The sequence below is a fragment of the Mauremys reevesii genome, unplaced genomic scaffold, assembly GCF_016161935.1.
Source record: "Mauremys reevesii isolate NIE-2019 unplaced genomic scaffold, ASM1616193v1 Contig85, whole genome shotgun sequence".
Lineage (NCBI taxonomy): Eukaryota > Metazoa > Chordata > Testudines > Geoemydidae > Mauremys > Mauremys reevesii.
In genome coordinates, this window is record NW_024100901.1 from 22579 (window position 1) to 93018 (window position 70440).

At 50.7% G+C, this 70440-nt stretch overlaps 8 non-coding genes across 8 annotated transcripts; 2 read left to right on the top strand and 6 right to left on the bottom strand.

Annotated features, from left to right (window-relative positions):
• The first annotated feature begins 20962 nt into the window (after positions 1-20962).
• On the top strand, positions 20963-21127 carry LOC120394949. The gene has a single exon (XR_005592444.1). It is a non-coding gene; the product is annotated as a U1 spliceosomal RNA (small nuclear RNA).
• A 4352-nt stretch (positions 21128-25479) lies between these two features.
• Positions 25480-25675, bottom strand: LOC120394943. Its single transcript, XR_005592439.1, has one exon. It is a non-coding gene; the product is annotated as a U2 spliceosomal RNA (small nuclear RNA).
• A 3452-nt stretch (positions 25676-29127) lies between these two features.
• TRNAE-UUC lies at positions 29128-29199 on the bottom strand. The gene has a single exon. It is a non-coding gene; the product is annotated as a tRNA-Glu (tRNA).
• A 2168-nt stretch (positions 29200-31367) lies between these two features.
• On the bottom strand, positions 31368-31476 carry TRNAL-CAA. The gene is made up of 2 exons: positions 31439-31476; positions 31368-31413 (listed from the first exon to the last, which is right to left on the bottom strand). It is a non-coding gene; the product is annotated as a tRNA-Leu (tRNA).
• A 3916-nt stretch (positions 31477-35392) lies between these two features.
• On the bottom strand, positions 35393-35464 carry TRNAE-UUC. Its single transcript has one exon. It is a non-coding gene; the product is annotated as a tRNA-Glu (tRNA).
• A 653-nt stretch (positions 35465-36117) lies between these two features.
• Positions 36118-36190, bottom strand: TRNAK-UUU. Its single transcript has one exon. It is a non-coding gene; the product is annotated as a tRNA-Lys (tRNA).
• An 18089-nt stretch (positions 36191-54279) lies between these two features.
• Positions 54280-54353, bottom strand: TRNAT-UGU. Its single transcript has one exon. It is a non-coding gene; the product is annotated as a tRNA-Thr (tRNA).
• Positions 54354-58000: 3647 nt separating this feature from the next.
• TRNAT-AGU lies at positions 58001-58074 on the top strand. The gene has a single exon. It is a non-coding gene; the product is annotated as a tRNA-Thr (tRNA).
• The last annotated feature ends 12366 nt before the right edge of the window (positions 58075-70440 follow it).

Sequence of the window (70440 nt, forward strand, 5' to 3'; positions counted from 1 at the left end):
TATAAGTGGTGATTTTTTTTTTTAGCGTTTAAAAGTAGAAGTTAATAGTAAGAACCCTTAAGCTGTGAATAGCTTTGAATTCAGAAGTAAGTTAGGATGCAATTGTATTACTGTAAATGATTTAATTGATGATGTAATTTTTCTTTTTTTGCCTGATGGTATTAAGGGTATTTGTATATTGTATGTGATGATTGCTTGCCCAGTAGGGGTAGTTTTGTTTTGTTTTTTAGATATTAAGAAAATTGGTGTTAGCTGTATAGCATTTTTATGTACCATGCATTTATTTATGGAGTTAAATTTATGTTATGTGTCTTATGTTTTGTTTTGTGGTGTTTATTTGTTTGTTTTTCTGGCCAGAATTGTCTTTTGCGTTTTATGTGGTTTATGTTGTGTTTTTAGGACCCCCCCACTCCCTCAGTGTCAGTTTGATCGCCTGACATCTGAGGGATGATAACGTAATAGAAGTTTGCCACAAGTTGGTGTGCTATAGAGAAGGGGGGAATCCTGTAGAATTTATACCATTTATTTGTTGTGTATTTATGTTTGTTTTGTTTGATGTTGTTGGTGTTGTATGTTATGAATTGCATGGTTATGGATAAGCCTTATAGATTGAGGAAGTATTATTTGGTTTTTAGTTTTGTTTTGCTTAATGGGTTATTGTTAATTTTTTATGTGTTTTTGGAATGAGGAGAATTCCCTATGCTGGCTTGGTGGAAAATCACAGCTGCGTGGTTACGAGAATAGAGGGATGAGATAATGTTGTTATGAGAAAGTAGGGAACTGCCAGAGCGAGGCAAAGGCCAGGTGGCCTAATTGGATCAGATACGGCGCATGGGAAATGGGAAGACAGTAAGCAAGGTGGATTCCGGCGAAGTGGGTCCGGCCTTGGCTGATTTTGGCGCAGAGTGCCATAAATACAATGGCCTTCTGCCTGCTGCCCCATGTTGCTGCAGTGAAAGCCCTTATTGGAAACCTGCTTTGTGGGTGTTTGTACATTGGCAGAACCCTCCTGGCCCCTTGGGCCACTTGCGTTACCTGGAGGAGGGATGTATAGGTAAAAATAGGGCATTGCGGAAGATATTGTTACGGTTTAGTTAGGCAGCTGGTGTTTAGATTTGCTTTTAGTTTTGCTGTGTAATAGATTGTAGTAATGTGATGCTATAAGTTGAAAATGTTTTGCTGTGCCTTCCTTTTTTTTTATTATGAGAAAAGGGGGGAAGTGTCGGATTGTTTTGCATAAGAGTGTGGGAAACTGACATGCAAGTCTCAAGGATGAGGCTCGTTCTTATCTGCTGGGAGGCAATAACAGAATAATAAATTAGAGGGTTGGCCAGGATGCTAAATAGCCAATGAAGTTATAGCTGTGCTTGTCTGTACCTTATTAACCAATTAGCAATTGCTTGATTGCCTGTATTAATTGTATAAATGAAATATGCTGGAGAGAAATAAATGACTTAGCTGCCAATCATACTGACTGAAGAGCTTTGTTCATGCCCGCTTGAGAGGCACCGAGACGCAACAGGAAGACCAGCAGGAAAATCAGCGGTGGCGGCAGGAAGATCAGTGGTGGCAGGATGCAACTCTGGGGCTGCTGCATGATCAAACTGACATGCTCCAGCGTCTGGTGGAGCTTCAGGAACAGCAGCAGGATCACAGAGTGCCACTGCAGCCCCTGTATAACCACCCTCAACCCTCACCATGTTCCACATCCTCCTCACCCAGACGTGTAAGAACGCGTGGGGGGAGGCTCCGTGCACCCGCCCACTCCACCCCCGTGGACAGCCCAACCAGAAGGCTGTCATTACTGTGAAATTTTTAAATGGCCTTCTCCATCCCTCCTATCCTCCTCCCAAACCACACCCTTACTTCTCTCCCTCTTTTTATAATGATTTAATAAAGAATTCCTGATTTTTATACTATAGTGACTTTATTTGCACAAGTAAGCTGTACTCAACGGGGGAGGGTGAGTTGCTTACAGGGAATGAGTCAATCAGGGGGGGGGGGGTGTTCATCAACAAACACAGCAGTCACACTGTACCCTGGCCATTGATGAAGCTCGTTTTCAAAGCTTCTCTGATGCGCACCGCTTCCTGGTGTGCTCTTCTAATCTCCCTGGTGTCTGGCTGCGCGTAATCAGCGACCAGGTGATTTGCCCCAGCCTCCCACCCCGCCATAAAGGTCTCCCCCTTACTCTCACAGAGATTGTGGAGAATACAGCAAGCAGCAATAACATTGGGGACATTGGTTTGGCTGAGGTCTGAGTGAGTCAGTAATGTGCGCCAGCGCGCCTTTAAACGACCAAATGCACATTCCACCACCATTCTGCACTTGCTCAGCCTGTAATTGAACAGATCCTGACCACTGTCCAGGCTGCCTGTGTATGGCTTCATGAGCCATGGCATCAAGGGGTAGGCTGGGTCCCCCAGGATAATGACAGGCATTTCAACATCCCCAACTGTTATTTTCTGGTCTGGGAAGTAATTCCCTTGCTGCAGCCGTTTAAACAGAGTAGTGCTTCTGAATACGCGAGCGTCATGAACTCTCCCTGGCCATCCCACGTGGATGTTGGTGAAACGTCCCTTGTGATCCACCAGTGCTTGCAGCACCATTGAAAAGTACCCCTTCCGGTTTACGTACTGGATGCCCTGGCGCTCCGGTGCCAAGATAGGGATATGGGTTCCATCTATCGCCCCCCCACAGTTAGGGAATCCCAGTGCAGCAAAGCCATCCACTATGGCCTGCACGTTTCCCAGAGTCACAACCTTTCGTAGCAGCAGCTTAGTGATTGCTTTGGCTACTTGCATCACAGCAGCCCCCACAGTAGATTTTCCAACTCCAAATTGATTCCCGACTGACCGGTAGCTGTCTGGCGTTGCAAGCTTCCACAGGGCTATCGCCACTCGCTTCTCAACTGTGAGGGCTGCTCTCATCTTGGTATTATGGCATTTCAGGGCAGGGGCAAGCAAGTCACAAAGTTCCATGAAAGTGCCCTTACGCATGCGAAAGTTTCGCAGCCACTGGGAATCGTCCCACACCTGCAACACAATGCGGTCCCACCAGTCTGTGCTTGTTTCCAGGGCCCAAAATCGGCGTTCAATGGATAGAATCTGCCCCATTACCATCAGGATCTCCAAAGCGCAGGGGCCCGCGGTTTGAGAGAATTCTGTGTCTACATCCTCATCACTGTCATCGCCGCGCTGCCATATCCGCCTGCTCCTCGCCTCGGTTTGAAGGTCCTGGTTCACCATATACTGCACGAGAGTGCGAGAGGTGTTTAAAACATCCACGATTGCGGTATTGAGCTGAGCAGGTTCCATGCTTGCTGTGCTATGGCGTCTGCACAGTTCACCAAGCAAAAAAGGCGCGAAACGGTTGTCTGCTGCTTTCAGGGAGGGAGGGGTGAGGCTGTACCCAGAACCACCCGCGACAATGATTTTTGCCCCATCAGGCACTGGGATCTCAACCCGGAAATTCCAACGAGCGGGGGGAGGCTGCGGGAACTATGGGATAGCTACGGGATAGCTACCCACAGTGCAACGCTCCAGAAATCGACGCTAGCCTCGGACCGTGGACGCACACCACCGATTTAATGTGTTTAGTGTGGCACCGCGCAATCAATTTTATACAATCTGTTTTGCTAAACCGGTTTATGTAAATTCAGAATAATCCCGTAGTGTAGACGTACCCTGTGTGTCAGTGTAGATGCTGCTGTTCATTATATCACCATAACTGGCCTCCTCCAGTATCCCACAATGCCCGCCGTGAACTCGCCTGCCCTGCATTCCTGCTACAGAGCCATGGGGCCCTCCCCTTTCATAGCTCTGGGAAGTTCTGACAGCTGAGCCTGCTGCTCTGCTCCGGCAGCCAGGAGCAAATCACTGCCGTGGATGCTGCTCTCTCCCTTTCTGCGAACACAAAGCCGGTGGCAGGAACTTCCTTACATGGGGGGCCACCGGCATCTGAACTGTGACACCCCCAGGACACCCCTTCCCTCGAGGAGGCTCTTACCTTCTAAATAGGGATGGCTGTTTTCTAGTAAAATCACTGAAAGGGAAGAAGAAAACTCGAAAGAGGTTCCTCCTGGCGCTCACGTCCTTGAACCCGAATACTCTCTCAGTCCTCAAAGAGAGACCTGGAGAGGGAGACTTGCTGAAGCAAAGCCACAGGGGTCTCTGAGGTTTCCCTGGCCCCTCGCCCCTGTCCTGCCTGGCTGATGGCAGCATTTCTCTGTGAGGTCACCACCTCCCCACCACCTTTGACCAATAGTCTGAGGTCCTGCAAAAGGCCTTTGTGATGTCACTGCCTGTCACGGACTCACAGATCGTGCCCACTCATGGCCCCGTGCGGTCCGTGGGGGGTGCCCCTTTCAGTGCGACAGCCCATCGCGGGGGTCCACTCTCTCTCGGGGTCAGGCCTCTCCACCTCCTGGAGCCGCACCTATCTGAGCCTTAGCACGTCTGTCTCTCGCCGTGGGCCCCCTCAGGGAGTCCACGTGCTCTGGACCCCCTGGGCCTCCTCACCCCCGAAGGGGTTGCTGCCCCCTGTTCTCTAGACCGGAGTGACTCTCAGCCAGCATAAAACAGGAGGGTTTATTGAGAGTTGAACACAGCACAGGAAACTCTCAGGGCCTCAGGCCTGGCCTCCCTCAGCCCAGCACATCCCAGTTCCCCTGCAGCCAGGTGGGCTCTGCCTGCTTCCCCTCACCAGCCCCGAGCCCCCCTGCTTCCCAGCTGGGCCTCTGATATCCCCGGCCCCAGGCCCCGCCTCTGTCCATTGTCTTTTCTCCAGGTAAACAGGGTTGCCTGGGCCTCCTCCCCTCTCTGCCCTCCTCTGGCTGGAACAGGTTGGTCACTGGGTCCTCTCCCCGCAGCCCATTGTCCTCTCACTGGCCAGAACTGGCTGTGACTCCTGAGCTGCGTCTCCGGGTCACCAGGTCACCAGGTCACCAGTCGCTGGGGTCTCCATCCTCCAGGCCAGAGCATTGGCCTGAGCCGCCAAGAAGAAGTTCCAGCGCTGAAGGGAGCAGGACTTTCAGCACAATGGTAAACCTGCACGAGCACAACCACGAAAAGATTTAAACCCTCAATCGCCTGATCCGAAGTCAGACACCTTATCCATTAGGCCATGTGGTTACATAGAAAAAAAAGGCCCTCCAGGCACTTCTTTGGAAAAGGCAGACACTGACACATCCAACGAAGTGGGGATTCAGCCACGAAAGCTCATGCTCCAATACGTCTGTTAGTCTGTGAGGTGCCACACGACTCTTTGCTGCTTTTGCAGACACTGTGTTTCTCGGGTCAGCTACTGAGGGGGGCTGAGACTCTTTGGGCACAAGAAGTCGAGTTCCCAGTGACACGTGAGACTTAATTCTCTGGAGCCAGGTGCAGGGCTTTGGCAGGGAGGCTCAGGCATGGGGACTGTGGTGCTACGGACGGACCAGCTGTCTAGGTGTGGAGATTTATTCTCACTGAGGAGGAGGAGGGGAATCCTGCTGATAGGCAGTGGCCAGGGCCAGTGCAACCACTAGGCAAACTAGTCGGCCGCCCAGGGTGCCAAGTGGTTGGGGGCACCAACAAACGCATTATGGGGTGGTGGGGGAGTGGAGGTGCGCTGGGGCAGGGGGAGGTGTGGAGGAAGGGCTGCCTGCAGCAATAACAGGGGGCAGGTGTGTGTGTGCAGGTGAACCGCTCCCTGTCCCAGTTCACCTCTGCTCCGTCTTCTCCCCTGAGCACAACGCCCCGCTCTGATTCTCCCCTCCCAGGCTTGCCACACTAAACAGCTGATTGGCACCACAAGCCTGGGAGACGGGAGACGTGGCGAGCTCAGGGGAGAAGGTGGAGCAGAGGTGAGCTGGGGAGGGGAGCTGCTGCAGGGGGGGCTGCCCGGCTCGTCCCCATGGCCCCTGCCCCTGCACTCACTGCATGGTAAGTGGAGTGACCCAGCCCCAGCCTGGTCCACTGCCCTTGCTCCCAGCAACGCCGCTGGCGAGTGCGGTGGGGCGGGGCCCCCTCCCACCAGCTTGGGAGCCAGGGGCGCCGCGCAGGCTGGGGCCGCAGGTCTCGGTGGGGGGAAGCAGAGGGGGGCTGGTCCCAGGCCATCGTGGGACCAGGGGGGCCGGCTAATTCCTGCGGGAAGTGGAGTGACCCAGCCCCAGCCTGCTCTGCTCCCCTGGCTCCCAGGCTTGTGTTGGTGTTGGCTGGATTTGTGCGGGTGTTTGTGTACATTAGCAATTGTGTGTGTGTGGCTGGATTCATGCATGTGTTTGTGTATGTTTGCAATTGTGTGTGTGTGCGCATGCTCTGCTGCCCTCTGCCAGTGCAACAACCGTTTCTCTATATGTCACAGCCCCCATACCGTTGACCCCGATGGTGATTTCCCCATCTTACAAGGGCTGGCTGGCCTGACCCTTCTCCCCTCTGCGGAGTGTGGCAGGGGCTGCAGCTCACCCCCTGTGGGGCAGGAGTGCCACGGTGTGGGGTGCTGGGCTCCAATGCACCTGGAGAGCAGCTCAGGTGAGGCTGAGCAGGGCGTGTGGTGTCTGTGCTGCATTGCCTGGTGCTGGGCCATTGCACAATCCCCAGCCACGCCACACACGTCCCGAGAGGGATTGGGGGGCCAAGCAGATGATCCAGCAGGAGGGGATCATTCTCATTGGTGGCTGTCCAGTGGCAGTGAGTTCCACAGGCCTCGGCACAGGCTGTGTGGGGCAGGAGGTCCTTGTGTTGGGAGCAGTGGGAGTGAACTGTGTGCAGTTGTGTCTCTGTGCAAGATTGCGAATATTCTGGTGTGTGTGTGTGTGATTGAGAGTGCGGCTGTGGGGTGTGATTGTTTCTCTCTGTGGGGGTTGGGCTAGCATGCCCCTCTGTGTGTGTTGTGTGTGAGTGTTCTTGGGATTGTGTGAGTCCCTTTGTGCGTCAATGTGTGTGTGTGTCACTTGCTGCAGGATACAAAATCCTGCAAAGCCACCACACACACACACCCGGGCGCAGCCCCGCCAGCAGGGGGCAGCAGGGACACATACGTCTCTCCTGGGCCAGCTTGGACAATTTCCCATCACGACCCGGCACAGTGCTGGTGCCCCCACATGGGGGTGGGCAGTGACCAGGCGGGGGGGGGCAGGGACAGAGCTTTGGGGGGATGGGGGAGCAGGGGCAGGGAATGAGGGGGGCAGGGCAGGGCTTTGCGGGAAGGCCAAGTCTGTCTGCGGGTGTTTACAGCCGGGCTCACCCGGGAGGGGCGGGGCCGGGGCAGCGGGAGTCGGGGTGACACGGCCGGTGCTGAGGCCAGCGGACCCACCCAGACCCGCTCACACCCAGATGCAGGGGTGGGTTACAGCCCCAGCGAACAAGGGGCGCCGGGAACATTCCCGCGGGGTGGACACAGGGATCGAGTCCCCGGACAGAGCCAGACCCGGCCCGGACCCGCCCCGCACAGACCTGCCCTGTGCCGGGGGTGGGGCATTTCGGCGGCAGGAGCTTCCCCGCCCCCGCCCCGACCAGCCGCTTTGTGCGGGGCGGGGAAGAAGTGAAGCGGCGCAGCGTTCCTGCGCGGGCAGCATCATACCTTCAGAAACCACGGTTGAGAAACGGGTAAGTGGTAAGTGGGTCGAGGCTGGGGCTGGGAGTGGGGCTGTTGCTTGCTGGGGAGAGAGGTGCAGACAGGGGTAAGGGGGTCGAGGCCGAGCTGGGAGCCAGGGGCCCAGGCTGAGGGTGGGGTTGGGGAAGAGCTGGGACAGAGTGGGGCTGAGCGCTGCTCCCTCCATGGGGGCTGGCTCAGGCCCTGAGGTGCCCCCATGAATGTTCCTCTGTGTCCCCCTAGGAGTCATGCCCCACATTTTGGGGACCACTGAACCCTACTCGCTAAGCAGGGGCTAGTGATGCCAAAGCCCAGGGAAGGGAGAACAAGTGCGGGGCCCCAGCACTGGAACCATGACCCCCCGTTACTGTCTGTGGCTCTGCCCCCTTCCACACCTTCCACCCACAGCCCCATCCACTGTCACCTCTGTTCCACCCCTTCCCCCACTGGCCCCACCCTGTCACTCCTTTACCCCTGCCCCGCTGTGGCCCCGAGACCAGAGATGCTCTGTGCCCCTGCTGCAGCCCCCGGGCCGTAGCAGGGAGTGGGAGCTCCTCCAGCCCTGGGGCCGACATGGGGGAGAGTTTTCCAGGGGGCCCAGTTTGGCCAGGGCCCCTAGTCATGGGCCCCACTGCCCCCTGGGCGACGCAAGGTTTGGGGAGGCTGAGCCCCCCGAGCCTCCATTATGAGCCGCCCAGGCTACCTCTGCTCAGTGGGTGGCCAGTCTCCCTGTGTCTCTGCTGTTCGTGCTGGGGAGCCCGGCCGGCCTTAGGGGTGGGGCCCCCGGCAGCCGCCCAGGGCTCCAGGGGTCAAAGGGCACCGTGTGGCAGTGCAAAGGTGCTCACTGCTCTCCCCTGCCCCAGTGCTCCTCCGTGGCCCCACAGAGGGTGGGGGGAGCGAGGAGCAACACTATGTGCTCCATGCGTCCTGGTCACTTTCCCCACCTGGTGCTGTGATGGGAGCATCAGAAGCTGCTGCTCTCTGCCCTCCCCTGATGCAGCCCGGCTGAGGAAAGTGACCTGGATGCAGGGAGCTCGGATGATGTCACTTCTCGCCCCTCCCCACGCCCTGCAGCCCCTCGGGGTGCCCGGAGGAGCAGCATCCCAGGGAGGAGCAGGCAGCAATGCCAGCGGCTCCATGTACACAGGTCAGTGTCCCCACATGGGTGCAGGAGGGGGTGCAGGGGTTAGGGATGAAGGGGGTGCAGCAGAGGGGCAATGGCTGGTGGCACAGGAGCAGGGGCGGCTCTAGGATTTGCGCCGCCCCAGTAGGGCGGCACGCCACGGGGGACGCTCTGGCTGTCGCCGGTCCCGCGGCGCCGGGGCATCTCCTGCAGACGGGGCAGCAGAGGGTCGCTGGTCCCGCGGCTCGGTGGACCTCCGCAGGCATGCCTGCGGATGCTCCACCAAAGCCACGGGACCAGGGGACCCTCCGCAGGCACGTCTGCAGGAGGTCCACCGGAGCCGCCTGCCGCCCTCCCACGGGATGCTGCCCCAAGCGCGCGCTTAGCGCGCTGGGGTCTGGAGTCAGCCCTGCACAGGAGGGGAGTGCGGGAGTTAAGGGCAAAGGCGACAGTGTAGGGGTTAGGGCACAGGAGGGGGCAGGAGTTGGGGTGAAGGAGGCACAAGGGTTGGGAGTGCAGGAGCTAGCTGTAAACGGGGAGGCGGATCGTCCGGGGAAATGGGGAAGTGCCAAAGTACAAGTTTTGCCCCGGGCACCATTTCCCCTAACGCTGGTCCTTGGTCACATTTCTTGCTGGGAGGGGGAGGGGAGAAGAGGCGTTTTCTCTCTGTTTCTTTCCTCTCCATTTCCTGCTCCTTCCTTCAATTCCAGAAACCTCCCTTGTGTTTCAGACTGTGCAGTGACGCCCTCCCCACCCCAGGCCTCTGGAGCCTTTGGAGCAGAAAGTTCCCAGGAGCTGAGGGTGTATCCAGGGTGAGTAGCTGGCAGGAAGGAGTCCTAGCAGCTCTTCTGGGAGCGCAGGGAGGAATGACTCCCCCCTCTCTAGATTCTCCCCATGGGGCTCTGGGGAGCAGGGAGGGTTGTGTGATAAATTCCATCCAACTCCCCCTTTGTTCCAAGCCGAGGGACGTCTCAGCTCTGCACGATCCCCTTGGCAGCACCAAACAAGGGATGTTTTCCACTGCCCAGGAGACACCAGCCAGAGACTGATGTGCTGGAAATATGTTGGGAAAAGGGACTGTCTGAATTGCCAAGGCAGGGAATGAACAATCTACAGTAACATCATTAACCACAGACACACTCTAGCCATGCTCCAGCCAGTAGGGAAAAGGGCAGGAATTCTTGCTGCTCAGCCATGGCCACATGTACAGAGCTGCACAGCAGTGAGTGTGCTGGGGAAGCTGGTCTGAGCAAACAATTGGAAATGACCCTTCAGTGAGAACAGAACCAGAGTGTAGAAAGATCCATGTGTTAAGTGGTTGTGGCTGAGGGCTTAGGGAGCTGAGCTATGACACCATAGAGGTTTTTCTGTGGAAGTTTGATTCTTGCCAGCTAGGGAAGGCTGGTGTGTGGTGTCTCCATGGCTGTACTTTCAATGATGCAGATTTCTCTCTCCCATTGTTTTGTGGGCATCCTACTAGATTGCCAGCTGCCTTTCAACTGCAGTGTGGAGACTTTGTGTGTGTGGGGAGAGACAGTGAGTGTGTTGAGGTAGGTAGGAGCGGATCATTATTATCCCTCCTTGAAAGAGGGAGGAGCTAAGGCTGAGAAAAGAGAATTGACGTGTCTTAGGTCACACAGCCAGCCCATGGCAAGGTTGGGAATAGGACCCAAGAGCCCTGATTTTCAAACTAACCATCACATCTTGAATTTCAGACATTGAATGACCTGAATAAAGTGCTCTCGGATGAGCTCCAGACCAACAACAGTGCACAGTAATTATTCAGCAAGTATTTGAGGAGAACTGCAATGTTAGAGAGAACCATGAACTGCTCAGAGACCATTAATGCAGCAAAGCAGCAAAATTCATCAAACATATGACTGGTTCTGACTTATTTCCTTGGTCTTAAAAGAGAACAACAAGGACCTGAGTCTCCTCCCTGTCAATAACCCCCTGCTCAGCCAATCAGGGTAGAGACTGAGGATGGGAGGCTGAGGGTTCTCACCAGAGAGCCCAAAGGATGGCCCAGGTCACCAGTGGGGATCACTGCCCGAGCACTATTTCAGCCCCACATTTTTGGGTGGGCCTCCCACAATGGGAGCTGTCGAGCACTCCCCCGCAACACACACACACACACACACGCACACACACACTGCTCCTGGTGTTGGGAGGGGAACACGTGAAAGGACAAAAGAAGCAAGAGACAAAGAGAAAGGAGGAAGGGATGGATGGAGGAAAAGGTGAAACAAAAAGGACAAACTCTAATGACCACAGTGATTCTAAAGGACAAAATCCCAGGTGCGGAATAAAATTCTGCCTCCTTAAGTTTGTATTTTCCATGCCTAAAATTCAACTGTCACTAGATGGATCAGACTGAACAGGTTTCAAACCTCAAGGAGGCTCTTACCTTCTAAACTGGGATGGCTGTTTTCTAGTAAAATCAGGAAAAGGAAAGGAGAAAACTCGAAAGAGGTTCCTCCTGGCGCTCACGTACCTGAACCGGAATACTCTCTCTGTCCTCAAAGAGAGAACTGGAGAAGGAGACTTGCTGAAGCAAAGCCACAGGGTCTCTGAGGTTTCCCTGGCCCCTCGCCCCGTCCTGCCTGGCTGATGTCAGCATCTCTCTGTGAGGTCACCACCTCCCCACCACCTTTGACCAATAGTCTGAGGTCCTGCAAAAAGCCTTTGTGATGTCACTGCCACACCCCTCCCTTGCTGTGCTAATGTCCTGCCCCTGGCCAGGCACTTTGGAGGATTGAGCTACTCCCTGTGGATCACCCCACTCAAGGAGCGTTCGTTCTAGGAAGCAAGCCGGCTAGACAGGAAAACATCAGACACTTCTCCCAATGCTACACTCAGTTTTTCAGAAATTAGTCGACTTTATGGCCAGAAGAGACCATTAGAGCATCTAATCTGACCCCCTGCATATCACAGGCCTCCTATATGACACAATAGCTACTTTTGGGGCAAATACATTCTAGAAAGGCATCTAGTCTTCATTAAATGACATCAGGAGATGGCAAATCCATCACTTTCCTTGATAGCTTGTTCCTGTAGTGAATCATCCTGGCTGCTGAATATTTGTGTCTTATTTGTAATATGAATTTGTCTCTTTTCACCTTCCAGCCATTGGGTCTTGTTATACCTTTCTCTGCTATATTAAAGAGCCCTTTCATACCCAATCTTTTCTCTCCATTAAGGCCTTTCAACACTTCAATGAAGTCACCTTTCAATCTTCTTTTGATAAGCAAAACAGGTTGAGCTCGTTCAATAGCTCAGTAGAAGGCATTTTTCTCCAGCCCTCAGAACATTTGTTGGCTCTTTCGTTATCAGACTTCTCAACTGCAGCTGGATGTGGTTCTTGTTCTTCTGCACAGCACAGCTCCTGGAGAGGAGGGATCTGCAAATGTACATTCGTATGATACCTTTGTTTAATTGATGAAAACATAAACTGGACACTTAGAGGATTGGAACTGATTTCAGCTGATGGACAGCTTCGCTAGGTTTTTATGCATTTGAACAGCAAAATGTTGAGTGTTTACATTCATATCAAGCACCCCCGTATAGAGGAGCTCCTGAACATAATGGAGAATGGAAATGAAAATGTTTTCCTTTTTTAAAAAAAAGAAAAAAGGTTATAAGAGAACACAGGAGTTTGACCAAGTACCACTGTGAGCAGCAAGAAGCACTCTATCACTGAGCTATACCCCCGTGACAACAGGAATATAGAATTGTGATCTCCAGGACTTTGCAGGATAGACCCTGCTTCATCGAGCTCCTTTGCCATTCCCAGACCACAGGTGGTTTTAAAAATGGGGTTTGATTAAACTTCTTAAATGTGGCAAACACCACAGCTTGCACACCCACCGATATAGCTTCTCCCACTGACATAGCTGCCACCTCTTGCAAAGTGGATTAACTGCACCCACAGGAAAACTCTCTCCCCTCTGCCCCTCACCTGCCTAAGGCTCTGGGAGGGAGTTTGGGTCGGGGGAGGAAGTCTAGGGTGCAGGCCCTGGGCTGGGGCTGGGGATTGGGGTGCAGGCTCTGGGGGGAGTGTGGGTGCAGAAGGGGTGAGAGGCTGGGCTCTGGGAGGGAGTTTGGGTTGGGGAGGGGGTCTGGGCTGCAGGCTCTGGGATGGAGTTTGGGTGCTGGGTGCAGGCTCTGGGCTGGGGCAGGAGGAAGGGGGAACAGGAGTAGGGGTGGGGTTGTGGGCTGTGGGAGGACGATTGGGGTAGGCGGGAGGGGGTGTGGGAAGGGGTGGGGGTGCAGGCTCAGGAAGGGGTCAGGGTGTGGCGCTTACCTGGGGCTCCAAGGCAGGGCAGGCTGGGGGCCTCCATGTGCTGCTGCCCCAGGCATCACCCCACAGTGTCCCATTGGCTGCAGGGGGCTCGGGACAGGGGCAGCGCGTGGAAGCACAGACCCACCCCACCCTGCCATGCGGAGGGGCCGGCAGCCACTGGAGTGAGCAGGTAGATGACTGGAAGGGTTTTCCAATCCCTGTAATAGCTACATGAACAGAACAATTCTTCCTTTTCTTTAGCACTATCTAACCAGGGCTTAGGTCACCTTAACTCTATGGGTTGGGGGTGGGTTTCACACTCTAAGAGACGTCACGCTGCCAGTTCAGTGCCCAGCGTACACCAGCCCTTAGATCCCTCTTGGCATTTCAATGTAGGCACTGACCTGTGAGAGGAAAACATCAGCTCACAAACACAGAGACTGAATTCCCCACATTTAATCTCGCTGCACTTTCCAGAAAGTCACAAAATTCAATTCATTCTTGCTAGGACAGAGAAAAAATAAGCAACATTAAGTTTTTGGCTTGATTAAATAAAATTAAGTGTTTAATCAATATAGTAAAAAAATCTGTCTTGATTCCTCTAACTAACACCACAGCGTGAAATAGGAACAGAGACAAAGCTTGTCAGTGACGACTAATTTAGCAAATGATCTTCCCATTATTAATTTCCACGCTGCCCCCATTGGAGGTCTGGGCATCTCCAGTGTCATTGCTCTGCGTTCACCTTCCTCTTCGAATTGTTCTCAGACATTCGCCTTCCTCTGCAGCATGGGGCTCGGGTCACTTGCTGGAGGATTCCCTGCACCTTGAGGTCTTTAAGCCACGATTTGAGGCCTTCAATAACTCAGACATAGGTCAGGGGTTTGTTACAGGAGTGGATGGGTGAGATTCTGTGGCCTGCATTGTGCAGGAGGTCAGACTAGATGATCATAATGGTCCCTTCTGACCTTAAGTCTATGAATCTATTTATCTTTTCCCAAATTTGGAAAATTGTGCAGTTCAGAATGTGAATAGTGACCCCGTCTCCTTCCTGCACCTGCTCTACATTGCTCCACAGCAGCTTCTCCCCATGCAGAGTCACCCCAGCACTGCAGTGCAGCCGCCCAGGGTTCAGCGGGGCCCCTGGCAAGGACAGTGGGTGCAGCTAACAGCCCGGTGTGCCTGGCCGTGAGGCAGCTGTAAAAAAGCAACCCACCCCCCCAGAAGTACAGAGACTGAATTCCCCAACTGTAACATCATGACCCCCTGTAGAAAGCCACACGTGTCAGTTGTATTGTCACAGGGAGATGCAAAAATACTGTGGACATAGTCACTCCCATTTGTGGATTTTTGGGGAAGTGGAGCCAGCTGCTGGAGGGTTTTGTCTCTTCCCCTCCATAACAGCCAGTCCATGCTTCTGGGCCTCAGTTTGGGCCTCTATTTCTCTGTCTCTTAACTCCAGGGCTCTTGTGTGAGCAGCTCCCTCCCTGGCTGCCTCTGCTTCCATAGCCCTTCTGTGCACAGGTGCCTCTGCTTCTTTGAGCTTCCATTGAAACTCCCGGTCCTTTGCCTTCTCTTCTGCTTCCAGTCTGGCCAGCTCTAGTTAAGTAGCTGCCTCTCTGGTAGTCATTTTCCTCCTTTCTTGTGCTGAGACACCCCCTCTGCAGTTCACTGAAACTGGGATGCACTCAGCTCAGGGGGCTTCTTAGTTAACAGAGACTTTCCCAGCGCCCAGTGTTCAGCCTTTCTGGGCAGCAACTTGCAACCTGTGCAGTTCCAGCTTCTTCTGCTCTTCACTCTTCATTAGTTTGCTTATTTTTCTTTCCCTATTTCCCTTACCCGAAAGGAGCAAACAGAAAATCATAAACCAGTAACCACTTTGTCTGTTCTCCAGCCACCACACCCAACTCACTACCAGTCTCTCAAAGCAATCAGCTGTGCGTCTGGAGGTCAGGACTGGGATAGCAAGGGCTGCGTGTCAGGAGTGAGGGGCACCGTCAGAGCTGGAGGGAGCCCAGGGGCCTGCGAGTCGGGAGTGAGGGGCACCGGTAGGGCTGGGGGAAGCCGAGGGGCTGCGGGTCGGGAGTGAGGGGCACCAGCAGAGCTGTGAGTCTGGAGGTCAGGACTGGGATAGCAGGGGCTGCAGGTCGGGAGTGAGGGGCACCATCAGAGCTGTGAATCTGGAGGTCAGGACTGGGATAGCAGGTGTAGCGGGTCGGGCATGAGGGTCACCAGCAGTGCAGTGACTGGGGAGCTCAGCGGGAGCCCAGGGGGCTGCAAGTCGGGAGTGAGGGGCACCAGCAGAGCTGTGAGTCTGGAGGTCAGGACTGGGATAGCAGGGGCTGCAGGTCGGGAGTGAGGAGCACCAGCCGCTCAGTGACTGGGGAGCTCAGCGGGGAGCCCAGGGGGCTGCGGGTTGGGACTGAGGGGCACCGGTAGGGCTGGGAGTGAAAACTGTGCAGTTCAGAATGTGAATAGTGACCTCGTCTCCTTCCTGCACCTGCTCTACATTGCTCCACAGCAGCTTCTCCACCTGCAGAGTCACCCCAGCACGGCAGTGCAGCCGCCCAGGGTTCAGCAGGGGCCCCTGGCAAGGACCGTGGGTGCAGCTAACAGCCCGGTGTGCCTGGCCGTGAGGCAGCTGTTAAAAAAGCAACATCCGCCCCCCCCCAGAAGTACAGAGACTGAATTCCCCAACTTTAACATCATGACCCCCTGTAGAAAGCCACACGTCAGTTGTATTTTCACAGGGAGATGCAAAAATCAAGTGACCAATTTTTAAGTTGAGTAAATAAAGTTGAGGAGATAGTTATTAACCTCACAAAAATATACTAAAGATCCCTCAACATAACACCTGAAGGTGAAATATGACCAGAGACAAACCTTGTCAGCAAAGGCTCATTTCCCAAACGATCCTCAAAATGTTACTAATTCCCACCCCTCCTCCACAGGAGCTCTGTGCAGTGTCACTGTTCTGCAGGCAGCTTCCCATTCAATGCTGTTGTGGGACATTCCCAGGCCTGCAAATGTACCAACGACAGAATTTGAAGAGCAAACCTGGCTCCTCGCCCCAGGCGGGATTTGAGTGTTTTGTCCCTGTCACTTAGTTTTTGTCAATAGTACAGATGCCAGGGGCAGGACTCCAGGCTCTGCTTGAGGGATCCTGGCACAGGGGCTGGGGGGGAGAAAGGATTGTAGATTCTCACCTGACCTCTGGAGAGGAGGTAATAATTGAAGGGGGCATTTTTGACTCCTCCCCTCCTCAGTGTCCCAGGGCTGGAATTCTGGAATATATGTATTCTGTCTGCAAACACCCCTCCCCCGTCCCCCGGGGCGGGCTGCAGCGCTCGCTGGGGCTGTCTCCAGTGGCTGAAGTTGCCTCCATCTCTACTTTACCTGGGGGGTGTGGGGGAGACAAAGAGAGGAGATGGTCCCAGGGTGTGAAAGCAAAATTAGGGGGCTGGGAAAGAAGGACTGTTTGGAAAGGTGGGTTTTTTGCGAGGGGATGGGAGGTCATTCTTGTATTGGACCAGCTTCCGGTGGGGAGAGAGCGAGAGAGCGAGAAGCAAAATGTAAGCTGTGCTCTTTCCCCAGCAGCAGGTGGGCCACGTCGTCTCTCTGCTGGCCTGGCTTCCCGGGACGGGACCCGGCTACCACTACAGGGCAGGCAAGAGTGGCGGCCCGGGCGGGCAGGGGGCGGGGCCCGAGCGGAGGGGCGGAGCCGCGTGAGCGGGTATGCAGATCTGTGTGCGAGCAGAGCATTGTGGGAGCGGACGCAGGCTGCCAGGCAGGGCCCGACTTTGGCACCGGGAGCTCGGCGTGGAGAAGGGAGGGGCTCCGGGGGACGCGTCGGGGCAGCTGTCGGCAGTGGGGGCCGGTGTGGGCGAGGCCGGCGATCGGTCCGCCCCGTGTGTTATAAGTGCAGGGCGAGTGAGGGCAGGCGGCGGCCAGGCAGCAGGAACTCATACTTACCTGGCAGGGGAAATACCATGATCACAAAGCAGCAAAGAATCCTGTGGCACCTTATAGACTAACAGACGTTTTGCAGCATGAGCTTTCGTGGGTGAATACCCACTTCTTCGGATGCAAGCAGTGGAAATTTCCAGGGGCAGGTGTATATATAAGGAAGCAAGCTAGAGATAAAGAGGTTAGATCAATCAGGGAGGATGAGGCCCTGTTCCAGCAGCTGAGCTGTGAAAACCAAGGGAGGATAAACTGGTTCTGTAATTGGCAAGCCATTCACAGTCTTTGTTTAGTCCTGAGCTGATGGTGTTAAATTTACAGATGAACTGGAGCTCAGCAGTTTCTCTTTGAAGTTTGGTCCTAAAGTTTTTTTGCTGCAGGATGGCCGCCTTAAAATCTGCTATTGTGTGGCCAGGGAGGTTGAAGTGTTCTCCTACAGGTTTTTGTATATTGCCATTCCTAATGTCTGATTTGTGTCCATTTATCCTTTTCCTTAGAGACTGTCCAGTTTGGCCTATGTACATAGCAGTGGGGCATTGCTGGCATATGATGGTATATATTACATTGGTGGACGTGCAGGTGAATGAACCGGTGATGGTGTGGCTGATCTGGTTAGGTCCTGTGATGGTGTTGCTGGTGTAGATATGTGGGCAGAGTTGGCATCGAGGTTTGTTGCATGGGTTGGTTCCTGAGCTAGAGTTACTATGGTGCGGTGTGCAGTTGCTGGTGAGAATATGCTTCAGGTTGGCAGGTTGTCTGTGGGCGAGGACTGGCCTGCCACCCAAGGCCTGTGAAAGTGTGGGATCATTGTCCAGGATGGGTTGTAGATCCCTGATGATGCGTTGGGGTTTGAGCTGGGGACTGTATGTGATGGCCAGTGGAGTCCTGTTGGTTTCTTTCTTGGGTTTGTCTTGCAGTAGGAGGCTTCTGGGTACACATCTGGCTCTGTTGATCTGTTTCCTTATTTCCTCGTGTGGGTACTGTAGTCTTGAGAATGCTTGGTGGAGATTTTCTAGGTGTTGGTCTCTGTCTGCGGGGTTAGAGCAGATACGGTTGTACCTCAGTGCTTGGCTGTAGACAATGGATCTTGTGGTGTGCCCAGGATGGAAGCTGGAGGCATGAAGGTAGGCATAGCGGTCGGTAGGTTTTGGTATAGGGTGGTGTTAATGTGACCACCACTTATTTGCACCGTGGTGTCTAGGAAGTGGACCTCCCGTGTAGATAGGTCCAGGCTGAGGTTGATGGAGGGTGGAAGCTGTTGAAATCATGGTGGAATTTTTCCAGAGTCTCCTTCCCATGGGTCCAGATGATGAAGATGTCATCAATGTAGCGTAGGTAGAGAAGGGCGTGAGTGGACGGGAGCTGAGGAAGCATTGTTCCAGGTCGGCCATAAAAAGATTGGCATATTGTGGGGCCATGCGGTGCCCATAGCGGTGCCACTGATCTGGAGATATATATTGTCATTAAATTTGAAATAGTTGTGTGTGAGGATAAAGGCACAGAGCTCAGCAACCAGTTGTGCTGTGGCATCATCAGGGATACTGTTCCTGACAGCTTGTATTCCATCAGTGTGTGGGATGTTTGTGTAGAGAGCCTCTACATCCATAGTGGCTAGGATGGTGTTTTCTGGAAGGTCACCAATGCATTGTAGTTTCCTCAGGAAATCAGTGGTGTCACGGAGATAGCTGGGAGTGCTGGTAACATAGGGTCTGAGTAGAGAGTCCACATATCCAGACAGTCCTTCAGTGAGAGTTCCAATGCCAGAGATGATGGGGCGTCCAGGATTTCCGGGTTTGTGGATCTTGGGTAGTAGATAGAATAACCCTTGTCGGGGTTCTAAGGGTATGTTGATTTGTTCCGGTGTTAGTGTAGGGAGTGTCCTGAGTAGATGGTGCAGTTTCTTAGTGTATTCATAAGAACATAAGAACATAAGAATGGCCGTACCGGGTCAGACCAAAGGTCCATCTAGCCCAGTATCTGTCTACCGACAGTGGCCAATGCCAGGTGCCCCTGAGGGAGTGAACCTAACAGGCAATGATCAAATGATCTCTCTCCTGCCATCCATCTCCATCCTCTGACGAACAGAGGCTAGGGACACCATTCTTACCCATCCTGGCTAATAGCCATTTATGGACTTAGCCACAATGAATTTATCCAGTCCCCTTTTAAACATTGTTATAGTCCTAGCCTTCACAACCTCCTCAGGTAAGGAGTTCTACAAGTTGACTGTGCGCTGCGTGAAGAAGAACTTCCTTTTATTTGTTTTAAACCTGCTGCCTATTAATTTCATTTGGTGACCCCTAGTTCTTGTATTATGTGAATAAGTAAATAACTTTTCCTTATCCACTTTCTCAACATCACTCATGATTTTATATACCTCTATCATGTCCCCCCTTAGTCTTCTCTTTTCCAAACTGAAGAGTCCTAGCCTCTTTAATCTTTCCTCATATGGGACCTTCTCTAAACCCCTAATCATTTTAGTTGCTCTTTTCTGAACCTTTTCTAGTGCTAGAATATCATTTTGTAGGTGATTATACCACATCTTTACACAGTATTCGAGATGTGGGCGTACCATGGATTTATATAAGGGCAATAATATATTCTCAGTCTTATTCTCTATCCCCTTTTTAATGATTCCTAACATCCTGTTTGCTTTTTGACCGCCTCTGCACACTGCGTGGACATCTTCAGAGAACTATCCACGATAACTCCAAGATCTTTTTCCTGACTCGTTGTAGCTAAATTAGCCCCCATCATGTTGTATGTATAGTTGGGGTTATTTTTTCCAATGTGCATTACTTTACATTTATCCACATTAAATTTCATTTGCCATTTTGTTGCCCAATCACTTAGTTTTGTGAGATCTTTTTGAAGTTCTTCACAATCTGCTTTGGTCTTAACTATCTTGAGTAGTTTAGTATCATCTGCAAACTTTGCCACCTCACTGTTTACCCCTTTCTCCAGATCATTTATGAATAAATTGAATAGGATTGGTCCTAGGACTGACCCTTGGGGAACACCACTAGTTACCCCTCTCCATTCTGAGAATTTACCATTAATTCCTACCCTTTGTTCCCTGTCCTTTAACCAGTTCTCAATCCATGAAAGGACCTTTCCTTTTATCCCATGACAGCTTCATTTACGTAAGAGCCTTTGGTGAGGGACCTTGTCAAAGGCTTTCTGGAAATCTAAGTACACTATGTCCACCGGATCCCCCTTGTCCACATGTTTGTTGACCCCTTCAAAGAACTCTAATAGATTAGGAAGACACGATTTCCCTTTACAGAAACCATGTTGACTATTGCTCAAGAGTTTATGTTTTTCTATGTGTCTGACAATTTTATTCTTTACTTTATTTTATTTATTTTATTCCTCAGTGGGATCTAAGGGAAGTAGCCTGTAAAATTTGGTATTGGAGAGTTGTCTGGCGGCCTCCTTTTGGTAGTCAGACCTGTTCATGATGACAACAGCACCTCCTTTATCAACCTCTTTGATTATAATGTCAGGATGGTTTCTGAGGCTGTGGATGGCATTGCGTTCTGCACGACTTAGGTTGTGAGGCAAGCGATGTTGTTTTTCCACAATTTCTGCCTGTGTACTTCGGCTGAAGCATTCAATGTATAGGTCCAGACTGTCATTTTGACCCTCAGGAGGAGTCCCTGTGGAGTTCTTCTTCTTGTGCTGTTGGTGGGAGGGTAACTGTTTACGAGTGCGCTGTTCAGTGTTGTCCTGGAAGTATTCTTTGAGTCGGAGACGGCGAAAGTAGGCTTCCATATCGCAGCAGAACTGTATCATGTTGGTGGGGGTGGCAGGGCAGAAAGAGAGTCCCCGAGATAGGACAGACTGTTCTTCTGGGCTGAGTGTGTGGCTGGATAGATTGACGATATTGCTCGGTGGGTTAGGGGTATCACGGTTGTGGCCCCATGTGGCAGGTAGGAGTTTAGACAGCTTACAGTCCTTTTTCCTTTGTAGAGAGGTGAAGTGAGTGATGTAGATCTCCTGTCTTATTTTAGTGAAGTCCGTTTGTATGGAAGTTTGGTTATTGATGATCACAAAGGTGGTTTTCCCAGGATGAGGCTCATCCATTGCACTGCGGGTGTGCTGACCCCTGCGATTTCCCCAAATGCGGGAAACTCAACTGCATAGTTTGTGGTAGTGGGGGACTGCGTTCGCGCTCTCCCCTGGCGATTGGTTTGAACAACAGAAAACCGACAGTGGGCTGCTTAGGCTTAGTGCACTGCAAAGCAGACTCTCGGGAAAGCAGTTGTCAGTCTGGGCCTTTGGGAGTGCTCTTTTCCACAGGCCCTGTACTTCTAGGTATCTTTGTCACAGGTTCCTCCTTGTAAGCAAAGCTCAGCTCTGGAACTTTACTTGGGTCTCTCTGTGTTCTTGGCTTTCCCTGGTCTTTTGCAGCTGATCTGCTCTCTAGTCTGCTTTTGGGGGGCTTGGACCGGTGCCTTCTTTGGCTCTAAGGGGAGCTGCCTGCCTGCCTGCTCTGCTTCTTTCCCTGCTTGTAGCTTCTTCCCTGGCCCTTCTTCTCGGGCTCTTCCTCCTTTGACGGGAGGACGGCCTGTCCAAAACGCCTATCCCACCTGGTCTCCTCGTCCAACAGGCAGCCTGCCCCCTGCCCTGGGGCCGCTTTGGCTTTCGCTGTCTGTTCCTGTCTCTTGGTGGCCACCCTGTCTGTGCTACGGAGACTAGGCTGTCACAACCCCATGCTGGAGGAGGGGCTTTCCGTCGCTTGAGGCCCACCCACCGCCTCCCCGAATGCCCTTAGCTACGCTGCGGGTTAGGGCGGCGTGGCCATGTCGCCCAGGAGCGGGTTTTCCCTTTTGCACACCTCTGACGGACGGAGCTGTTTTGACTTAACTGTTCAGCACGCACCGACCCTCGGGCCTGGGCTGCACGGGGAACGTAAATCGGCACGGCTACATCAGTCCGTGCCTTGGTCGGAAGAATTCTTCCGTCGACCTAGCTCCCGCCTTTCGGGGAGGTGGATGGCCGGCACCAACGAGGAAAACCCTCTCCAGGACCCTTCTCCGGGAACAGGGCCCTTCCGTTTGGGGAGATTATGCTGCTTTAAAAAAGAGAAATTGTTTAACTGCCTTTCTCTGAGGCAAGGTTGATTTGTATTGCTTCCCTCGTGGCTCCTTATAGCAGTTGTGTTCTGAAATCTTTAGGGTTTGACTTCATTTATGATGAAATCTTGCTGTAACTTTATTCTAATTTTCAATGAGTAACTAGACCTGAGCTGTTTCGTGTGTTAGTGGAGGATTGTTTAAAAACCTGGGATTCCACTTTCGGCTGCCTTTCCATTACATTTCCTCTGAAAGCCACCGAAAGCCTCCACTTCCCACATAACTCTCTCAAACCTGCAGCCATCAGGCATACAGAAGATGCTTACAGTTTCACTCCATACGAGTCCAGTTCCTTGCTGTTTCCTGTCTAACCACTGCACACATATGGTATCCCCTCCCTACCCGGAGCTGCTTCCTGGCTTTTGCGCTCAGGACAGGAAAACGAGAATGGAGAGGTAAGCTGTGCAGGGAACTCTTCCTCAGCTCACTCCACCCCCAAGGGCCTTTCGAGGTCTTCTACGGACTTCAGGTTTCATTTGATTTCCAAGGTTTATGGGCTCATTAATTAGCCATCTCTCCTAATGCAGGGATCCTATGGGTCAGACCAAAGATCGATGGCCCAAAGAGCTAAGAAACAGAAATAAAGGTGAGCGCTAGGCGTTACATTCAGATGAGCATCCAGAATCTGACTGTGCCCTGGCAAGTTCAACGCTGCTGAAAAGAAGGAGCTCGTCAGGTCCCTCTGCTAGCACCCAAATCTGGTGGCTCGTCGGTCTGCTGGGACAGAAGGAAAAGAAATGAATTAAAGGAGTCAGGCAATAACAAGGAAATGAAGAGGTTTGTCAGAAGGTTCTGTCTGATTGACTGTCTTCCCAGCTACCCATCAAAGTTAAAGACCTAGCCCAGTATCCTGTCTGCTGACAGCAGCCAATGCCAGGTGCCCCAGAGGGAATGAACAGAACAGGGAATCATCAAGTGCTCCATCCCCTGTCGCCCATGCCCTTCTGGCAAACAGGGATACCTAGCTAGGGATACCGCTGGCAAAGCGCCATAGATGGACCTATCCTCCATTAATTTATCTAGTGCTTTTTTGAACCCTGTTATAGTCTTGGCCTTCACGACATCCTCTGGCAAAGAGTTCCACAGGTTGGCTGTGTGGTGCGTGAAGAAAGACTTCCTTTTGTTTGTTTTAAAGCTGCTGCCTATTAATTTGGTTTGGTGACCCCTGGTTCGTGTGTTATGAGAAGGAGTATATAACTCTTCCTTATTTACTTGGTCTACGCCAGTCATAGATTTACAGACCTCCCTCGTATCCCCCTTTAGTCATCTCTTTTCCAAGATGAAAAGTCCCAATCTTATGAATCTCTTCTTAGATGGAAGCTGGTCCATATCCCCTCATCATCTTTGTTGTCCGTTTCTGAATCTTTCCCATTCCCATATATCTTTTTTGAGATTGGGGCGACCGCATCAGCATGCAGTATTCAAGATGTGGGCATACCATGGATTGATATTGAGGCAATATGATAGTTTCTGTCTTATTACCTGTCCCTTTCTTAATGATTCCCAATGCTCCGCTGCACATTGAGTGGATGTTTTCAGAGAACTATTCACAACGACTCCCAGATCTCTTTCTCGAGTGGTAACAGCTAATTTAGACCCCATCGTTTTATAGGGATAGTTGGGATTATGTTTGCCAATGTGCATTACTTTGCACTTATGAGCACCGACGTTCATCTGCCATTCGGTTGTCCCGTCAGCCAGTTTTGTGAGATCTCTTTGTGGCTCTTGGTAGTCTGCCTGGGACTTAACTCTCTTGAGCAATTTTGTATCATCTGCAAATTTTGCCACCTCACTGATTAGCCCTTTCCCCAGATCATTTATGAATAAGTTGAACAGTACTGCTCCCAGTACAGACACCCGGGGATAAGAGAGGGAAGATCCTCTTCTGACACTGGCAGACCAGGTGCCAGCTCATGCCAAGGCCCCTAGGCCTTACTGAAAAGTGACAAACGCATGGCTGGAAACTAGTCTTGCTCACCTGTTTGTTAGTGTTGTTAAAACAGGCATTAGCTTTATAAAAACGTGTTTAGAGTCTATGACAAGCTCGTGAGTTGCTGCATGCATTATTCTCACCTATAATAGCCGTAGCCCATGTTGTAAGGTGATATATAAGCGTTGGCACTAAAGCTGTAAACCCCCTTGCCACGCCACACCCATCAGGAGAGAAGCATTACCAAGTGTGAAATGCCAGTTTACCAGAAGAGGCGTCATCTCCTTTCCAACAAGAGAAGGCCCTGACTGAGACATCAGGCAAGCCACTGTGGATCATCCGTGGACAAAAGACTTGGTTGATTGCTCCTCCTCACACACCTACGAGGAGGCAGAGCCCTGCACAAACACTTGCCCCCATCAGCTTGAGCTCTGGGGGAATGGAATAAAAATCCCTGTCAGGAAGAAACTGTTGTTCCCCCCTCCCCACGATGCTGCTTGGACTTCAGGGAGCCGGCACACCTTCTAAGCAGCAGCAAGGGATCCCGGCTGTTTGGCTAGGGTTAGCCCTAAAGGACATACAGAGCTTGCGTGTTACAGCAGCTTCTACTACCCTTGGGTAGCAAGATAGAGTCAGGGTGCCCAAGGGGTCTGTCTGTGACTCCATGTTAAGGCTGTTCTAGTGCCTGAGGAGTTCACACTTGATACTTGGTGGGTGAAATTAAAGTGAGCCCCGCTGCCTGCCAGCCCCAGGCGCCGGGGGCTGCTGCTCTCTGGGGCTCTGGCCACACTAGAAAGGTAAGTTTCTAGCTTGCCTGGTTCAGAAAACCAGAAGGGAAAGAAAGAGAACCCACATTACATTTTTTAAAAAAAGAATCCTCCTGATTTGTAAGCCACTGTCATGATTTGGGGGATTTTCCAATAGCGAGGATGGCAACAATGAGAAGCTAAGGGTTATTATGTAGCATTTAGATTACAGTAGGCTTGGGGGGGGGAAACCAGGATTGGGGCCCCTGTGTGCGGGTGCAGCACGACACCGAGTGCCTTGTCTTGATCTTACGAACCAAGATACATAGAACGTAGGCCGGGTGGGGAGAAGTCTGTGTAACTCATGCAGTTGTGGATATACACGTGACCTCAAATATTACCAACCGCCCCACCCCACCCCCGAAAAATACAAAAAAAACAAAAAAATCCCATCTCCCCAACAGACCCAGAATCTGGAAAGCATTTGTCCCTCATACTGTTGAAAAGACTCACAGCAGAAAGAAGGAGTCCAGCTTCTTAAATAACTCTCTAGCAAGACAAAGAAGAACCTCTCACATCTATAGACTCACAAAACACTTCCAAGAAACTGTAAAGAAAGAAAAACACCCAGATTTTTCTGCTACTTCAAAAAACATTTGCTTTAAAGAAAGTATCACAGTTCAACTCTTTTCTGCTTTTCTAACCAGAAGGTTCTCCTCTAAAGGAGATACACCGATCCTGGAAGCACTGCAATACCAGATCAATGCATAGGGCAGACAAAGCAAGCTTCTGTTCTAACCCCCCCTGCTTCAAAAATCAAGTTAATATACAGTCCTCACATCAAGGATGTATCAGAGATTAAACTGATAAGAACAGACACAACACTTTGATCTGAGCTCCAAGGAGCCCAAAAACAATATTCACATTCTGCTATGCACGCACACCCCTGCGCCCACCCATTTCGACCTCACCAGGACGAGCTCCCAGAACCGCAACAACCACCACAACTCGGGAACTCTACCTGAGAATCACTTCCCCAAAATGACTCCAGTGGAAGACTTCGAAGCAAGAACCCTTAACACACAATTCTGTTCAAAGACAGACAAGTCTTGCAGACGCCTTCCTCTCCCTAGTTTCCCCTCTATACTCCTAATTTCCATAAAGCCACCCACTGACCTGGACTACCAATCTCTCACGGTTAACTCTTACAGCAAAACAGGGTAAAGAAAGCCTATGCAGGCGCTATTCCACAGCCCCGAGGCGCTTTTCTGCTCCTTCCCACAGAACTAGCTCAAACAGACAGTCAATTGCATCAAAGCAATTCCTTGCCATTTGGGGCATTGGTGCCCCTTAGTCCCTCTGAGGTGATCGGCTGCTTCCTTCTGGCCTGAAACGCTAGGAATCTGACTCAAAGGGCCACAGCCTTCCTCTTCTTCTGCGCCTATGAACTAGCACTCATCTAGGCAAAACGTTGACCATTTCCTAAGTTAAAACACTGGTGTTTTCCCCACAGGAAAGGGATGGACAATTTCTCTTCTGTGGGAAGACGAGGGAAACCATGCAATCACCTTCTGGAAGGTATATTAAGGAGGGCGGCAGAAGAGCCCTCACGGACTAGACTAAGAAAGCAGCTCTTGAACTGACCTTCCAGCAATGACAAACTAAAATCTGCAAGAGCAGCCTTTCAACTCAGGGGCCCAATAAGAAGCCGTTACCAATAACTAACCGAAGAGTTACAAATGACTCCAAACCAGACACTTTTAGGAAAAACCAAACGTTAACACAAACAACAACGCATTTCTTTGCTGCTCTTCAACCGTGATACTCTCCTCCACCGTTCCTCCCAAAAACATACAAAACCAAAGAGCCAGTAGAATGCACATCACAAAACAGTCCCCTGCTAGCTAGGAAACAATCTCACTAACATGAGAATCTTAAAGTAAATAAACCATTTTCAGAGCTCTGAGCTTTTTTCATATACTATAGATAAGCTTCAGCCAGTGACACCAGTTCAGGTAGCCCCCTTCTGTTTTTCTCACAGCAGGCAACAGCCTTGCCAAAGCAAAGCCTTAAAAAAATGGGTACAAACTCATCAACATTCCTCTCCACGGAAAAATGCAAAGGGAAATAGGCTGGCCAGGGGCATGAGGACAATGGCCCAGACAAAGGGGGAGGGACTTGGTCCAGGGGTGGAGGAAGACAGAAAAAGGGACAGGCATGGGATTGGCTTCCTGTCTTTTTTCCTTTGCTCAGCATTTTACCTGTGACTGTAATGGGGAGACTTGAGAAATACCTGTGATGCTGGTGAGGTAGGTGGCTGCCCGAGAGCACAGAGCTGAGCATTTTCCACTGGGTTGCTGCCTGCACCCTCAGCGCCTGGCCATGATCATATAAAAGCAACAAAGAATCCTGTGGCACCTTATAGACTAACAGACGTCTATTAAGTCTTGCATCTGAAGAAGTGGGTATTCACCCACGAAAGCTCATGCTGCAGAACGTCTGTTAGTCTATAAGGTGCCACAGGATTCTTTGTTGCTTTTACAGATCCAGACTAACACGGCTACCCCTCTAATACATGATCATATAGTGGTTAGTGTTCTGCGCTCTGGCCGCAGCAGCCTAGGTTCGAATCCGGGTCACGGCATTGCTTTTTGGTGGGGAGGGGCTATCCTGCAGCACGCCTCGTGGCTCAGTCTGATGGCGTCCGTTTGCAAAGAGAGCCATCAGCCGGTCCTTAGTTTCTGCTTGGTAAAGGCAAGTCAGTGGGGTCCATTGGTCAGAAAAAGAGTACCAGGACTTCTTGCTGGGCGTCAGGGTCCAAAAGCAACACATTACCTACTGGAAAGGGCTGTGTTTCGAATGTCCATCCAGTGTGCGTTGAAGGGAAGGATCTGCGTGCCTGGGAAGCTGCGTCCCTCCAGAGGCGCTTGAGAAGCCAAAGGGGCCATGGGTGAGTTTGCGATGAGGTGAGTGTGAAGTGTGGAAGGGGGAGGGTGGCAAGAGGAGGTTTTGAGAGGAAAAAAGGTGCTGCTGAGCTGGTAGGTGAGGGTAAGGTCCCAGGCGGGTGTTGTGTGAGGAGCTGTGTAGGCCCGAAAAGGCGTTGTGCTGGGCAAGGGCAGGTGAGGAGGGCCAGGGCTTGTCCCAGGGCTGTTACTGCAGCCAAAGCCTTTGGGAAGCAGAAGAGGGCCATCTCGCTAGAGGGTTAAATTCACAACTCTTTCAACTCCCAGAGCCCGTCTACAGCACAGATGATTTGTATACACCTTCACCGTGAGCCAAATTGGCAGGTTTCCGGGAGCCCTGTGAGTCCGATGTTGTTTTAGTCTCCCTGCTGATTTATTAGGAGAATAAAAGATGGACACTAGAACTGAGGCAGACTACGGACACCGCATTCTGAGAAAACAATGGTGAACCTCCAACTCCAGCAGTGTGGGCCACATAGACAAGTAACCAGCACCCACAATCTTTACAAGCTTTTTCCAAAATAACTCATCTTTTGGAAAAATAGGTTGAAACCTTTTGACAATCTGGCTAAAGATTTTAGTGCCTAACTGGAGCCTAGTTCTTCTGCAAATCTGGCCCTAGCGGTGGGTGTGAGACCTTCTGAAAATTCTGGCCAATGTGTCTGGAAGCTCCAAGAAGCATCGCAACTTTGAGCATTTACTAGAACAGGATGAACAAAACCTTCCTTCCTTGACCGACAATCACCTTGATTCCAGGTTGAGGTTTCAAGAGAATTGATTTGATTCTTAGATGCACTGCAAACAAACACCCTCCTGTAGACATTGGAAGGGGAGGCTGAAATGGATCTGCCACTAAACCACGTTGCCTTTCATCAGTAGCCACCTGAGCAAGAGGGTAACCACTGGCCTAGAGGTGAAAGGCCCATAGCCCATGCTCAGAAGCCTTCAGCGGCTAGATCTGAGGAATGGAAAAGCTTAATGATCTTTCTCCGGGGTGTTACTTCCAACGACTTGTATATAGCGCTGGGTGAAAGGTTTTTGGATGAATATTATATTTAGTGAAATATTTTGGTGGACCCAAAATGATTGTTTAGTTTGGTTTGGTTTCACCAAGAAAAGTGAAAAGAAAAGAAAAAGATCTTGGGTCAAAGTGCAATGTTGTTCTAATTTAGGTTAGGCTCGGTAAGAAGGAAAAACTAAATTGTTTGCACAAGTAAGTGTATTTGTGTAAAAGGGTGCAGAGGCTGGGCTTTAAGGGGCAGATAGCCATATTGTAGTAGTTGGAAGCTTTGCTTTCCCCATGGCCTCTAAAGAGTTTCCGAGCATTCTGAAGGAGGCCAGGAAGTTGCATTCTTCTGGTTGAACTCCAAGCGAGGAAGGCAAGGTAGGCTTTGTTGAAGAGGATAACTCCCTGACCGGGAATCGAACCCGGGCCGTGGCGGTGAAAGCGCCAAATCCTAACCACTAGACCACCAGGGAGATAACAGCTGGGGGGGTTGGGCATAACTTTCTAGGCCTACGAAGAGGCCATTCGTTCATCTTCAAAGGAGGTTAACACAAGCTCTGAGCTCTTTGTTTCCTTACAGTTCCCTTCCTATTTTTAGCACTGATATGAAAAAGAAACAGAAAACATATTAAGACAATTTCCAGTATTGTTATACATTGAGGCCATGTCTTTTTAAAAAAAAACAGTTTTGTTGCTATCTTGTTTTACTCTCCATGGGCTTACAGAAATGTATGAGGGATGAATAAGATGTGGTGGAATCGTCAGCCTTAAGCAATCTCCATCCCAATGAAGAGGGCTGGTGGAGGATTTGAGAAAGAAGCAGTTATCTCAACTACTGAGCGCTGGCGAAGATATAGAAATAAGTAGAGAAGCTCTAGATGGCTGCTCAGGGGAGGGCAATCAGCTTCTGAAAGGTTATTTTCCCTCTCTTGCCTGGGCTAGAAGAGACTCAACTCTCTTAGGACCATGGAATTGTCAATGTGTCTTGTCTTCATGATGTACTAAGGTCCGAGACCGCCTCAGCTGGTTGAGAGGACAAAGAGTGGATTCCGTTATGCTCTGAGACTCTAAGGAGAGAGTGATGTTGAAGAATGCAAGATGAAACGCCCAACGTGGGGCTCGAACCCATGACCCTGAGATTAAAAGTCTCATGCTCTACCAACTGAGCTAGTCCTCAAGGGGTAGCAAAGGCACAGACAGTGCAAAAGAAGAGCGAAGGAAGTTTCTTTGCGTGCTGAGATTCGTTTCCTGACATTTGCCTTCTTTCCTGGTTCCTTCACTCTCCAGCTAGCAAACAGGGCCGTTCCAAGGCTAGTTAGATGCTGGTGTCTAGACCAGAGAAGTGGGAAAATCATCTAGCAGCTGCTCAGAGAAACCTGGGTGGGAGGGTGGAATTTAGGATTCTCCCAGCAGGAGGAGGTGCTGTTTCTCAGAAAAAGCTTCTCAGCGCCCAAGAGGGGCAGAGAAGACAGTTCCCGCCGCCAGACACATCTTTCGCAGGGAGTCAGAACCCCCTGGGGTAAAACTCTTCCAAGGATGTGCGGCTCCAGGAATGTCAGAGAAGGGAAGGACTGTTTGCTTTAGGAGGTGGGTGCGGGAACCTGCAGGTCCTTAGGTCCCTCCAGCGTCCGATGAAAGCATTTGGGGGGAAGGGGCCGGGATAGACAAAGACAGGAAAGATGGGCTTGCGGCTCCTATGCAAACACCATGTTGCCAGCGGTCCAAGAGAAGCGGGTGGGGGTTCGAGCATTTTGGCTGCTTCCTGAGGGCATGGAACTCACAACCTGGCAATGCTCAGAGCCCCGTTCCTCGGGAGTTTTCTTTGTGTTGGTCTTGTGATGCTGAGGAGGAAGCTGAAGCATCATTTGAGTTTGTTTCAGTGCCTTCGGTTGGGCTAAGGTTGTGACCCTGAGCACAGGGGTTCCAGCTCTTAACCCTGAGGGAATGGACAATGGACCAACTTAATCTGTTGGACAGAAAGTAGCCAGAAAAAATCTAATGATGCTTCCGGTTCCTCTGTCAGGATCACAAGAGAAACACAAAAATCCCAAGAGGAACAATTCTTCTCTGCTTTGTTACCTCCATCGCAACCCTCTCCACCTCTTCTTCTGCCTACCTAGCGGCTCTTTGATGGAGAAAGATCCTGGAGCGGATAGAATTTCTGAGATACAAACTGAGAGAGAGGCTTTGAGACCTCCTGATAGGATGTTGACACAATCTAACAGGGCTCTTGGTTGTAGCTGCCTCCTGTCTCTGCTCCCTATGTTGTCAATTCTGTGCCCTCATGAAGCAGCCAAACCAGAGTACGTAGAGCACCCAGTTTAGGGCTCAAGCCCAAACCCTGAGACTAAGAGTCTTACCTTCCCTTTATCAGTGTCTACTGTACTGCTCCCTTCTTCCTCCACCTGTATATGTTTGACATCCATACCTGCCCAAGATCAAGCAATGCCAACTTTCTGGTGGGGAATAAACTGGAATTTACCCAACTAGGTGCCTTGAGCGCATGGATTCTGAAGGTATTTACGATTCCCTCTAATTTCTCTTGCCGCTACTCTAAGAAAGCTCCTAAACAAGGGCTCTTCCAGTATGTTACAAGGGCAATTGAAACCAGGCCACCTCTTGAGGTGGAATCAAGAGGTTGTGTCAGGAGTGGGATTTGAACCCACGCCTCCTGCAGGAGACCAGAAGCCCCAGTTGTGGGAAAGACAGAGCCTTGAGTCTGGCGCCTTAGACCACTCGGCCATCCTGACGCTGGGACAAAAGCAGCTCTCTCAACCCTCCTTTTCTTCAATATTGTATGAGCCGCTCAAGGAGGCCAAGACAGCATCTCTCGTTCAACACCTACATCACATCTGGTTTTTAGACACCATCACCCTCATCTAAAGTTTCAGGTTTCCTACAACCCTGTGCCTTCTGAGGTGTTCTAATCTCCCCCCTCACTTATTAGATGGACACTAGGACAGAGGCAGAATAGAGACACTTAGCTTAATGAGAACCTCAAACTCCCATACGGTGGGCCACAGAGTCAAGCAGCCAGCACTCACAATCGGTACCGGCCTTGTTTGGTTTTTGTCCCAAACTAGCTCAGCACTCAGGGTGTTGAGCCCTTCTGGAAATCTTGCAAAAGAGTTTGGAGCCTGAATGGGTGTTGAGTTCTTAAGAAAACCTTGTTTTTGTTTTGTTTCCCCAAGAAAATTGGGGACAAAAGATTAATCTAGGGTGAACCTGGATGTTTACTGCTGTTTTCGTTCAGCTCCACTAGGCTCTTTCAAAGCTGGTCCGTTCCCCATTACAGAGGGTCCAAGCAGAGAGTGAAGGAACCCCTGTGCTCAGCATCACAACCTGAGCCCGAGGAAAAGCACTGAAACACGCTCAAATGACGCTTTAGGTTCATCCATCAGAATCACAAGAGCAAGACAAAGACATCTCAAGAGGAAGAGTCCTCAGTTTTCATTTACCCCATCGCAACCCTCTTCACTTCTTCTTCTGCCTACCTAGAGGCTCATCCAGGAAAATCACTCAACTGATTATAATTTGGGCAGAGAAACCCAGGCAGGGCTTGTGCTCCCCCTCCATGTGAGCGGATAGCACTCTGACTTCATCTACGGGGTCTCTCAGCTTTGGCTTCCCCAGTTTGTCAACTCGGTGCAGGCAGGAAGCAGGCTCTCCTCGGCTTTGGCAAGCCACTTTCTGTCCAAATTGGGAAACCGGTCCACTCTCCATTCCCCTGTGAGAACAAGAGCAGAGAGTTCACCAGCTGAACCCAATCCGAGGCATTGAAAAAAATGGAATTATGCTTCCCGTTCCTCCGTCAGGATCACCAGGGAAACACACCAAAATCCCAAGAGGAACAACTCGTCTCTGTTTTATTTACCCCCAACGCAATCCTCTCCGCTTCTTCTGCCTCCCTCGAGGCTCTTCCAGGGACAAAACTCATTGAGCTGATAGGATTTGGGGGATGGAAACGGAGAGAGGGGGTTTGACACCTCCTGAGAGGATGTGGACGCGATAGAACAGCTCTCTCGGTTTTAGAAGCCTCCTAGCCTGGCTCTTTTGTTGTCAATTCTGTGCCATCAGGAAGCAGCGAAAGCAGGGTAGGTAGGGCACCAGTGACGTTGCACTCCATACGTTTTATGAAAAGATGCTTATAAGTGTGAGTATGATGTAAGTGGAATATGCTTGATGCAAAGGTCTCTTGTAAGGTATCATAACAAAGGTTCTAACCTACTGAATATATGCCCCTATTTGTATGCATGTCTCATTCTTGTCTCTGAAGCTGGAAATATGAAGTCTAACTCTGAGGTCCTATTGTAATTGTGCAAAGCGTGGGCCACTAATGGCGGTTTAAAACCTTGACGGCTCCCATTGACAATTGGTTGTAAATGGTTTATTGACCTGCAAACCTTCCTGTGTACGTGTGGGCCAACCCAGGAAGAATGGAAACTAGGGGGTCTTACAGAGACCACGATAGTGGAATCCATCTTAAATCTGGTATTTTTCCATTTAGAAGGAAGGGTGAGGACCCAGAGAGACAAAAGATTCCGCCTTATGCCAAAGCTATAAAAGGGGTGAAGCAGGACAAAGGGCTGCCAGTCATGAGAAAACCCCTGCCAGTCATGAGAAAACCTAAGATGTCTGCTGGAAGTAACAAAGACCGAAGCAGGGGAAAGGATTGGGCCCAGACTAGGCAGGAGTCTAGTCTGTGAAAGAAGCTGATTGGAACACCTCTGAGGGTGAGCTATTCCCTGGAATCAGTTTCTTAATGTATTAGGCTTAGGCTTGCGTGTTTTGTTTTAGTTTGCTTGGTGACTTCCTTTGTTCTGTCTGTTATTACTTGAAATCACTTCACTCCTACTTTTAACCTTAATAAAAATGACTTTTGTTTATTAATAAACCCAGAGGAAGTGATTAATCCTGGGAGCAAACAGCTGTGCATCTCTCTCTATCAGTGATCTAGAGGGTGAAGAATTTAGGAATTTACCCTGTATAAGCTTTATAGAGAGTACAAGGGATTTATTTGGGGTTTTGGATCCCACTGGGAGCTGGGTGCTGGAGACAGGTGCTGAGCTGTTTTGAGTTAAAGTCTGCAGCTTTGGGAGTGTGGCCCAGAGCCTGGGTCTGTGTTGCAGCAGGCTAGGGTGTCTGGCTCAACAAGGCAGGGTTCTGGAGTCCCAAGCTGGCAGGGAAAACGGGCTCGGAAGTAATTTCAGTCCCAAGGGGATCTCTGTGACCGAACCCATCACAGTGGCGTAGTCGAGCAGGATATGTGCACAGCTGATTGCTTTGAGACACTGGTAGTGATTTTTAAGTGTGTTGCCCGGAGGACAGACAAAGTGCTTATTCGGGAAAGGGAAGATGACAACTTTGGTTGCCAAATTGGCTGGGAAAGCTCTGGATATATTCAGTAAGATGCCTATTGCTGATGCTTCAAACTATGGTCTATTTAAGGAATTGGTTTTGAAACAGTTTCAGATTAGGCCCGAAACCTAGAGGGTTAAATTCACAACTCTTTCAACTCCCAGAGCCCGTCTACAGCACAGATGATTTGTATACACCTTCACCGTGAGCCAAATTGGCAGGTTTCCGGGAGCCCTGTGAGTCCGATGTTGTTTTAGTCTCCCTGCTGATTTATTAGGAGAATAAAAGATGGACACCAGAACTGAGGCAGACTACGGACACCGCATTCTGAGAAAACAATGGTGAACCTCCAACTCCAGCAGTGTGGGCCACATAGACAAGTAACCAGCACCCACAATCTTTACAAGCTTTTTCCAAAATAACTCATCTTTTGGAAAAATAGGTTGAAACCTTTTGACAATCTGGCTAAAGATTTTAGTGCCTAACTGGGAGCTTAGTTCTTCTGCAAATCTGGCCCTAGCGGTGGGTGTGAGACCTTCTGAAAATTCTGGCCAATGTGTCTGGAAGCTCCAAGAAGCATCGCAACTTTGAGCATTTACTAGAACAGGATGAACAAAACCTTCCTTCCTTGACCTACAATCACCTTGATTCCAGGTTGAGGTTTCAAGAGAATTGATTTGATTCTTAGATGCACTGCGAAACAAACACCCTCCTGTAGACATTGGAAGGGGGAGGCTGAAATGGATCTGCCACTAAACCACGTTGCCTTTCATCAGTAGCCACCTGAGCAAGAGGGTAACCACTGGCCTAGAGGTGAAAGGCCCATAGCCCATGCTCAGAAGCCTTCAGCGGCTAGATCTTAGGAATGGAAAAGCTTAATGATCTTTCTCCGGGGTGTTACTTCCAAAGACTTGTATATAGTGCTGGGTGAAAGGTTTTTGGATGAATATTATATTTAGTGAAATATTTTGGTGGACCCAAAATGATTGTTTGGTTTGGTTTGGTTTCACCAAGAAAAGTGAAAAGAAAAGAAAAAGATCTTGGGTCAAAGTGCAATGTTGTTCTAATTTAGGTTAGGCTCGGTAAGAAGGAAAAACTAAATTGTTTGCACAAGTAAGTGTATTTGTGTAAAAGGATGCAGAGGCTGGGCTTTAAGGGGCAGATAGCCATATTGTAGTAGTTGGAAGCTTTGCTTTCCCCATGGCCTCTAAAGAGTTTCCGAGCATTCTGAAGGAGGCCAGGAAGTTGCCTTCTTCTGGTTGAACTCCAAGCGAGGAAGGCAAGGTAGACTTTTGTTGAAGAGGATAACTCCCTGACCGGGAATCGAACCCGGGCCGTGGCGGTGAAAGCACCAAACCCTAACCACTAGACCACCAGGGAGATGACAGTTGGGGGGGTTGGGCATAACTTTCTAGGCCTACTTTCTGTCCAACTGAGGCCATTCGTTCGTCTTCAAAGGAGGTTAACACAAGCTCTGAGCTCTTTGTTTCCTTACGGTTCCCTTCCTATTTTTAGCACTGATATGAAAAAGAAACAGAAAACATATTAAGACAATTTCCAGTATTGTTATACATTGAGGCCATGTCTTTTTTTTTTAAAAAAAACAGTTTTGTTGCTATCTTGTTTTACTCTCCATGGGCTTACAGAAATGTATGAGGGATGAATAAGATGTGGTGGAATCGTCAGCCTTAAGCAATCTCCATCCCAATGAAGAGGGCTGGTGGAGGATTTGAGAAAGAAGCAGTTATCTCAACTACTGAGCGCTGGCGAAGATATAGAAATAAGTAGAGAAGCTCTAGATGGCTGCTCAGGGGGAGGGGGGCAATCAGCTTCTGAAAGGTTATTTTTTCCCTCTCTTGCCTGGGCTAGAAGAGACTCAACTCTCTTAGGACCATGGAATTGTCAATGTGTCTTGTCTTCATGATGTACTAAAGGTCCGAGACCGCCTCAGCTGGTTGAGAGGACAAAGAGTGGATTCCGTTATGCTCTGAGACTCTAAGGGAGAGAGTGATGTTGAAGAGTGCAAGATGAAACGCCCCACGTGGGGCTCGAACCCATGACCCTGAGATTAAAAGTCTCATGCTCTACCGACTGAGCTAGTCGGGCAAGGCCTCAAGGGGTAGCAAAGGCACAGACAGTGCAAAAGAAGAGCGAAGGAAGTTTCTTTGCGTGCTGAGATTCGTTTCCTGACATTTGCCTTCTTTCCTGGTTCCTTCGCTCTCCAGCTAGCAAACAGGGCCCGTTCCAAGGCTAGTTAGATGCTGGTGTCTAGACCAGAGAAGTGGGAAAATCATCTAGCAGCTGCTCAGAGAAACCTGGGTGGGAGGGTGGAATTTAGGATTCTCCCAGCAGGAGGAGGTGCTGTTTCTCAGAAAAAGCTTCTCAGCGCCCAAAGAGGGGGCAGAGAAGACCGTTCCCCGCCCGGCCGCCAGACACATCTTTTCGCAGGGAATCAGAACCCCTGGGTAAAACTCTTCCAAGGATGTGCGGCTCCAGGAATGTCAGAGAAGGAAGGACTGTTTGCTTTAGGAGGTGGGTGCGGGAACCTGCAGGTCCTTAGGTCCCTCCAGCGTCCGATGAAAGCATTTGGGGGGAAGGGGCCGGGATAGACAAAGACAGGAAAGACGGGCTTGCGGCTCCTGTGCAAACACCATGTTGCCAGCGGTCCAAGAGAAGCGGGTGGGGGTTCGAGCATTTTGGCTGCTTCCTGAGGGCACGGAACTCACAACCTGGCAATGCTCAGAGCCCCGTTCCTCGGGAGTTTTCTTTGTGTTGGTCTTGTGATGCTGAGGGAGGAAGCTGAAGCATCATTTGAGTTTGTTTCAGTGCCTTCGGTTGGGCTAAGGTTGTGACCCATTCATATATATAGTATGAACTATATACACTAACTATACTACAAACGAATAAAGTTAACTACAACTATATAAATCTGAACTATATATACAAGAATTAACGAGAGAAACTACGAGTAGCTAGGGAAGTGGAGGTCAGCTAAGCGCTCCACTGTTCCAACGACACGGGCAGTAAGAAGGAACTGAGCGGGTGGGTCAGCAGTGGTATATATCTGGCGCTATAGCGGCGCCACTCCAGGGGGCACCCATCCGACCCACCGAGTGTTGCTTGGGTAAAAATCTTCCGACGAACGTGCACACGGCGTGCGCACACCTAACTGGAATGCATATGAGCAATCACTCGAAGAAGAACTCCTTCTTTCTTGTATATTGCAAAGAAACCTGGTGTTATTTTTCACCAAGGAAGCTGGTAGATGTTTGAACACAAAGTATTGCAGCTTGGGAACAATCCCCCAGAAATGGCATCTTCCCCCCCTCCACCCCGGAGCTTCCCTGCCTGAACGTAAAGAGTGCCCCGCGCGCGTCTCTCTCCTTGCTGCTGCTGCTGCCGCCCCTAAGGGCTACAGCATAAGAGCAGTGCTAGCTGCTGTAGCACCTCAGGAGGAGGGACCCTGCCATTTTTGGCAGCCTTCCTCTCCCGCTACCTGGAGGAGACACGAAGGGGACTTCCGGCCAGGAGACGGACTTCACTCACCTTAGCAGCTGCTGGGGCTTCTGTGAGTGTTTGACCCTATGATTCCACCCCCGCCCCGTCCCCTGCCCTGCCCCTGCCCCATGCTGGGAAGGCAGCCCCATCCCCATCCAGAGTGAAGTTATGGTGAGGGGCAGCAACATGGAAGGCCACCTGTGATGGCAACCCCCCCATCCAGTACCCATCATAGAGGAGGTGAGTGAGCTTTCTGGACCTGAGAGGGGCCCTACGAGCATGTGCAGTGACTGTGGTGCGGAGTGAGTGTGCTGTGGGGGCAGAGGGGCAGAAGAGGGGTCCCTCCCCTGGAGCTTGCTGCTGCCAGTGGTGGTGATGGGGAGTCCTCTCTGGCCCTAGCCCTGGGGCAGCCTGTCTGCACCCCAAGTTCCTCATCCTCAGCCCTTCCCCACCCCAAAGCCTGCACTCCCAGCACTGAGCACACTCCTGCACTGTGAACCTCTCATCCCCAGCCCCACCCCAGAACCCTCACCTGAGGGGAAAAACATGCAACTTAAATTTGGTGGTCAGTTTGGAGTATCATTTTGTTTAGCATGATACTTGACTATTTTACACCCCTTCAAAGTATGTAACTGGTCGTATACAGGTGTTACGAGGTGGGAATGTGCTTAATGTTTTCTCTGAATACTGTCTGTGTGCCTCAGTTTCCCCAATGCATTTCTTAAGGCTCTAGATGGTGGGATAAGGGGTGTGATTGTTGTAAAGCCCTAGAGGCCAGTGTGATGGTGTCTGCACAGAGAATGGCCGAAACCCTGTCTCCAGGCAACTGATGGCCTGAGCCCCTCCTGCAAAGGTGCCAGCTGAAGGTGTTGGAGACAAAGAGATCAGGTGAGCAGAGAGGAGTGGGGGCTGGAGGGGTTTGGGAGTCTGGAGCTGGCCCGGGACCAGGCGTGAAGTGCAGACAAGGGGTCTGGCTCACTGCCCCAGAATGGACCCGGCCTAGGGGTCCGGTTCACTGTACCTACAAGCTCTGTTTTACACCCTGTTCCTGTCATCGAATAAATCTCTGTGTTACTGGCTGGCTGAGAGTCACGTCTGACTGCAAAGTGGGGCAGGACCCTCTGGCTTCCCGAGGACCCCACCTGGGCGGGCTCGCTGTGGGAAGCGCACAGAGGGGCAGAAGATGCTGAATGCTCCAAGGAGAGACCCAGGAAGGTGAAGCCGTGTGAGCTTCTTGCCCAGAAAAGTCTGCTCCGAGGAGAGGAGGCTCCCCAAAGTCCTGCCTGGCTTGGTGGGAGCAGTTCCAGAGCATCGCCCAGGGACTCCGTGACACCCGGTACCCACCACAGGGAAGGCAGTGGGCTTTCTGTGCAGTGACTGTGGCGCAGAGTGAGTGTGCTGCGGGAGGTGGGGACGATGGGTCCCTCCTCTGGAGCTTGCGGCTGCTGGTAACAGGGAGGGGTCCTCTCTGGCCCTAGCCCTGGGGCAGCCTGTCTGCATCCCAAGTTCCTTATCCCCAGCCCAGCCCCACCCCAGTCCCAGCAACCCCAGCCCTGAGCACCCTACGGCACAGTTAAACCCACATACCCACCCCAACCCCAGAGCCCCCACCTGAGGGAAAAACATGCAACTTAAATTTGGTGGTCAGTTTGGAGTATCATTTTGTTTAGCACAATACTTGACTATTTTACACCCCTTTAAAGTGTATAACTAGTTGTATACAGGTGTTACAAAGTGGGGCTGTTCTTAATGTTTTCTCTGAATACAGTGTGGGTGCCTCAGTTTCCCCTGTGCATTTCTCAAGGATCTAGATGGTGGGATAAGGGGGTGTGATTGTTGTAGAGCCCTAGAGTGCTAGTGTGATGCCGTCTGCACAGAGAATGGCTGAAACCCTGTCTCCTGGATACTGATGGCCTGGGCCGCTCTCCTGCAAGGTGCCAACTGAAGGTGTTGGAGAACAGAGAGATCAGGTGGCCTCCTAATGCCTGGAAAGAGACAATGGCCAGAGGATGGAGTGTCAGAGCCTGTGCAAAAATACGGGAAGCGCACGGTGTGGAAGGGGATGCTGGGATGCTTTGGAACAACTCCATACAAAGCCAGTCAGGACTCTGGGGGAGCTTTCTCTATCGCAGCAGACTGTCTCCAGTGCAGGAAGCTTACACCTTCCTGGGTCTGACCTCGAAGCATTCAGCCCTTCCACACTGTGCGCCTTATGCAGCCAGTCTGCCCAGGCAGGTCCTGGGGAAACCAGAGGTCCCTGCACCCCCAACTCCACAGTCAGACGTGACTCTCAGCCAGACAGTAAAACAGAAGGTTTATTAGATGACGGGAACACAGTTTAAACAGAGCTTGTTGGTACAGAAAACAGGACCCCTCAGTCAGGCCCATCTTGTGGGGTGGGGAGCCCAGAACCAAGTTCTGTGTCTCTCCCCATTTCCCCAGCCAGCTCCAAACTGACACTCCCTCCTCTGGCCTCTGTGTCTCTTCTGGACAAGGAGGCCACCTGATCTCTTTGTCCCCAACACCTTCAGTTGGCATCTTGCAGGAAACTGAGGCACCCACACAGTATTCAGAGAAAACATTAAGAACATTCCCACTTTGTCACAACAGGTGCAACAAAATATAATACCATATATTGAAGTAGGCAAGTGCCTTCTGACTTTCCACTTTTAATTGACCCTTGTAATCTTGTGGCACTGACGTTGTAGCTTCATTTTATATCGACACAGGGCGGGGCGGGGGCACCACCATTTTGGGCCCCACCAAAATTATACAAACCTGTCGCCTATAGGCAGGCATGGGGGTTTCTGGCAGGCGAGGGAGAAGGTGAAAGGAGGCGAGTGGTGGGTGGGGACTGACTAGGAGGGACGCAGCAAGCCAGCGGGGGCTAGGGGGTGAAGAGGGGTGTGATGGTGGGGCCCAGCAGGGAGGGGGCAGGTCCTATTTTACTGCTGTGATCTGGTCACCCCATGTGCAGTTTCTTCCTGCCCCCACCGAACCTTGTTTCGATGGGGCGGAGCTGGGGAAGGAGGGTTTGTTTCCATGGGGCCGGGCGCGCTGGGGAAGAAGGGGCAATTTTATATTAATAAGGAAATGTTTTATAAATTTTAATAAAATAAACATTAGTGAAGAAAATCAGTTGTACAACTATCAAAACAAATTATTTTCCTGATATGAAAGTGCAAATCAGCTAATTAATATATGATGCAATGTATGTAATAGATAATTTTGTTATTATTTATATAGTCATGAGAAAGTAAATAATACATGGAAGAAATGAAAGGGGTTTTTTTTAAGTGTTTTTGTTTTAGTCATCCCTGCCGGGCCCCATCGAAACTGTTCAATTGGGCCCGCACTTCCTGAAGCCGCCCTGGCAATGAGGCTAATCATCTAGTGGAACAAGCTCCGCAAGAGACGTGGTTAATTCCCCATCACTGCCCTGTGTAAATGAAGACCGCAGCTCTTGCTGCAAGACACCTGGTGTGTGGGTGTCCCTGTTCCCCCTTCAGAACCTCTGGTACATGGTGCTTCCCTCCTCCCAGTTCAAGATCCCCATCATGTGGGTGCTCCCATCCAGGATCTCTGGTGGGTGTCTCTGTCCCCCACCCCATGAACTAGCTCCAGTGTGTGGTTTCCCCTGCCTGCCCCCATCCGGGATCTGTGGGTGTCTCTGTTCCCCTTTTCAAGATCCGTGTTGCAGGGGGGCATCCCTCCCCCCAAGTCAGACTCCCCATCGTGTCGGTGCTCCCATCCCCCCTTCCAGGCTCTGCGGGGGGGGGTGTGTGTGTCTAAAAAGAGACTGTGTCTCACTGTCTTGCCCAGGCTACACTGCAGGGCTATTCACAGGTGCGATCCCACTACTGATCAGCACAGGAGATTTGACCTGCTCTGTTTCCAACCTGGGCAGTTCACCCCTCCTTAGGCAACCTGGAGACCCCAAACTCCCCCGGGATCACCATATTGATGCTGAACTTAGTGCGGACACCCAATCGGCACAGCCCCCTGCAGCCCAGAACTCCTGAGCTCAAGCGATCAACTGGCCTCAGGCTCCCCAGGAGCTGGGATCACAGGTACCAGCCATGGAGCCTAGCTTGTTTCTCAGCCTGGCAGCTGGAGCTTTAAACTCTGCTTGTGAGCTCTGTGCCTTGGCCAGATGGGGACAGCCTGGAACTGGGAAATGCTCCTGCTCCCCCTGCCCCCGTCTCATGTCAGGGTGCAGGCACCGCTGTCCTCCCAGGTAAGATCCCGGATGTTTGGTGCCCCTTTCCCCGCCCAGGTGTCAGGTACCTCTCCCCCCATACAGACTCCTGGCTGTGATGGTGGCCATCCCTCTGCAGAGGATCCCTGAGTGTGGATGCCCTTGTCCCCACAACATCCTGGGTGTGTGGGTGCCCTCTCCCCGTAGATCTCTGGTGGGTGGGTCCCCAGGGTGTGAGTGCTCCCATCCCCGATACAGGCTGGGAGTTATAACTGGCTCTCCTGTCCTGCCCAGGCGGTGCTACAGCAGCTGTTCACAGGGGCAGCAGCCCCACTGTCAACCTGCAGCTTTAACCTGCTCCAGGGGTGACCTGCTTCACCCTCCTGTGGGAGCCGGGGACCCGAACTTCCCAGAATCACCTGATTGATGCCGAGCTTAGCACAGACACCGGCTCAGCCTGGCAGGAGCTGCCTGAGCCCTGACAATCAGCTTCCCTCCGCCTCCTGCTGCACAGCGAGGATCCCACGCGAGCCGTGCCCAGTTCGTTCAGGGCGTCCCAGGCTCCAGCTGTAAACTCTGCTGGTCAGTTCTGATCTTTGGCCACACGGGGCGGCACTAACGGTCCCATCTAAACGCTGTTTGCGTTCGGCCCTTCGGATCCCAGATTGTAACCCGCGGGCAGATCTCTGAGCGCAGCCAAATCCCTCCCCAAACTGAACATTGAAGCAGCAGCTCCCGTTGGAAAGATCAGGATTTTTGCCTTTAAAAACAAGGGAAATATCTGCAGTGAGAAACTGAAGAAGCTCAATTGATTTCATTGACTCCATGAATGTTCCTCTGTGTCCCCCTAGGAGTCATGCCCCACATTTTGGGGACCACTGAACCCTACTCGCTAAGCAGGGGCTCGTGATGCCAAAGCCCAGGGAAAGGGAGACCACGTGCAGGGCCCCCAGCACTGGAGCCCTGTGACGGGGCTGCAGGAGAGGCAATGGCTGGTGGCCCAGGAATTAAGGGCAAAGGGGGCACAGGAGGGGACAGGAGTTAGGGGTGAAGGAGGTGCAAGGGTGGGGAGTGCAGGAGCTAGCGGTAAAGGGGGAGTGGGGATCATCCAGGGGCAATGGGGAAGTGCCAAAGTACAAGCTTTGCCCAGGGCACCATTTTCCCTAATGCTGGTCTGAGCAAACAATTGGAAATGACCCTTCAGTGAGACCAGAACCATAGTGTAGAAAAGCCCCTTTGTTAAGTGGTGGGGCTGAGGGCTTAGGAGATGGGTTAGAAAACAACAGCCACTTGTCTGTGGAGATTTGATTCGTGCCTGCTAGGCCAGGCTGGGGTGTGGTGTCTCCATGGCTGCACTTCCAGTGTCTGATCTGCCACAGGAGCCAAGTCTAGACATACTCAGAGGCTCTATGCCAGGGTTCCTCAAACTTCCTTTCACTACAACCCCTTTTTGCCAAAAAAAACCCAAAAAACTTACTACCTGACCCTAGAAAGACGCACCAAGCCCCTCTACACTGAGCACAGGCAGAGGAGACAAAGCCTGAGCCCTGCCCCAGTTGGGAGGGCAAAACCAGAGCTTGAGGGATTCAGCCCTGGGTGGTGGGGCTCAGACTTTTGGTTTCAGCCCCAGGCACCAACAAGTCTAATGCCAGCCCTGGCGACCCCATTAAATCAGGGTTATGACCCACTTTGGGGTCCTGACTCACAGTTTGAGAACCACTGCTCTAGGCTGATGGGAGAGAGTTTTCCTGTGGGTGTAGTTAATCCACTTCCCAAGAGGTGGCAGCTATGTCAGTGGGAGAAGCTATATCAGTGGGTGTGCAAGCTGTGGTGTTTACCACATTTAAGAAGTTTAATCAAACCCCATTTTGAAAACCACCTGTGGTCTGGGAATGGCAAAGGGCTCGATGAAGCAGGGTCTGTCCTTCAAAGTGGTGGACATCATGATTCCATACTCCTGTTGTCATTGGGGATATTGCTCAGTGTTAGAGTGCTTAACTGCAGTTCAAATAGTCCTCAGTTCAAACCCCGTGTTGTCTTATAACCTTCTTTCTTTTTTTTTAAAAAGTTAAACATTTTCATTTCCATTCTCCATTATGTTCAGGGGCTCCTCTATACAGGAGTGCTTGATAACAATGTAAACACTCAACATTTTGCTGTCCAAATGCACAAAAACCTAGCAAAGCTGTCCATCAGCTGAAATCAGATCAATCCTCTAAGTGTCTAGTTTATGTTTTCATCAGTTAAACAAAGGTATCATACGAATGTACATTTGCAGATCCCTCTTCTCCAGGAGCTATGTTGTGCAGAAGAAGAAGAACCACATCCAGCTGCAGTTCAGGAGTCTGATGACCAAAGAGCCACAAAGTGTTCTCAGGGCTGGAGAAAAATGCCGTCTAGTGAGCTATTGAACAGGCTCAACCTGTTTAGCTTATCAAAAGAAGATTGAAAGGTGACTTCATTGAAGTGTTGAAGGGCCTTAATGGAGACAAAGATTGGGTATTAAAGGGCTTTTTAATTGAGGAGAGAAAGGTATAACAAGAGCTTGTGGCTGGAAGGTGAAAAGAAACAAATTCATATTAGAAATAAGACACAAATATTCAACAGCGAGGATGATTCACCACAGGAACAAGCTACCAAGAAAGTAGTGGATTCTCCATCTCCTGATGTCATTTAATGAAGACTAGATGCCTTTCTGGAATGTGTTTGCCCCAAAAGTAGCTCTGGTGTCATACAGGAGGCCTGTATGATATGCAGGGGTCAGATTAGATGCTCTAATGGTCTCTTCTGGCCATATAGTCGACTAATTTCTGAAAAACTGAGTGTAGCATTGGGAACTGTTTCGATGTTTTCCTGTCTACCGGCTTGCTTCCTAGAACAAACGCTCCTTGAGTGGGGTGATCCACAGGAGTAGCTCAAACCTCCAAAGTGCCTGGCCAGGGGCAGGACATTAGCACAGCAAGGGAGGGTGTGGCAGTGACATCACAAAGGCTTTTGCAGGACCTCAGGCTATTGGTCAAAGGTGGTGGGGAGGTGGTGACCTCACAGAGAGATGCTGACATCAGCCAGGCAGGACAGGGGTGAGGGGCCAGGGAAACCTCAGAGACCCCTGTGGCTTTGCTTCAGCAAGTCTCCTTCTCCAGGTCTCTCTTTGAGGACTGAGAGAGTATTCAGGTTCATGGACGTGAGTGCCAGGAGGAAGCTTTTCGAGTTTTCTCCTTCCCTTTTCCTGATTTTACTAGAAAACAGATGTCCCTGTTTAGAAGGTTGAAGCCTCCTCGAGGTTTGAAACCTGTTCAGTCTGATCCATCTGGTGACAGTTGAATTCTAGGCATGGAAAACACGAACTTAAGGAGGCAGAATTTTATTCCGCACCTGGGATTTTGTCCCTTAGAATCACTGGGGTCATTAGGGTTTGTCCTTTCTGTTTCACCTTTTCCTCCATCCATCCATCCCTCCCTCCTTTCTCTTTGTCTCTTGCTTCTTTTGTCCTTTCTCCTGTTCCCCTCCCAGCACCAGGAGGGGTGTGCGTATGTGTCTCAGGGGAATGCTCTGCAGCTCCCACTCTGGGAGGTCCACCCAAAAATGTGGGGCTGAAATAGTGCTTGGGCAGTGATCCCCACCAGTGACCTGGGCCATCCTTTGGGCGAGAACCCTCAGCCTCCGTCCTCAGTCTCTACCCTGATTGGCTGAGCAGGGGGTTATTGACAGGGAGGAGACTCAGGTCCTTGTTGTTCTCTTTTAAGCCCAAGGAAATACGTCATAACCAGTCATATGTTTGATGAATTTTGCTGCTTCGCTGCGTTAATGGTCTCTGAGCAGTTCATGATTCTCTCTAACATTGCAGTTCTCCTCAAATACTTGCTGAATAATTACTGTGCACTGTTGTTGGTCTGGAGCTCATCTGAGAGCACTTTATTCAGGTCATTCAGTGTCTGAAATTCAAGATCCGATGGTTAGTTTGAAAATCAGGGCTCTTGGGTCCTATTCCCAACTCTGCCACTGACTGGCTGTGTGACCTAAGACAAGTCAATTCTCCTTTCTCAGCCTTAGCTTCTTCCTCTTTCAAGTAGGGATAATAATGATCCTCTCCTACCTACCTCACGGTGGGTGGGGATCCATTGGAGAGTGTCACTAGGAGTAGTGCATAATATGCGGTGTCCTATCACATTTACTCAGAGCAGATTATGACATAATAGAATAGCTGAAATAGTCTATTTGATTTGTATTTTTTTTATTTTGAAATTGTTAAGAGCAGCAATTACTTAGCTCAGACTGAAGCATCTTATCTAATGTTTGAGATCTAAGTGTCTCCTCTTTGTGTGCGACGAGACAATTTAACACACTGTGACAAACAGGAGATGCTTTTGTTTTGCAACAAAATATTTTTGCAAAGAACTTTCATCCCACTTGTTTTGATTTCGAGAAACAAACTGGTTTAGTCTGAAGGGGATTTTCTGACAGAAATGGTTTCAATGAAATTTCCCCACCATCTCGATTCCTGGGCTCTATCCTTTTCTCTGCTTTTTTGTCCATTAGAACAGGAGTCAGGACTGTTGGCTTCTCTTTCTGGCTCTGTCACCACCTTGCTGTGTAGGCCCTTGGAAGGTCACTTCCTTCTTCTTTACTTCAGGCTTCTCCCATCTGTCCAATGAGAACAGGGACAGTTCTCGAACTCTGGGCAGTCATTTTCAGCAGGCCCCAGGGATAACTAAAATTTATAAGACTTTCATTTCTTAGGAACCGGTTCCCTATAAAAAGTTCTGATTTAAGGGATGTGCCACAGTATGTATTTTTTGTACCAATAGCATTACCATGCATCTGTATTTTCCCAGGAGGAATTTTTAAATTTTTTAATTTTAAAAATTCCTCCCAGACAGTGATTTAAGAACCAAAAAGCCTGACATGTCCAGGAAAATATGGGTGTATGTTAACCCTACCTAAAGTTCTTTTTTAAAAAGATGGGCCTGAACCAGAAATGAGCTCCGTTTCATATGTGTGGGTCCCCACCACTCCCTGGGGGTGTGCTAGGGTGACCAGATATCACGATTTTATAGGGACAGTCCCAATTTTTGGGTCTTTTTCTTATATAGGATCCTATTACCCCCCACCCCCAGCCCGATTTTTCACACTTGCTGTCTGGTCACCCTAGGGTGTGCACATGTGTGGGTCCCAGCTGCTCCCTGCCCCCCTCATTGAAGCAGGTGTGCAGGGTTACTGCCCTGGGAACTGCAGGCACCAGTGGCCATGGGACTGGCTGGAGGCAGGGCAGGGGCTGACTGGAGGTAGGGTCTGGCTGCAGGCAAGGCAAGGGGTGTGGGGCTGGCTGGAGACGGGGGTGTGGGGCGGGCTGGCTTCAGGCAGGGCCGCAGGGGCGTGTGGCAGGGGTTGGCAGGGCTGGAGACAGAGGATTGTGGGACTGGCTGGCTTCAGGCAGCAGGTGGTGCAGCAGGGGTTGGCTGGAGACAGGGCAGGGGCGGGCGGTGGTGTAGGGCTGGTGCAGGCAGGGGGTGTGGGGAGCTGGCTGGCTTCAGGCAGAGCCGCAGGGGTATGACAGGGGTTGGCTGGAGACAGGCACGGGGTGCAGGGCTGGCTGCAGGGGATGTGGGGCTGGTGCAGGCAGGGGTGTGCAGGGGCTGGCTGTGAGCAGGAGGTGCAGAGCTGGCTGGAGACAGGGGCTGGCTGTGGGCAGGGCAGGGGTGTGGGGCTGGCTGGAGGCACGGGCTGGTGCAGGCAGGGCAGGGGTGCGGGGCTGGCTGGAGATGGGCTGACTGTGGACAGCGGGGTGTGGGCTGGCTGGAGACGGGCTGGCTGTGGGCAGGGTGTGTGGGGCTGGCTGGAGGCAGGGGCTGGTGCAGGCAGGGCAGGGGTGTGGGGCTGGCTGGAGGCAGGGGCTGGAGGCAGGGCAGGGGGTGCAGGTACAGAGGGTACAGCCCACCCTGTACGGTAAGTGCCCCCTCCTCCCTCTGTCAGCACCGGGGTAGCAGCAGCCCGGGGCTTGGGGCTATTTAAATGGCCTGGGGCTCCCCTGCTTCTACCGCCCGGCCCTGTAAATAGCTGTGGGAGCCCTGGGAAGCGGGGGCTCTGGGGGCTATTTAAAGGGCCGGGCAGTAGAAGCAATGGGAACCCTGGACTTTTAAATAGCCCCAGCGCCCTGCAGCCCTACCCCAGCCCTATCCCAGCCTGCTGGGAGCCCCAGGCCCTTTAAATTGCCCCCTGAGGAAGCCGGGCCACCCTGGTACAGCGCACCAGCTCTTGCCAGTACGCAGTACCAGGGCTTGGGCACGGGGCCCTCTTAGGGGTGGGGCCCAATTCAGGGGAATCAGGAGAATTGGCCTAAAGCTGGCCCTGTGTGGGGGTGGGGTGGGGTGGGGCAGGACTTGGTCCCATTCTGGGCACCACCAAAAATTATCCAAACCTGCCGCCCCTGTCCAGCCCAACCTTCTGCTGATGCACCTCAGCCCACACCCCTGCAGGGTTTTAAGCTTCCATTGCTTAAATTCCAGGACACTGGGGGATTTCAGCTCCCCTTTGCCCAGAGGGAGCTTTCACCCCACTCCCAGCCAGGTTCTTGTCCATGGGATCACTGTAGGGGGCTGGGTCCCGCTGGGTCTTTTCTCTCTCTACGACAGGCCAGGGTGCAATAACTGGGGCATCTGAGCACCCAGGACCTTCTGTGGGGCTGCCATTCCCTTTCCCCTTCTGTGGTCTCATCAGTCATTGACTCCAGCCTTTTTTCTACCCATCGTCAGCACCATCCCAAGCCAGCTGCACTCACCTCAAAAAGACAGTGTCCCCTGGTGGGTGTGAATCACTGACCTCCCTCCTCCCTGAGCACTGACTGCCCCTCTGTTTCCTTGCCTCTCAGTCTGTGCAGATGGGACCTTTCCCTCCAGTGCTGGAGGATTCGCCCTTCTCATCTACCCTTGTCCCAAGCAGCACAGCGGATGGGAATCTTACATGTACTGAGGTGACTTAGGAGCAGAAACCGCCCCAGACCTTCCATGCAATTGGCACTTGCCCCTCACTGAGCAGGGTTGAAACTCCTGCAGGGAGACTGCTGGGCCACATCCCCTCTGGGCATGAGCAAAGCACCAGGGTGAAAAAGGAACCTGGAGATTGAACCCAGGGCCTCATACATGCAAAGCATGTGCTCTACCACCGAGCTACATCCCCAGATAGTTTTTGCTTGCTATGGGTTACACCAGGGGTAGGCAACCTATGGCACATGTGCGGAAGGTGGCACATGAGCTGATTTTCAGTGGCACTCACACTGCCCAGGTCCTGGCCACCAGTCTTGGGGCCTCTGCATTTTAATTTAATTTTAAATGAAGCTTCTTAAACATTTTAAAAAACCTTATTTACTTTACATACAACAATAGTTGGTTATATATTATAGACTTATAGAAAGAGACCTTCTAAAAACATTAAAATGTATCACTGGCATGCGGAACCTTGAATTAGAGTGAATAAATGAAGACTCGGCACAGCACTTCTGAAAGGTTTCTGACCCTGGGTTACACTCAGAGCTGTCCTATTCCCAGAGCACCTAGTGGCCTAAGAGCAGCCAGGGGGACACATTCCCTGCTCTGAGGGCCAAACCTGCTGTCCTGGAGGCTGCTGGTTCTTGGGGTCACTTTGCAGCAGGGCCAGATTCGATGTGTGGGGCAGAGAGAGTGGGTGCCCTGGACTCAGGGTGCAGAGATACACTCAGCCCTCTCCCCAGCATTGGGTGGGGGGTGCTGCCACCCCCTGCTGGAAGGTAATGGGAGGGGCGCTGTGAGTCACTCAACACCTGACCCTGGTGGCAGCAGTGCTGTGGGGAGCTCCAGGTGTTTCTAGGATCTGCTATTGCCACCTGCCTCTGAAGTCCAGCTTTCCCCAGCACATTCACTGCGGTGCAATTGGGTCACTGTTTCCATGGCTGAGCAGCAAAGAATCACTCCCAGTTTCCCTTCTATCGGCAGCAGGATTAGCCTGTGTCAGTGGTTAATGAGGTGGATCTAGTTGTAGATTGTTATTTATTCCCCACCTTGACAATTCACACCGTCCCTTTCCCATGCAGATTCCCAGCACCTCAGTGATCCTGGTAGCAGGAGTTGGGTCCTGAGATTTTCAGGGTTCTTTTCCCCTCCACCTGGAGTGAACTCAGCTTTTCCCCCATCCCAGACAATCCATGAAATAACAACAGGAGCATAAAGAAAGAGGGGAGGGAACATCTCACGGCCAGGGCTGGATGTGTCCAGGGCCCCCTGCTTGTCCATTGTTTCCATGGAATTTGGCCCCCTGCTTTGCACAAGGGACAGAGAAGGATCTTGCTGTTCCTGTGTCTGTGCAAGGAAAATTGTGCTTCCCTAGGAAAGAGAGGTGGGAAATGGCCCCATGGTGGGACAATATCCTCAGGATTAAGACCTAAGGACTCAGGCTGAGAACTGAAAGAACTGCACTCATCTGGGATTTAACAAATTATCTTTCATGGAGCAGGGCCAGATCCAGCGTTTTTGGCAACCCAAGCGGAAAAAAAAATAAAAAAGCTGCAATCAATGGCAGCTCTACCTCTGCCGCTTTTGGTGGCAAGTCCTTCCATCTGAGAGGGATTGAGAGGGCCGAATTGCCGCTGAAGCCTCCCCTTTCCATTGACTGCCTCAGGCACCTGCTTGCTGCGCTGCTGCCTGGAGCCAGCCCTGCCATGGAGACACTGGGAAGATGGGGGAATCAGGAAAATAACATGGATTTATTTACATTGCAAGCGAAGAAAAAGCAAAGCTTTCTTGGTTTAAGGTCATTTTTCCCTGATTGGGAATTGAATCCAGGCTTTAGCAGTGAAAGTGCTAAATCCTAACCACTAGACCACCAGGGTGGTGAGGAGATTGTTTTTCTTCTCACTTATACTACACTTTCTTAGGCTACTTTCTAGCCACTTTCTGAAATTGCTCCATTTTCCACTCCCTGAGGGGCTAGGAGCAGAGAGTGCAGGAACCCCTGTGCTCAGGGTCACAACCTCAGCCCAACCCAAGACACTGAAACAAACTCAAATGATGCTTCCTCCAGCAGGATCACAGAGCCACACAAAAAAAACCCATGAGGAACAATCCTCCTCTGCCTTCCCCATCGCAACCCTCTCAGCAGCCCGCTCTTGCGGGAAGGACTGAGCTGATAGGAGCTCTGGCACAGAGACCAAGGGAGGGGTGTTGCTCCCCCTGGGTGTGAGCTGATCACAGTCTGACTGTGTAACGGGGCTCTGAGCTTTGCCATCTTGTGAGTTCTGAGCACTGAGCCCCCCGGACCCTTCTGCTGGGCGCATGGGGATTGCACAACAGCTGCAAGCCCTTTTCCCGTCTCCTTGTCCTCCTCGGCTTCCCCAGACCTTCCCCACAAATGGTTCTATCAGGCGCTGGAGGGATTTAAGGACCTGCAGGTTTCCCTCACCCACCTCTTAAGGCAAACAGCGATTCCCTTCTCTGACACTCCTGGGCCTGGGCTTCTTTTGAGTTTTTCCCCAGGAGACCTGATTCCCTGTGAAAGTGTGTGTGGCATGTGGGGAACTCAGACTCAGACTCTCCCCCACTAGATGAGTCCAACAGCACCTCCCCTTGGTGGGAGAATCCTAAATTCCACCCTCCCACCCTGGTTACTCTGACCAGCTGATGGCGACAGCATGTTAAATCAATCCCAGCTCTCTGGGCTAGAAAGCAGCATCTAACCAGCCTCATGACAGCTCCGGTTTGCTCGCTGGAGACATAACGAACCAGGAAAAAAGGCAAATGTCAGACAGGGAACCTCAGCTCACAAATAAACACCCTCAGGCTCCTTCTACACTGTGACTGGGCAGCTGACTGACTTTAAATCTAGCTAGCTCAGTTGGTGGAGCATGATGGTCTTTCAGGGTGTGAAAAACCCCAAAACCAGTATAATTAAGCTGACCTAAGCCGTGGTTAGATAGTGCTAAACGAAAGGAAAGATTGTTCTGTCAATGTAGCTATTATAGGGATGGAAAACCCCTCTAGTTACTGTAGCAGCTGTCTACTCTACAGTGCTAGAGCAGTGTCACAGCAGCATTTTAAGTATAGCCAGCCTCACAGTGAGACCAGATCTAGCTCTGTGGACACTCAGGCACTAGCAACATACTAATGCCTCCATAGTTGGCAGGATTCAAACCTGTGTGGGGAGACATCAATGGATCTTTAGTTTATCACCTTAACCACTCAGCCACAAGTACTTAATGTACAGTTACTTCACTACACCATGATTCTGTTCTCACAGAATTGTCACTTCAAATTGCTCAGACCAGCTCCCCCAGCACACTCCTGGCTGTGCATTAGTGTACGTGTGTCCATGGCTGAACAGCAAGAGTTCCTGCCCATTTCCCTTCCAGCTGGAGCAGGATGAGAGTGTGTTTGTGGTTAATGACATTGCTATAGGTTGTTGTTCATTCCCCACACTGACAATTCAGACAGTCCCTTTCCTATTCGAATCTCCACCATATCATTCCAACAGCCGGGGTCAGGATTTCTCTGGGGCACTGAAATGTTTCAGGGGGTTGAACTCAGCCTTGCATTCCATCCCTGATGTTTCATGGACTAACAGCAGCAGCAGAAAGAGCTGAGCCAATATCTCACTGTCAGAGGTGAAGGTGGCCACGTCCCCTCTGTCTGACCATCGCCATTGCAGGAGAGAAGGTTTCAATGGAATCGAATGCTCTGGCTCAGACAAGAGACACAGGGAGGTTTCGCTGTTCATAGATCTGTGCAAAGGAAATTGTGTCTCTGTGTGAAATTGAGGAGGGAAATGAAATGTTCACATGGTGGCCCAATGCCCTAACAAATGTGGGTGAAGGAGTTGGGCTGGAAAATGATTTTACAGGAGTTTGTATCAATTTATTGCCCTGATTAAAATCTATGGCTAAAAGGCAGCCACTGTTGTTAGTACTTGAACCTGTGTAGGGACACCCCAGTGGGTATCAAGTCCATTGGCTTAACCAGGGATAGTCGATTATTTTATTAAGATCTAAATTTCTTGGTCAAGATATAGTCAATGTCTAGACAGCAGAGAAAATAATACACCGATGATAATAAGAAGAATTTAGAAATAATTTGCACTATGGGCATAACTATGATGATTGTCTCGTGTTTCACTCTTTATATCTGGCACGACTGCCTTTCCCTTTAGTTTTGTAGTTTACCAAGAATAAAACTAAACATCTCTTCAGATACCAGGGAGTGTTTGTGTTCATTCCAGTTAGCTACACAGGGGTTTGATGTAGCTGCTTTCAATCCTCTGGCTCTGCCCTGATAAGTAACATTTCAGGGTGTCACTGAACTGAAGGAGGGAGATCATTTTTTGACAGATGACGCCGCCTCTTAAAGGTGTTTGTCTGGCTGGCAGCCCTGGTTCCCAGGTCTCTCCTGAGGGAAGAAAGTTTCTGTGCAAAATACTAAAACTTTTAACAGAGAGGAGGGAAAGGTGATGGCCACATGATGGGGCCAGTATGTACGACAACCTGGTTCTTTTATATGGGATGACTCTGAACACTGACTGATCTCCACTCCCTTGGATTTGAAGAGATGTTTAGTTTTCATTTAGGAACCTATAAGGCTGAACCAATGTTACGGATGGTGACACTACGATTGAAGGGTTATTTAATGTTGTAGAAATTGTTAAAAACACTGAGCTTAAACAGGAACTGCCTGTTATTAAAGGCTGGTTTCCCCACGTCAGTTCCATAAGCTCTGCTAGAAACACCCTGGCTTCTCTCCTGCCTCGGTGGGAACTGGAGGGAATCGTCCCCTGCTGCCCTTGGCTCCAGGCTGGTTTTTCTGGGGAGGGGACGTGGAATTGATTTGTTTGCTGTTGAGAAGGGAGCCAGGCCAGTTCTCAGGGAACGAGAACTTCCAGCATCTTCCCAGCCCAGCCCAGCCTAGGCTGCTGCCCTGTCCCAGCCTCTGTTCCCCTGGGGGCCCTGCGTGTTTGACTCTAGAGCAGGCCGGGAGCAGCAGCTGAGGCAGAGGACAGCCTGGGCCGGGCAGATAAGAAGGAGTTTAGCCAGAAAAAAAGGTAAAATGGCAGGGGAGTATTACCTTGGACTCGACGGCATTTCTCCATTGGTCTGTCTGCTTTGGGGCAGGGACAATAACACGTCCTGCTGCTTTTGTTATTTCAAAGGGCGGTTTAGGATTTTCATTCTCACACACGGTGCACAAAGCAGGACTCAACCTTTGCCGTAAACTAAACAAGCTGCTCACAGATTCTGGCAGCCACAATGAGCATTTGGGTGACAGCTCAGACCTGCCCCTGTACCAGAGGGAGACAGGGGTCATCTGTGTGGGGACTGGACCACTGACCTACCCGCTCCTAACTCCCAAACCTTCAGTAACTCTATTATCAGTGCCTGTGAGTGTTATTTAAACCATAAGGAAAACCACACTGGGCCAGACCAAAGGCCCATCTAGCTCTGAATCTTGTCTTCTGACAGTAGCCAATAGCAGGTGCCCCAACAACCAGGCACCACTGGGAGTTGAACCCAGGATCTCTTGTTTACAAAACAGATGCTTTAGCCAGCTAAGCCATGGTGCCTGTGGGTGACTAAAACACACTGTCTGCCCACACCTGACTCCCTGCCATCGCTACCAGGGCCTGAGAAGCTTTGCTTGTCTTTGGATTCTCCAAAGCAGAGGAGCAGGTGACATTTTCCTTGCAAGCTGTGTGTGAGTAAATCTTTGGCCATGTCTGCACTACAAAGTTGTTTCAGCAGAATTATATTGCTCAGGTGTGTGAAAAACACACAACGCTACCTCGGTCGGCAGCTTGTGGCTGGTGTACACAGTGCAATGCCACATCTGGCGACAAAACTGCCCTGTTTTGCTGACAAAATAAAATGCCTTCGATGAGAGGCCTAGAGCTTTTTGCAGCAAACTTAAAGTAACAGAGTAGACTCTGCTGTTCATTATATCACCATAACTGGCCTTCCCCAGTATCCCACAATGCCCGCCGTGAACTCGCCTGCCCTGCATTCCTGCTACAGAGCCATGGGCCCCTCCCCTTTCATCGCTCTGGGAAGTTCTGACAGCTGAGCTTGCTGCTCTGCTCCGGCAGCCAGGAGCAAATCACTGCCGTGGATGCTGCTCTCTCCCGCCCTGCGAACACAGAGCTGGAGGCGGGAACTTCCTTACATGGGGGGCCACTGGCATCTGAACTGTGACACCCCCAGGACACCCCTTCCCTCGAGGAGGCTCTTACCTTCTAAACAGGGACGTCTGTTTTCTAGTAAAATCACTAAAAGGGAAGGAGAAAACTCAAAAAAGGCTCCTTCTGGCGCTCACATTCGTGAACCCGAATACTCTCTCAGTCCTCAAAGAGAGACCTGGAGAAGGAGACTTGCTGAAGCAAAGCCACAGGGGTCTCTGAGGTTTCCCTGGCCCCTCACCCCTGTCCTGCCTGGCTGATGTCAGCATCTCTCTGTGAGGTCACCACCTCCCCACCACCTTTGACCAATAGTCTGAGGTCCTGCAAAAGGCCTTTGTGATGTCACTGCCACACCCCTCCCTTGCTGGGCTAATGTCCTGCCCCTGGCCAGGCACTTTGGAGGTTTGAGCTACTCCCTGTGGATCACCCCACTCAAGGAGCGTTCGTTCTAGGAAGCAAGCCAGCTAGACAGGAAAACATCAGATGCTGCTCCCAATGCTACACTCAGTTTTTCAGAAATTAGTTGACTTTATGGCCAGAAGAGACCATTAGAGCATCTAATCTGACCCCCTGCATATCACAGGCTTCCTGTATGACACAATAGCTCCTTTTGGGAGCAAACACATTCCAGAAAGGCAGCTAGTCTTCATTAAATGACATCAAGAGATGGAGAATCCACCACTTTCCTTGGTAGCTTGTTCCTGTGGTGAATCATCCTCGCTGTTGAATATTTGTGCCTTAGTTGTAATATGAATTTGTCTCTTTTCACCTTCCAGCCATTGGGTCTTGTTATGCCTTTCTCTGCGAGATTAAAGAGCCCTTTCATACCCAATCTTTTCTCTTCATTAAGGCACTTCAACACTTCAATGAAGTCACTTTTCATTCATGAAGGACCCCCCGCCGCCGAATTGCCGCCGAAGACCCAGAGTGGAAGAATCTCCGGAGGCCCGGACCCCACGAGAGTTTTCCAGAGCTCCCGGAGTTAGTGAAGGACCCCGCTCCAGGAGCCCCAAAAAACTCTTGTGGGGGCCCCTGCGAGGACCAGGGCAAATTGCCCCACTTACTCCACCATCTGGGCGGCCCTGATGGGACCTGGAGCTACTGTTATTTCAGGACTCCTGTGAGACCCTCAGCTGGTTGGTTTGCACTCTGCTCTTGGGACTCTCTCTCCTCCTCCCTCTCTGCTGCTCTCCTCCCCTAGACATTGAACCCAGCCCTTGCTGCTGCCAACACCAACTGGCAGAAGGGCCTATAAGTCCCCTGCCTGAGGGGAGGCCAATGCATGTGGTCGGCCATAAGCAATATGATATTTTCTGTCTTATTCGCTATCCCTTTCTTAATGATTCCCAAGATTCTCTTTGCTTTTTTGCCCGTCGTTGCACACTGAGTGGATGTTTTCAGAGAACTATCCACAGTGACTCCAAAATCCCTCACTTGAGTGGCAACAACTATTTTTGGCCTCGTCATTTTATATGTAGAGCTGGGATTATGTTTTCCAATGTGCATCACTTTGCATTTATCAACAAATCTGTCATTTTGTTGCCCTTTCACCCAGTTTTGTGAGCTCTTTTTGTAACTCTTCGCAGGCTGTTTTGGACTCAACTTTCCTGAGTAGTTTTGGATCATCTGCAAATTTAGCCACCTCGCTGTTTACCCCTTTTTCCAGATCGTTTATGAATATGTTGAATAGTACTTGTCCCAGACCTCCTGGGGGACACCGCTATTGACCTCTCTCCATTTTGAAAACTCACAATTTATTCCTACCTTGTAACCAGTTATTTACCCATGAGAGGACCTTCCCTCTCATCCCATGAGAGTGTAATAGAGCAGAATAGGGCTTCCTTGGGAGGGGGGAGTGAACAGAGAATATATCAGGGGGTTGTGCACATTTATTGTCCTGGTGAAAAAGTGTGTCTGATACTCAGTCTTTGCTGTTCCTGCCAGCTGTGACTGCTGAGGACATTTTCCTTCTACTCCAGGGTCTCTCCTCTGCCAGATTCTCAGCAAGTCAGGCCCCCTGCAGACTATGGCAGAGCAGTTTGGTAATAGGCTGCAGGACTCACCACGTAAGAATGTAACTGCTGTAACCACTTGACTGTCCATGGGCCAAATCCTGCAGCCCTGGCAGCCCAGGAGAACCTCCCACTGATGGTGATGGGAATTGAGCCTTTGTAACTAGCTGCTGGTACCTGTGGTCTCAGCTATGGATTAAACTGGTGGCAAACACAGCTTCAGCCAAAGAAGTGAAGGCTGTAAGTGAAAGAGCAAAGCTGGCCATCCGGGGAGCTGCTGCAGTCCCGTAACCACAGCTGGAAGGGAGAAGAGGAAAAACTCCCTAAAGTGCTGGGAGCAGCCCCGAGAAAAGGAAGTTTATCAGTGAGATCAGTAGCAATAACTGTGAAATGAAGGAGTGCTTTCTCCTCTGTGCTGACATGGTTGAATTGTGTTGCTTTACTGTGAGGATAAGCTTTAAAATATCCTGCTCCAATTTCAGGATGGGTCTGTAACCATAATCAGTCTCTGTGGGAAGTGGCCTCTAGATAGTGATCTTTGGGCAGAGCTGGCTGAAGAGCCGTCCTACTCACCAGGAGATCCTGGCTTGGCCTGCCAGTTCTTCCTTGCGGAACCTGGCTTTTCTGTCAGGCTCCTTTCTTTTATTTCTTCTCATAAAAATAAAAGACCTCACTACACAATCCTTGTAAGTGCTTATTCAAGACACAGAGAACCTTCCTTGCAGCTAAGTCTTGGAAAGTGTTAAATGGTAAGTCTGGAGCTGATGGAAAGGTTACCATGACTCAGAGTTGAGCTGAAGTTGCTGTGAGTGGAACACAGAGCACTAATCAGTATCTGATCACAGCAGCTTGTGGGAGAAGCACATGTTAGAAGCCCTCTGTCAGCTCAGCTGTGGCTTTCTGTGCACTGAGCCAGCCTGCTCAAGGTCTGCAAGTCTTGATGGAAATGAGGAACATTTTACTTTGGAATTTGAAGGTGTAGTCTTGGACCATCAAGTGTAGTGGTTGCAAATGCTCCCTTGGGAAGGCACCATGGCTTAGCTGGCTAAAGCACCTGCCTAGTAAACAGGAGATCCTGGGTTCAACTTCCAGTGGTGCCTTGTTCTATAGCTGTTGTCTCCTCTGCTCACATTTTCCTGTGTCCTTCTAGGATACAGAAGAGACCTCCCTTGACGATCCAAGTAATTGCTTGTGAAGGGAAAAGGCTTCTTTCCAGCGGAGCGTTGGAGAGAATCAAATCCTCAGTCTGGAGTTGATCAAAAGGCTATTGGCATTGGCAAGGAGGTTGCTCCGGCTGCAATATGTTGTGACAGGAGAGGCTGTGTTGGGCACCCATGCGATTCGCTGGGGATATCTGTGCACAGAGCCCCTTCTAGAGGGTTCTCTGGAGGGCTTGCAGGAAATGGAGAATTACTGTCTTTTCACCTTTCATGTTATTGTTGATGAAAAATGGAACAGTTAGGGGAGAAGTCCCAGAGCATGGCACCATGGCAGAGCTTGCCAAGAGAGCTGCTGGATAAAGAGCAGATTCAGGATCCAGCATCCAGTGCTGCCTTGCTGAACGTGCCTCCTCTTGTCCCCTTTTGGTCAATCTTTTTTGTTAACGGAGAAGCTCGACTCTGGCTAGCCATACAAATGCTTGCAAAAGAAACGGGTCTTTTTGCTGACAACTGTCAAAACATGGAAACAAAGTCAAGGTCACTGAAACTCATCTTGCATGTGCAGTTGTTGAAGCTACAAAGCAGAGCACTAAGCACAGTATTACCATGACTGGTCACAGCAGGATCTCTGTGTGGTGGGATCTGTGGGGTACAAGCCCAAACTGTGGAACTGCTCTGTCCTCTTCTCTCTCCAGTCTGGGCTGTGTCTTACAATGCTGCACTAGTGACAAGCAGCAAAACCCCCTCCGTGTGCTGTGATCACTCAGCCAACAACATGCAGCAATGCACCCAACTAAGTTGCATGAAAGCTCTGTAAATCACTCCTCAATTATACATAGAGAGACACCAGCATATCTCCCCAGCCCTCAGCCTTGCACCTCAGAAATGTACCGTCTTACACTGCTCAAAACCTCTTGAAAAGTGCAAGCTCATTAATTAATTCACCCCTTCCTCAAAAAGAAAGTGAACATGCACCAGCCTTTTTAATCTGAGCAGCTTTCCCAAGCACTTTAGACAATTTCACAAGTAAGTATAAAACATTAAAATAAGTTTATTAACTACAGAAAGATAGATTGTAAGTGATTATGAGTGTTAGGCAGAGAGGTCAAAGTTGGTTACATAAATGAAAATATCAGAGGGGTAGCCATGTTAGTCTGGATCTGTAAAAGCAGCAAAGAGTCCTGTGGCATCTTATAGACTAACAGACGTTTTGGAGCATGAGCTTTCGTGGGTGAATACTGTGGCAGAGCTCTGACCTTGCTCCCATGGGTCCTGTGCTTCCAGGTGGTTTATGCTGCCTCAGTGGCTCACTGCGACCCTCCATGTAGCCCTTCTCTGTCTAGGGCCAGAGTTACAGTCTACTGAGCCCTTTTCATCATAGGCTGCAAGGAGGTTGGGGAGAGAACTCCCACAGTCTCTGTTCAGCCTCCTGTCCTAACAGGGACCTGACTTCCCCTCCCAGGAGCTGTTCCTGTAGTGGTGGGTTGGGGGGAACCCGGGCCCACCCTCTACTCCGGGTTCCAGCCCACGGACCCTAATGGTAGCAGTTGTTGGCAGCCAACCTTTCACTGCCAGAGTTGCTGCATTTCCCTGGGCCACTTCCCCACAGCTCTCCTGCTACTCCCTTCTTCACCCTTACCTTAGGGCTCCTTTAACGATGGTTTGAGGGTGTCTTCAGTAACCAGCCCTTCAGCCACACTTCGTCTCCTCTGGCTCCCTGACTCTTCCCTGCCTGACTGGAGTGAGCCCTTTTTATAGTATCAGCAGGGCCTTAATTAGAGTCAGGTGGTCACATTAACTGAATGGCCTCACCTGACTCTTTACAGCTTAATTAGAGTCAGGTGTTCTCATTAGCCTGGAGCAACCCCTGCTCTGGTCAGTCAGGAAACAGAAAACTGTTAATCCAGTGGCCAGTATATCTGCCTTCTGCTATTCTGCTGTACCCACCTGGCCTGGATCTATCACAATGCCCACTTCGTCGGATGCAAGTCTTGCATCCGATGAAGTGGGTATTCACCCACGAAAGCTCATGCTCCAAAACGTCTGTTAGTCTATAAGGTGCCACAGGATTCTTTGCTGCTTTTATAAATGAAAATAGAATCTCAGTGTCACATTCTATACCTTTGGGAGCGGGCTGTAACCCCCATATTCCTCATTTTCATATAATCATGATCTTACATATAGAGCATGACTTGTAAGATATCAGGGGAAAGGATATGATCTGCTGAAAGTCATTTCTCTACCCATCTATGTATACCATTCATGCATATGAAGTTATGAGAATTGTGTAGTGTGGTTGTCACTATGCTGTAAGTTGGGGGAATCAGCCATCACCTGCATGAGGCCACACACGGGGAATTGCTCAGCCTTGCTTGGAGAGACGCAGTGATGCTCACCTGACTCTGAAGAGGGCCACAAAGCCAATGGGGAAGAAAGGACATGATAAAAGGAGAGACATTCGCTATGCTTTATCTCTCTCTTCCACCTACAGCCATCACCACACCAAGCGACTGAAGAGCTGATGAAAGGGGAGAGCCTGGCTGAAAAGCAACCAGCCAGCCTGTAGTGAGAAGCATCTAAGTTTGTAAGGGCATTGAAAGGGTTAAGATCAGCTTAGAATGCGTTTTGCTTTTATTTCACGAAAACAGTGAGGAGTCCGGTGACACCTTAAGGACTAACAGATTTATTTGGGCATAAGCATTCGTGGGTCAAAAACCCACTTCCCCAGATGCTTGGGGTGAAAATTGCAGATACAGACATAAATATATATTGGAACATGACATGAAGGGAGTTACCTTACAAGGGGAGAACCAGTGTTATAGGCCAATTCAGTAAGGGTGGATGTGGTTCACTCCCAATAATTGATGGGGAGGTGTCAATACCAAGAGAGGGAAAATTGCTTTTGTAGTGAGCCAACCACTCCCAGTCCCTATTCAAGCTCAAATTAATGGTGTTAAGTTTGCAAATAAATTGTAACTCTGCAGATTCGCTTTGACGTCTGTTTTTGAAGTTTTTTGAACGGCTACTTTTAAATGTTACTGAATGTGAATATAGAACAGGAGTACTTGTGGCACCTTAAAGACTAACACATTTATTTTAGCATGAGCTTTCGTGAGCTGCAGCTCACGAAAGCTCATGCTAAAATAAATGTGTTAGTCTCTAAGGTGCCACAAGTACTCCTGTTCTTTTTGCAGATACAGACTAACACGGCTGCTACTCTGAAACCTGAATGTGAATATGTGAATGGGTTAGTGAATGTGTAAATGCATTAGTGCCTATGCAAGTCACATATGGTCTAGAGGTCAGGATTCCTGTTTTTTCACCCAGGCGGCCTGGGTTCAATTCCCAGTGTGGGAACAGTCCAGAGCTTTTGCTCAGAAGGGAGGGAGGAAATGAAAGGAATGGGAAGGGATCCTGCCAGCAGGGGAGTTGGACAGTGTTCAGAGGGGATCCCAGAAGTGGGGGTGGGGGCAGTAGCATAGCTGGCGGGATTCAGCAGAAGCAGCCTCTTCCCATCAGGCTGGCAAGCAGAGAAGCAGCGTCTGCTGGCTGCATGGCCAGAGGAGCCGTAGGACGGCAGCGGCAGGCCGGTGTGGAAGCCGCGCCTGCCAGCTGGCGCTGCCCACCACACTGCTGGAGGAGTCGCAGGACAGCAGGCCGGCATGGAAGCGGCGCCTGCCGGCCGGTGCACACACACCCAAGCCCTGGGACAGGAGCCGGGGACAGGCGGCAGCGCAGGAGGGAAGGTGAGCGGGTGGAGGGTCTGGTCTGGTCTGAGGGGGAGCCAAGGGGGCGTGGCCAGAGGGGGAGCCAAGGGGGGGGCGCCTTTTTATGTTTTTTGCTCCCCCTATGCTGAAAACCTGGCTACGCCACTGGGTGGGGGGCAGAGCTCTGAGGGGAGATCAGGGAAGGATCCCGGCTGTGTGGGAAGTGGGCAGCATGGAGAGTCCAGGCCTGGCATGGGGAGTGGGAAGAGGGAATGTGTCCCTCTAAACTCACCACCGGCAGACTCGGCAGGACTGGAAGAATTACGTGTTTGTTGGTAAATGTCAATTTCTGTGTAAACACACGACCCAATGGCAAAATATTTCCATCGATAATAATCAAAATTGACAGATGGGCAAACTAAGAAACGTGCTGCTTGAGAACGTGTCCTGTTCTAATCCATTAGGGGACCCTTCTGCCTTAGGCACCACCATATGGGTGTTTCATTTCCCTCCCCATTTTCACACAGAAACACAATTTCCTTTGTACAGATCCAAGAACAGCAAAAACTCCCTGTGTCTCTTGTCTGAGCCAGGGCATTCGATTCCATTGAAACCTTCTCTCCTGCAATGGCAATGGTCAGACAGAGGGGACGTGTCCACCTTCCCCCACCACCCCCGGCAGTGAGATATTCCCTCTCCTCTTCATGCTGCTGTTGTTCCATGAGTTATCAAGGATGGAATAAAAAGCTGAGTTTACTCCAGGGTGAGGAAAGAAAGGAGCCACCAACTCCCTGAAAAATCTCAGTGCCCAGAGAAAACCTGCCCTGCTATTGGACTCACAGAGGTGCTGGCGATATGATGGGAAAAGGGACTGTCTGATTTGCCAAGGCAGGGAATGAACAATCTACAGCAACATCTTTAACCACAAACACACTCTAACCATGCTCCAGCCAGTAGGGAAATGGGCAGGAATTCTTGCTGTTCAGCCATGGCCACACGTACAGAGCTGCACAGCAGTGAGTGTGCTGGGGAAGCTGGTCTGAGCAAACCATTGGAAATGACCCTTCAGTGAGAACAGAACCAGAGTATAGAAAGGCCCCTGTGTTAAGTGGTTGTGGCTGAGGGCTTAGGGAGCTGGGCTAGAAAACCATGGGTGTCTTTCAGTGGAGGCTTGATTCTTTCCAGCAAGGCAAGGCTGGTGTGTGGTATCTTCATGGTTGTACTTTCAGTGTCAGACCACACACAGACACAGTGCACCAATTATTATTATTATTATCACCCACAGTGCACCAAGTCTAGACGTATTCAGAGGCTAAGGACATGTCAACATTTCAAACATTGAGTCTATGTCACTGCAGCTCATTAATGGAGATGCTCTATGCCAGAGTTTCTCAAACTTCCTTTCACTACAACCCCCTTCTGCCAAAAAACTTACTACATGGTCCCTGGGAAGGGAGGTGGAAGGATGTCGTATCTTATACTGACATGTGCCAACTTCTCATAAACTCAAGGCTGGATCTGTGGGAAGAACGTCTCCCTATAGAAGAGACTAACACAATAGGAACAGGGATTCTTTGTTCAATCTGTAGCTCTGAACAAGACACAATTCTTTAGTTCTTAGCTCCAAAACCTGGCAATTTGCTGACCAGGCCTATCTTAGCAAGCAAGGCTTTCTGTTTACCCAGCTTTCTCTTAGCTGATCACGATTTGCTAGGCCTCTGGTCCGTTGACCATACTCTGGACTTTGGGTCTGGAAAAGAGCTGGCACAATCCAAAGACCAGGTTGTTATACAAAATGCACATGGATTTTAACCCTTCACATCCAGTAATGGCAAAGTTCTTGGTTCAGGCTTGTAGCAGTGATGGAATAAACTGCAGGTTCAAATCAAGTCTCTGGAGTCCATCCACAGCTGGGATGGGTCATTCAGTCCTTTGTCTAGAGCTTCAGTTTGTAGCAAAGTCCCTCCAGAGGTATGAAGCAGGATTGAAGACAAGATGGAGATGAAGCATCAGCCTTGTATAGTCTCTTGCCATGTGGTCTTTGCTTTCTTTATCCAGCATGTGACATAGAAAAACCTTAAAGTTCTGTCCATAGGCAGGTCCCTGCAGACCTTGCTGAGGCACAAGGCGTATCTGCCTTCTCTCAGTGGGTCGATTGTACAGCTGATGGTCCTTAATGACCCATCAAGCAGGCTAGACAGAACTGACACCAACTTGTCTGGGGTGTTCCCCGGAAGCAAAGAACAAGTTTGAAATACGGGCAGCATAGAGCCAATATTCATAACGTCAACTACAAAAATGATAGCATCCTTATAAGCAGCCAATCATAACTTCTCCATAGACCCTTACACAACAACCTTTCTACCATATTGGCTGCAAATATAGAACAGTGGTTGCAACGGTGATCTATACAGTTACAGATTATGTCAATAACGTCACAGGAGGTGACACGGCATCAGTGAGACTGATACTGGAATATTGCCTCCAGTTTTGGTGTCCTCATTTGAAAAAGATGTTGTGAAATTGTAGCTGGGGCAGCAAAGAGCCACCAAATGTTCTGAGGGCTGGAGAAAAATGCCTTCTAGTGAGCTATTGAAAGAGCTCAATCTGCTTAGCTTATCAAAAGAAGATTGGAAGGTGACTTCATTGAAGCGTTGAAGTGCCTTAATGGAGAGAAAATATTCGGTATTAAAGGGCTCTTTAATCAAGCAGAGAAAGGCATAACAAGACCCAGTGGCTGGAAGGTGAAAAGAGACAAATTCATATTACAACTAAGGCACAAAAATTCAACAGCGAGGATGTTTCGCCACAGAAACAAGCTATCAAGGAAAGTGGTGGATTCACCATCTCTTTATATCATTCAATGTGTTTGTCCCAAAAGTAGCTATTGTGTCATATAGGAGGCCTCTGATATGCAGGGGGTCAGATGAGATGCTCTAATGGTCTCTTCTGGCCATAAAGTTGACTAATTTCTGAAAAACTGAGGCCTGGTCTACACTAGGACTTTAATTCGAATTTAGCAGCGTTAATTCGAATTAACCGTGCACCCGTCCACACCACGAAGCTATTTAATTCGACATAGAGGGCTCTTTAGTTCGACTTCTGTACTCCTCCCCGACGAGGGGAGTAGCGCTAAATTCGACATGGCTATGTCGAATTAGGCTAGGTGTGGATGCAAATCGACCTTAGTAGCTCTGGGAGCTATCCCACAGTGCACCACTCTGTTGACGCTCTGAACAGCAGTCCGAGCTTGGATGCTCTGACCAGCCACACAGGAAATGCCCCGGGAAAATTTGAATTCCTTTTCCTGTCTGGCCAGTTTGAATCTCATTTCCTGTGTGGACATCGAGGTGAGCTCAGCAGCACTGGCAACGATGCAGAGCTCTCCATTAGAGGAGTCCAGGGAATCTCAGAGTAGAAAGGGGGCCCCAGCATGGACTGACCGGGAAGTCTTGGATCTCATTGCTGTGTGGGGCGATGAGTCTGTGCATTCGGAGCTGCGCTCCAACAAACGGAATGCAAAGACCTACGAGAAGGTCTCCAAAGCCATGGCACTCAGAGGATACAGCCGGGATGCAATGCAGTGCCGTGTGAAAGTCAAGGAGCTGAGACAAGGCTACCAAAAAATCAAAGCAGCAAACGGACGCTCCGGAGCCCAGCCCCAGACATGCCGCTTCTACGAGGCACTGCATGCCATTCTTGGTGGGTCTGCCACCACTGCCCCACCAGTGTCCGTGGACTCTGAGGATGGGATAGTGTCGACGGCCAGTTCCTCGGCGATGTTCGCAGACGGGGAAGATGAGGAAGGAGATGGGGGGGGCAGTCGACAGCGCTTACAACGCTGATTTTCCAGACAGCCAGGATCTCTTCATCACCCTCACTGAGATCCCCTACCAACCCTCCCCAGCCGTTACCCCGGACCCTGAATCAGGGGAAGGATCAGTCTGTAAGTGCTTTAAACATGTTAACATTTATTTTTAATGGAGCAGGAATAGTTACTAGTTGAAAAGAAGGTCAACATATATGGGGATAGAACAGAAATCCTCTTGGGATATCTCCGAGAAACTCTCCTGGAGGTAATCGAAAAGCCTACGCATGAGGTTCCTGGGAGAGCTGCCTTATTGGGTGCTCTGAAGTAGCACACTTTTCCGTGCCAGGCTTTCATCTGGTACTCCGGGACCATTGCCTCAACGAGCATGGCAGCATAGGCCCCTGGTTTGTGCTCGCTTTCATGTAGCATGCGCTCTCTATCTCTTTCTGTGACCTCCTCAGGGTGATCTCGCTCAGAGACTCCTGCATTAAATTAGAGTAAGTTGTTTACTATTAGTATTGGGAGTGCTTCACTGTTCCTTTGCATAACAAGAAGCGTCACTTTACAGCCACGTGGTGGAGGCTGCAGAGTGTCAGCATACAGGGATCTTTCCCAGGGAACAGACGCGAAGGGGTGGAACAGGGGCAGAGTTTATGCTTTCAGGATTGCCTGCAGCAAGAGGACAGTGGTATACATTCACTTTTAAGCAGCCAAAAGTCTTTGGCTTACTATGCCTGGCTGCTCCACGGATTCTGCTGTCCTGCCCCGCTTGTCTGATCTGCAGTGCAATACCCCAGGCAATGAAAGCGAATTCCAAAAATTTGAACTGTCCCTGAGTGAGTGCGCATGAGATAGGTGGTGTGCATGGTCTTGTTCACAGAGACTGACTAGACTATGTTTCTTCTTTGCAAAAATCAAGTCTCAGAGGGGTAGCCGTGTTAGTCTGGATCTGTAAAAGCAACAAAGAATCCTGTGGCACCTTATAGACTAACAGACGTTCTGCAGCATGAGCTTTCGTGGGTGAATACATCTGAAGACTTGCATCTGAAGAAGTGGGTATTCACCCACGAAAGCTCATGCTGCAGAACGTCTGTTAGTCTATAAGGTGCCACAGGATTCTTTGTTGCTTTGCAAAAATGTATCTTTGTAAGGAATTCAAAAATGTATCTTTGTAAGGAATTCACTCCCTTTTTCCCATCACACAGCTGCAACTGTATCCCGACCTGCTCCAGCATGCCCCTCACAGAGGCTGGCGCAGATTAGGCGACGCAAGAAAAAGACACGGGACGAGATGTTCACTGAACTTATGGGCTGCTCCTGAGCCGAGGCGGCCCAGCAGAGCCAGTGGAGGGAGAACCTTTCCCAGCAGCAGCGCTCACACAGCGAACGGGAGGACAGATGGTGTCTGGAGGACCAGCAGGCGACTCAAACGCTGCTTGGACTAATGAGGGAGCAAATGGACACACTCCGGCGCCTTGTGGATGTTCTGCAGGACCGCAGGCAGGAGGACAGAGCCCCCCTGCACTGTATCTGCAACCGCCCTCCCCCGCCACAAAGTCCAATACCCCCCTCACCCTAAATAACAAGAAGGAGGTGCGCCAATGGCCGTGAACACTGTCATTCCACCCCAGCACAGTGCTCTAGTACCAAAAGCACTCATTCGCTAAATTTTGAGAAGTCCTTCCTTTCTGGGTCACCCAAGGCCAAATCCCAGTTTCATCCCCTAACTGTGTAGTTGATTATTAAAAATAGTTTGCTGTTCATTACTGTTTCCATATTTCTTTGAAGAAGACTTTGTGTGAAGCGGGGGGAGGGCTTTGGTAATTGCATAGCACAGTCACCATTACCAGGGTACAGACACGGGGGCAGGATCTACAGCAGGTCAGCAGGTCACAGCACACAGTGTCACACAGCAGGTCTCACACACACAATGCAGTCACTAGGCACCCTGGTCGGTCTGACAGTAGAGCAGCTCCCTGCAGAAATGCTGTCTGCTGCCCCAGGGTCCTAGCGCCTGCCATCCACAAATGGCAAGGCAGGCTGCCCTTACCCTGCCCTTCCACCATAGCCCTGAGCCTCTCCAATGCCCCAAACCCTCAGCCCCAGCCAGAGCCCTCATCCCTCTACACCTCCTCCCCCTTCCCACACACCCCGCACCCCTTCCTACGCCCCCAGCCTAGAGCCTGCACTCCTCACCCCTACCCTGCACACCCACCTGTAACCATCCTCCCCCCAGTCCTCCCCCGCCACAAGGCCACATAGCCCCTGCACACAGAGTCCCGAAAAGGAGGGATGGCAGGCTCCGTTGAAACAACCAGTCCGGCACTGCAGACTGCTCTAGGAGCAGGAGCCTGTCATTCCTCGAGTGCAGAAGCGGTGTTAACATCACAGCACACCCTACCCACCACAGTCTGCGTCTCTGTTTCAACCCTTTAATGTGAATTCATTAGTAAAGAAAACGTTGTTAATTAACAATATTCCATTAACTTTATTTTTAAATGTGTGTTGGAAGGGGGGAAACATGGTGAACGGGGTATGTAACCACAAAAGAAAGTCAACAGTAACTGAAACAGGGCAGGTTCAGCTTCTCTGTAAAGAAACTGAACAGTCACAGGTTACCCTGCTCTCTGAGGAATCTATCTTTCAAAGCCTCTTGGATGCACAGCGCTTCCCGCTGGGCTCCTCTAATTGCACAGCTGTCTGGCTGAGCGTAATCAGCAGCCAGGCAATTTGCCTCAACCTCCCATCCCGCTATAAAGGTCTCCCCGTAGCCCTCACAGAGATTGTGGAGCACACAGCATGCAGAAATAACAATGGGGATATTGGTTTCGCTGAGATCAGAGCGAGTCAGTAAGCTCCTCCATCTCCCCTTGAGACGTCCGAAAGCACACTCCACCACCATTCTGCACTTGCTCAGCCGGTAGTTGAAGAGTTCCTTCTCAGTGTCCAAGGCGCCTGTATAGGGCTTCATGAGCCAGGGCATTAGCGGGTAGGCTGGGTCCCCGAGGATCACTGTAGGCATCTGCACATCCCCAACAGTTATTTTGTGGTCCTGGAAGAAACTACCTTCCTGCAGGTGTCTAAACAGCCCAGAGTTCCTGAACACACGCGCGTCATGAACCTTGCCCGGCCACCCGATGTTGATGTTGGTAAAACGTCCCCTATGGTCCACCAGTGCTTGCAGCACCATTGAAAAGTAGCCCTTTCGGTTTATATACTGGCTGGCCTGGTGGGCCGGTCCCAGGATAGGGATGTGAGTCCCATCTATAGCCCCACCGCAGTTTGGGAATCCCATTGCGGCGAAGCCATCTATGACAACCTGGACGTTTCCCAGGGTCACTACCTTTGAGAGCAGGAGCTCAACGATTGCGTGGGCTACTTGCATCACAGCAAGCCCCACGGTAGATTTGCCCACGCCAAAGTGGTTAGCTACTGACCGGTAGCTGTCTGATGTAGCAAGTTTCCAGAGGGCTATGGCCACTCGCTTCTGCACACTCAGGGCTGCTCACATCCGGGTGTCCTTGCACTTCAGGGCAGGGGACAGCAAGTCACACAGTTCAAGGAAAGTGCCCTTACGCATCCTGAAGTTTAGCAGCCACTGTGATTCATCCCAGACCTGCAGCACTATGCGGTCCCACCAGTCCGTGCTTGTTTCCCTGGGCCAGAATCGCCGTTCCACAGCATGAGCATGACCCATTGCCACCATGATCTCCAAGGTGCGGCGTACCGTGCTTTCTGAGAGGTCTGTGCCACTCTGTGACTTCATGTCCTCACCGCGCTGCCGGAGCCGCCTCGCCCGATTTCTCAGCATCTGACTGTTGAAGAGGTGTACAATAAGGTGCGAGGAGTTGACAACGGCCATAAGTGCAGCGATGATCGCAGCGGGCTCCATGATTGCAGTGGAGTGCTGTGGCGTCCGCGCTGTCACTAACAGGAAAAGTGCGCGAACTGATTTCCCGCCGGCGGGAGTGATGGTTGAATGCTGACAGTTACCCAAGACCACCCTCGACACAGTTTTTCCCCCAGCAGGCATTGGGGGGAAATCCCAGAATTCCAATGGGCAGCGGGGAGTGCGGGAACTGTGGGATAGCTTCCCACAGTCCACTGCTTCCAATTTCGACGCTGTCCCCGTTAGTGTGGACTCACAAAGTCGAATTAGTGTCCTTAGTGTGGACGCACAAATTCGACTTTGTAAGGTCGATTCTACAAATTTGAATTAACTTATATCAAACTAATCTGGTAGTGTAGACATACCCCTTAGGAAAGTGTAACATAAGTGAGAAGAAAAAAACTTTGTTACTTCCCTGGTGGTCTAGTGGTTAGGCTCTAGCACTTTCACTGCCATGCCGAGGGTTCAATTCCCAGTCAGGGAAAAGTGACTTTAAATCAAAACTGCTTCAGTTATTTTTCACTTACAAAATAAACAAATCCATGTTTTTTTCCTGATTCCCCCATCTTCCCACGATTCACCAACGAAAGCTTATGCTCCTGTATGTCTGTTAGTCTGTAAGGTGCCACAGGACTCTTTGTCTTTTTGAGGCGAGTGCAGCTTGCTTGGGATGGTGCTGATGATGGATAGAAAAAAGGCTGGAGTCAATGACTGATGAGACCACAGAAGGGGAAGGGGAATGGCAGCCCCACAGAAGGTCCTGGGTGCTCTGATGCCCCAGTTATTGCACCCTGGCCTGTCACAGAGAGAGAAAAGACCCAGTGGGACCCAGCACCCCTACAGTGATCCCATGGACAAGAACCTGGCTGGGAGTGGGGTGAAGGTTCCCTCTGGGCAAA